Genomic DNA, 72,089 nt, shown 5'->3' with positions numbered 1-72,089 from the left:
GTGGGCCATCATGTTTTAGGCTTGGTCCAAATGTGACTATATGTAAAAAGAATAATTTTATTTTTTTCTTCTTCCTCTTTTTGTATGGGGGTATTATGTTTCTACAAAAGGAGCTATATAATATACAGTATTTACAGTTTTAAGTTACTTTCAAAGCATTAATACATTGATGGATTGTGGTGGGTGAGTAAATTATTGAGTATTTTTACAATGGAGGTCATGCCAGTGAAGAAGTCATGTTAAATTTTAGCACAAAAATTAGCTTGGGAACTAAAAGTACCTTCAACTAATGGGATTTTCCAAGCAGATTCTGCTGGAAGAATGTTTACTCTTTGTGGAAAATCTGGATTTGGAAGTTTCACCTTTATATGTTCAAAAAGTGCACTAAGCAGCAGAATCCCATAGAGATCAATGGAATTTAGCTGCAAGAAGATTCCGCTCTGAATATCCATAGTGTCCATGGGCCCTAAGAAAATTGAGTTGTGTGATATTATTCCACTGGATGATGGTATCTCCATCTGTTTTATCCCATATTACCAATGATTTTTAAAGTCTACATATTTTCAAAAGTGCTACCCATAGAAATCTTGAATTTTAATTTGTCATGGGCATTGTTTTTTTTTTTTTGTCCATTTGAAAGTCTCTGACCTACTTCTCAGATTTGGCAAACTAGAATAACTCTGTTTTAGACATTGGCTAAACTTTTACTGCTTCCATGTCTAGAAATGTGTTTAAGATGTGCTCTACTGTTAATGTGTTCATTTATTTATGGGTTCTTGCACATCTTCATCATATTCTTTTATAAAATGTACACAATGCTAAGAAACAAAGAGTAATGTTTTCAGACATTCGCTGTAAATCCTTCAATGTTTCATCATTACTCATAAATAAAGAAGCCCATTGCAAGTAACACAACATGTCTGACATCTAGAGTGCATATTTTGAAGACTTCAAAGTCGTGATGAGAATTTTGTTGTAAGGGAACAAATATTTTCTGAACAAATTTAATTCCAGTTTAAGACACCTGTCATAACATATCAAAGAGAAAAAATTGGATGGTGCTGAAAAAGGTGGTAATCTATTGATCCCAGGTGTTGGAGGGTCAAAATTATTGAATGGTGGTGATGATTAATATCTGTCGGCTTTTTAACTTGTTGAACTTAATCTTGCCTTTAGATGAGTTCTTGGAAAGCCATAACCATACATATGCTTTTATGCATAAGCTAGATTGTCAGTTATACCCATGATAATGTACTGTATTATAAGCATAGACTAATAGTTCTTAATATTTATATAGTGGAGCACTTCAAAAGTTATTTTGCGAATGCTCAAAATGTTTCTGTTTCTTAGTTTAAGGTCCCATGGTAAGGAAATAATCAAGTCATATACAATATTTATGCAAGTAATGAATTGCTATCTTTTTATATTTACTGGCTTTTCCCTGATGATACAGTTTTTACCATTTAGAACTAGATTTACCAAAATAAAATTCCAAGTATTACCATAATTAACACAGGTAAATAATAATAATAACAATAATAATAATAATAATACTATATATATATATATATATATATATATATATATATATATATATATATACACACATTCTCATTCAGAGTTTTCTTTATTTTCATGACTATGAAAATTGTAGATTCACACTGAAGGCATCAAAACTATAAATTAACACATGTGGAATTTTATACATAACAAAAAAGTGTCAAAATATGGTATATTCTAGGTTCTAGCCCCCTTTTGCTTTAATTACTGTTTTGCACACTCTTGGCATTCTCTTGATGAGCTTCAAGAGGTAGTCACCTGAAATGGTCTTCCAACAGTCTTGAAGGAGTTCCCAGAGATGCTTAGCACTTGTTGGCCCTTTTTGCCTTCATTCTGCGGTCCAGCTCACCCCAAATCATCTCGATTGGGTTCAGGTCCGGTGACTGTGGAGGCCGGGTTATCTGGCGCAGCACCCCATCACTCTCCTTCTTGGTCAAATATAGTGTTGAGCGGCATAGGCCATATTCGAATTCGCAAATATATGGACGAATATTCGTCATATATTCGCTAAATTTGCATATTCATAATATTCCTGTTTTATTTTCGCATATGCGAAAATTCACGTATGCAAAAATTTACATATACGAAAATTAGCATATACAAAAATTAGCATAAGCGCAAATTCGCATATGCGGAAATTAGCATATGCAAATTTTCACATTTGCGAAGCTTCGCACGCCAGTCTCATACAGTAGTATTAGAGACTTCTTTATGCCACACAAGCTGGAAGCAGAGAGGGATGATCACTGTGATGTGTACTGTGAAAAAAAACACGAATATTCGTAATTACGAATATATAGTGCTATATTCGCGAATATGCGATATTCCCTAATAAAATTTGCATTGCGTATATTCGCGAGCAACACTAGTCAAATAGCCCTTACACAGCCTGGAGGTGTGTTTGGGGTCATTGTTCTGTTGATAAATAAATGATGGTCCAACTAAACGCAAACCAGATGGAATAGCATGCCGCTGCAAGATGCTGTGGTAGCCATGCTGGTTCAGTATGCCTTCATTTTGAATAAATCCCCAACAGTGTCACCAGCAAAGCACCCCCCACTCCATCACACCTCCACCTGTGAAGTGAAAACCATTTCAGGTGACTACCTCTTGAATCTCAACAAGAGAATGCCAAGAGTGTGCAAAGCAGTAATCAAAGCAAAAGGTGGCTACTTTGAAGAACCTAGAATATGACACATTTTCAGTGGTTTCACACTTTTTTGTTATGTATATAATTCCACATGTGTTAATTTATAGTTTTAATGCCTTCAATGTGAATCTACAATGTTCATAGTCGGGAAAATAAAGAAAACTTTTAATGAGAAGGTGTGTCCAAACTTTTGGTCTGTACTATATATGTATATATATATATATATATATATATATATATATATATATATATATATATAGTATTATTATTATAATTGTTATTTGTTTTACCTGTATATTCATACCGTTGAGTATATAATAAGAATAAAAGTATACCACAGCTTTATTCTTACTATTTCATATATATTTTACTATATATATATATATATATATATATATATATATATATATATATATGTTGTGTGTGTGTATATATATATATATATATATATATATATATATATATATATAGTGTATATATATAGTCAACTCCTCTGTTTAATATTCATGGGGAAAAGTGAATGTTAAGAATTTTTAGCTTTTAAAAATGAATGGTTTATTTTCTCATGATTGGGACTGCACTGTAGTACCTTGCAATGGGGTTTCAAATAGTACTCCATTTGTAATGAAGAACAAGATTGCAGCTGATCAAAACATCAGCTGATCAGCAGAGGAACCTGAAGTCAGGCCAGGGGGTTAGGGATTTTTTTTTGCTACTTTTGTTTTTTATTTCATGACAGATATATGCTAATATATTGACATACAATCCATAGGCATTTTCATACAGTTGAGTATATAGTAAAAATAAAAGTATACTGTATACCACAGCTTTATACTTACTATAGCATATATATAATATATATATATATATATATATATATATTATAGTAAGTATAAAGCTAAAAACTCTTTTAACGTTCACTTTTCCTTATCAATATTAAACAGAGGAGTTGACTACATTTTTGAAAAGGCCTCTGAAAAATGAAAGAAGCAATCTGATTGTTTGCTATGGGCAACTCAGCAACTTTTCCTCTACACAGGTTTTGATAAATCTCCTCCATTGGACATTGTTTTGAAATAAAAGATGTTGGTAGATAGAAACCAAACACTACATGTTTAGATTTTTTGTAGCCCATAGAGAAGGTGTTAATATTAGCTAATATTTGCTGCATGTTGTTTTTGCTACACCTTTTGAACTAATGATGAGCTAATTGCTGAGGCTCTGCCTTGTCTTACCTCTAGTTGTTGTCATCAGTAGGCTCATGTGACCAGATGTTTCCCTAAGAAATTATTTTGATGATAACAATGACAGGCATAGACATTATACAGTGCAGTAAAAATGTGTACTGTGTCTTGTGAAAGGAGTTACACTCAAGCCTCTACATATAGGTGTGACGTCCTCCATCAGTCAAGCCATCAGTTCTCTGAAAGGTGCAGAGTCCACCACTTGAAAAGGGAAAGACTGCAGCACCAGCAACTTGGAAAGGAACAAATTTAGCTTCTGCGCTGTTGGATAAGTGGGCACATACTGTTGTCTCTTGTACATGGCTTCGTCGATGGATTGCTGGCAGAATGATTGACTCAAAGTAGGAGGAGCAGGAGCATCTGAAGCGACAGAAGGAGGGTATGACACACAGCTCCCTTCGGTTGAGGTGGTGGAGTCATGGCTGGCTGAAACATGGAGCGGCATGCCACTGAGTGATGCAGCAGGCTGGACCACCACATCGGAGCCACGGTTCTCCCAGGCCGCTTTATGGTGCACAGCCCAATGTTGATGCAGGGCTGTGGTGCCAACATTGGGACTCTGGCCACGCTTCACCTTCTGCTGACACATCTTGCATGTGGCTATGTTAACTTCCTCTGGATGCTTGATGATAAACTGCCACACCGCTGAGTAGCTGATTTTTCCACCAACAGTCTGCATTAATTAACTGCAGAAAGGTAGTCCAGCAGTCCCTTAAAACGTAGATCCTTTATTTCACTTTTCTTTAAAAATACAGAGAACACACCATCCACCTTCACCTGGTCAGTAAACAACTCCTATGGACGCGTTTCGAACGCATGCGCGTTCTTGATCACCCTGATGATCAAGAACGCGCATGCGTTCGAAACGCGTCCATAGGAGATGTTTGCTGACCAGGTGAAGGTGGATGGTGTGTGCTCTGTATTTTTAAAGAAAAGTGAAATAAAGGATCTACGTTTTAAGGGACTGCTGGACTACCTTTCTTCATTTACCTACAAGTCTCTAGCCTGGCTGGGCTCAAGTCCTTGCAGACCGTGGAGGAGGTGAGCTGAGAGAACTTTATTTCTTATTCACTAATTAACTGCTACTGCCTCTGTCTCCAGGAACCCCTGTTCCACTACCTCCCAGGAAGGTATGCTGCAGGTGGTCTCCCCCAGGCATGTTTGGCTCCAGAATTTCTACTTCTGCCACCATGCTGACTGCCAACCATTCTACCACCTTGCTGGCTCAGCTTCTGCCTCACGGGCAACCTGCAATCCTCTTCTGCTGATGATGAAGCCCCTTCTGCACCCGACTCCCAATTGCGATTCTCTGCACAATACTGATGTCCTCCTCAGTTTCCTCAACAGTGTCTGCTTCAGGACCCTGAATGCTTGCAACACCACCTCCCACATCAACTTCCTCATCACTACTTGCCCACCTAGCAGAGGAAGCGGTTGATGTCTCCTTCTTGGCTGGGCAGTAGCTGTTGACTGTCCTCTATTAGATCATTCTCACTGAATAGTGGAGCTGAACCCACATCATAAGATACTTCTGTAGGAGAGGGAACAGCATAGGACAGAGGCAATGGGAGGACAAGGACTGCTCCCGGGCCATGCCAACAGAGGGTTGTGTCTGAGGAACATACCGACTGTTGACTGGGGGTAACAGATGTCACTTGTGATGAAGTGCATCACCAAGTTAACCAATCGATGACGACAGATGGGTTGCTGGTCGAGACGCAACCGCTAGCTGATACGGGGAGATCAGGCCTCTCGCTGCGACCAATGCCCCCACTTGCCCCTAGTTTGCCTGCACCTGATGAATTTAGACCTCTGCCACTCCTCCTTGCACTTCTCTGCCTGACATACTTAGTGCGTATATAAAGGGAGTACAATACACTGCACTACGCTTAAAACAGTATTTGTATTACACCACTTAGATGTACATATATATGGGGGGACATTTATCAAAGCATTTAGTAGTTTTTTTTTTTTGCTTAAAATTGTCGCACGTGCGCCTACACTCTTTTTTCTGTGACTTTTTGCTTGTGCAGTGCCCTAAGCAAAAAATTTTAATCTTGCTTACCAAAGCAAAAAGTGATTTTTGACTTGCAGTGGTCAGAGATTTATCAAGTGCGAAAGTCGCAAAAAAGTCGCATCGCATGAAAAAAGCTACTAAATTTACTCCACCTCAGACATGGAGCAGAAAAAGCCACTGCCAAAGCAAAAACAGAAAAAGTGCTTATGTGAAAGAAATGTATCAACAGGCTGAAAGCAATTGATAAATAAGTCACACATAAGCAAAAAAATTGTAAGAAAAAAAATAACTAAAAAAAGGAATACATAAGCAAACATTGATAAATGTACCCCATGGTATGCACTTATGTGGGCAGAAAAATGTGCTACAGCACACTTAAAAAAATATTTGTGTATAACACCAGCCGGTGTGCACTTTTGCCTGGCCTTTCACAGTATCTAAGCCCTTGAGACTTTAACAGGAACAAAATAGTACACCACTTAGATGTACGTATGTGGTATGCAAGAGGGCAGAAAAATTTGCTACAGTACGCTTAAAAACTTATTTGCGTATAACACCAGCTAGTGAGTACTTTTGCCTGGTCTTTCACAGTATCTAAGCCCTTGAGACTTTAACAGGACCAATTCAGCAGATTTGATTTGCTCACCCCTAGTGATAGCTTTTATGGGCTCATTCTGCAGTGACACTGCTGGCTTGGATTTGTAGTGGATCAATTGAATACCGTATTTATCGGCGTATAACACGCACTTTTTAGGCTAAAAATTTTTAGCCTAAAGTCTATGTGCGTGTTATACGCCGATACACCCCTAGGAAAGGAAGGGGGAGAGAGGCCGTTGCTGCCCGCTTCTCTCCCCCTGCCTTTCCTGGGGGTCTAGAGCCCTGCTGCCGGCCCTTCTCTCCCCCCTGGCTATCGGGGCAGCGGCACCCATTGCTGGCGCCGCTGCCCCGTTGCCTCCCCCCATCCCCGGTGGCATAATTACCTGGGTCGGGTCCGCGCTGCTGCAGGCCTCTGGCGTGCGTCCCCGGCGTCGTTGCTATGCACTGCACGGCGCGGCGCATGACGTCAGTGCGCCGCGCCGTGCATAGCAACGACGCAGGGGACGCGCGCCGCAGGCCTGCAGCAGCACTGACCCAACCCAGGTAATTATGCCACCGGGGATGGGGGGAGGCAACGGGGCAGCGGCGCCAGCAATGGGTGCCGCTGCCCCTTCTCTCCCCCTGGCTGTCGGCGGTGGCACCGATAGTCAGGAGGACAGAACGGGCAGCGGCGCCGATAGCCAGGGGGAGAGAAGGGCCGGCAGCAGCGCTCTAGACCCCAGGAAAGGCAGGGGGAGAGAAGCGGGCAGCGACGGCCTCTCTCCCCCTGCCTTTCCTGGGGGTTTATCGGGTATACACGCGCACACACGCACCCTCATTTTACCATGGATATTTGGGTAAAAAACTTTTTTTACCCAAATATCCTTGGTAAAATGAGGGTGCGTGTTATAGGCCGGTGCGTGGTATACCCCGATAAATACGGTACATACATGAAGGTGACAGGAGGTCACTGTCTGAGGTCAACCCACTGCTCATTGCTTTACTCAGCTTGTAATATGACAGCTTTTTAGGCTTATTCTTCAGTGACACTGCTGGCTGAGTTTGTAGTGCACCAACTAAACACAGTAATGCAGGTTATAGGAGGTCACTGTCTAGGGTCAGTATGCTGCTCAATACTTTGCTTCAAATACTATTGGCTTTGTGAAGGATTTCTTGGATCAGTAGTTTCTGCTCTCTCTCTCTCTCTCTCTCTCTCTCTCTCTCTCTCTTCCAGATTGCAGCAATACAGTACATACTACAAGTTCCATAATTCCTAGTTTGTAAGTGTGATGTCACTTTTCTTCCTCCAACACATTAGTCACCCCACCCATTGAAACACAAGTGAGCTGCATGCCATGTAAAAGACCAGTATTTTCAAACCGGGGTGCCTACCGCTGTTGCAAAAATACTATTCCTGCAGATTTATCTCCCTCCCACCCAGTGGTCGCTCCACTCATTGAAGCAGAGAGGCTCCCTGTCATCACCTGACTAGTGATGTAATGTCTAGGGTCACACTGCAACCTGGGAAAACCTGAGACAACACTCATTTTGTATGCTGTTAAAAATTAACAAATAAGAATTGCGAGACAACCGTCACACACAGGTGCAGACACTATATTATGAACTACACTAACTTTACAGCCCCTGTAGCATAGTCAAATAAAAAAAAGTCCTGTAATACCCCTTTAACGCCGTTGTCAGGCTTGCACCAGCTGAGCCTGGAAACGTTCTGCAAGACAAATTAACCCTAAAGTTCTGAGTGAGACCAGATTCTCTGGGCTTGGCTAACTCATTTCTACACATTTATTGTGAAGTCTGTGATACAATTTTCACTGCAGAGAAAATATAGAATTACTGTGTACAGTATGATGGGGGTTTCTTAGAAAGCTCTACATTCTGGTTCATAAAGGAGGTTTCCTGAATCTGATTAAAAAATTTCTTTAATTTTGGGTTACATCAGATTGGGTATGCATAGAGTTGTATTATAGTACCATTCCAGACTCACGAAGCATGACACTTTTAAAACAGCTTACCAATCTATTTCAAGAAATAGCTTATCTACTGACTGTGATTGATTCTATTTATATTCAACCTTATGAAAGGTAAGATGAGTGTTCTATTATAACCACGAAAAGGAATTTCTATTGGATCCTTTTCTACAGCATATTTTATTTTTAGTCTTTTTTACTTTGATTCATATTTCCAAAGTGATATTAGCAATAAATGCCTTTACCTTAATAACACTAAAATAACCTCTCCTTCTGGACAAATATATATGCATATTCTTTTGTTACAGTAAATCGAATCATCTACATGAAGCATTGTAAATCCTTATTGCAATGTATTGTGTTAAACTTTAACCATTGTATTATGCTGTATAAAGTATTTGATTTATTTCCCTTAGTATTTTGCAGTGATATATCACTATATTGGGGACTCAATTATTAGGGGGACAGACAGGGCGATCTGTCACAAAGACCGGGAGCGCCGAACAGTGTGTTGTCTTCCTGGCGCTCCAGTTCGGCACATCACGGATCGGGTTGACATGTTGCTGGGTGGGGCTGGAGAGGACCCAGTGGTCATGGTACATATTGGTACCAATGACAAAGTAAGAGGTAGGTGGAGTGTCCTTAAAAATGATTTCAGGGACTTAGGACACAAGCTTAAGGCAAGCACCTCCAAGGTAATATTTTCTGAAATATTTCCTACAGTACGAGCCACACCAGAGAGGCAGTGGGGGATTAGGGAGGTAAACAAGTGTCTCAAAGCTGGTGTAGGAAGGAGGGGTTTGGGTTCATGGAGAACTGGGCCGGCTCTACCGTAGGGACGGGCTGCACCTCAATGGGGAGGGTGCAGTTGTGCTTGGGGAGAAGATGGCTAGAAGGGTGGAGGAGTGTTTAAACTAGGGACTGCAGGGAGGGAACCTGCAGCGTAGAGGGGGAAGATAATGTAGATAGTGAGGGGGGAATTATTAAGGTACTTGGGGGTGGAGCAGAGGGAGGGGTTGGAATAGTTAATAGATATAGGCTTCATGGGGGGGGGGGGGAAACATACACCATTGAATTGCATGTTAACTAATTCCAGAGGTCTGTCCAATCAAACTGACAAACTGGAGTTCATAATATCTGAGGAGAATTATGAAATAGTGGGTATAACAGAGACTTGGTTGAACGATAGCTGTGATTGCACAGTCAACATATAGGGTTATAGTCTATTCAGGAAGGATTGGAAAAAACGGAAAGGGGGAGGAGTTTGTCTATATGTAAAGTCCAGTCTTAAGGCCGCACTGCGGGAGGATATACAGGAGGGAAATGATAATGTGGAGTCACTATGGGTAGAAATATATGGAGATAAAAAAAAAAAAATTCTGATAGGGGTTTGCTATAAGCCACCAAAAGTAATGAAAGAGCCAGAAGATCGATTACTGAGGTAAATAAACAAGGAAGCAAATTAGAATGATTGGATTATAATGGGGGACTTTAACTATCCAGATATAAACTGGGAGACTGAGTCCTGTGAATCTCATAAAGGAAACAGGTTTCTGACTATAGCTAAAGACAATTATCTGTACCAAATGGTGCAGGGCCTGACCAGAGGGGGCACCCTACTAGACTTAATATTAACCAACAGACCTGACAGTGTAACTAATGTGCAAGTAGAAGGACATCTAGGAAATAGTGATCATAATATAATACATTATAACTTGTTCTTCAATAACGGACTCTCGTGAGGGGCCACAAAAACAATGAACTTTAGGAAGGCAAAGTTTGATCAACTCAGAGAAGCCATTAAAGGAAAACTGTCAGATATTTTCTCCCGCACTATCCACAGTACCCGGATCCGCCAGGCCGCAATTGTAGTTTTATTCTATGTGTATATCTTGCTGTAATCTGCAGCTAACTGGCACTGGTGTCAGCGCCGCTTATGAATATTCATCCCACCTCCCTCCAGTTAGGAGAAGCGAAGAGAGGGAGAGCTGGAGGGAGGGGGGATGAATATTCATAAGCGGCGCTGACGTCAGTGCCAGTTAACCTGCAGAAGCCCCGCTCGTGCCACTTTCAGCAAGATATACATATAGAATAAAACTACAATGGCCGGGCGGATCCGGGTAAGGTAGGGCTCATTGTAATCAGCGTCTCCCGCACTATCCACCAGTACTGTGGATAGTGCGGAAGAAAATATCTGACATTTTTCCTTTAACCATATAAAATGGGATAAAGTCCTCAAAAACAAGAATACTGACACTAAATGGAAGACTTTTAAGAATATTTTAAATTCTCACTGTAAGAGGTATATACCTTATGGGAATAAAAGGGTCAGGAATAACAGAAAACAAATATGGATGAATAAAAATGTTAAGGGGGCAGTAAATGACAAAAAATAAAGCATTTAAACTACTAAAACAGGACGGCAGTGAAGAAGCATTACAAAGATATAGAGAAAAATTTAAAATATGTAAAAAAAAAATGTAAAATAGAGACAGAAAGACTCATTGCAAAGGAGAGTAAAACTAACCCCAAAATGTTATTTAACTATATAAATAGCTAAAAGGTCAAAAATGAAAAAAGTGTAGGCCCTTTAAAAAATGATGAGGAATAAATTATAAACAGGGATCAGGAAAAAGCAAATATATTAAACAAATTATTCTCCACTGTATTCACCAAGGAAAATTAAATTCCAGGTGAAGCGAGATAAGTGAGATAAGGTAAACCCAGTATAGGTCACCTGTCTAACCCAGGAAGAAGTACAGGTCACCTGTCTAACCCAGGAAGAAGTACAGTGCCACCTACAAAAATCTAAATAGACAAATCACCAGGTCCAGATAAAAAACAACAGAGCGCTTCTGTGTGCGATCTTCCAGACCAAATAGGATAATGTGGGTGAGTGAGGAACGCACTCACCTGGTCAGGTTGTACATATTCCAGGCACAACGCTGATGTGGGCTTATTGTAACAACTGCTGCGGCTTCCCACGCTGGATCCACCGGCGTGTAAGAGACAGTGAAGGAGGAGGAAATCGGAAGCTGAGATCGTGCTGTTGCAGAGAAGATTCAAGAATACTGGTAGAAGTCTTAATTTCTTTTATTCTATTCACACAACGCGTTTCTGGATATTAATAATCCTTTCATGTGCTCCCAGTCAGACTGGGAGGCTGCTAGAAAATGAAAAAAATGCCAGATGGCATTCAACCCTGTGTTCTAAAGGAATTATGTAATGTAATAGACAGACCCCTATTTTTTATATTCAGTGACTCTAAAGTAATAGGGACTGTCAAAAGGTGACCCCAGTATGATCCCATATCAGCATGGCTTTATGAGGTATCGGTCCTGTCAAACTAACCTGATCAGCTTTTATGAGGAGGTGAGCTCCAGACTGGATCAGGAGGGAATCGCTGGATGTCGTATATCTGGATTTTTCCAAAGCATTTGATATGGTGCCACGCAAAAAGTTGGTGCATAAAATGAGAAGGATTGGGCTGGGAGAGAATGTGTGTAAGTGGGTAAGTAACTGGCTTAGTGATAGGAAACAGAGGGTGGTCATTAATGGTTTTTATTCTGATTGGGTGACTGTTACTAGTGGGGTACCACAGGGGTCAGTCTTGGGTCCTGTTCTATTTAATATATTCATTAATGACCTTCTGCAGGGGTTGTATAGTAAAGTAGCAATCTTTGCAGATGATACTAAACTCTGTAAAGCAGTAAACACTATAGAGGGCAGTGCACTGTTACAAATTGATCTGGATAGGATGGAGTTTTGGGCTGGGAAGTGGCAGATGAGGTTCAACACTGATAAATGTAAGGTAATGCACATGGGGAAGAAAAATCTGGGCTGGGATTATGTATTAAATGGGAGCACACTTTGGACAACTGATGTAGAAAAGGACAAGCTAATAATTCTACCACTGTACAAATCACTAGTCAGACCACACATAGAATACTGTGTACAGTACTGGGCACCAGTGTACAAGAAATATATAGTGGAACTGGAGAGGGTTAAAAGACAGGCAACCAGAGTTATGCAGGGAATTGGAGGACTACAGTACCCAGAGAGATTACCAGAAATATAATTATTTCGTTTAGAAAAAAGAAGGCTTACGGGAGACCTAATAACTATGTATAAACATTTCAGGAGGCAGTACTGAGATTTCTCCCATGATCTCTTTTTACCCTAGGACTGCATCCATAACAAGAGGGCATCCTCTATGTCTTGAGGAAAGAAGGTTTCTACACCAGCACAGATGAGGGTTCTTTACAGTAAGAGCAGCTAGACTGTGGAATTCTCTCCCAGAGGAGGTGGTCATAGCGAACTCTGTAAAAATGTTCAAAAGGGGCTGGATGCATTTTTGGAGAATAATAACATCGCTGGTTATGTATACTAGATTTATAGGGACAGAACGTTGATCCAGGGATTTATTCTGACTGCCATATTTGGGGTGGAGAAGGAATTTCTACTTCTATTATGAGTTTTTTTTTTTGCCTTCTTCTGTATCAACTCAGTAGGGACTGATTAGGGATATAGGTTGAACTTGATGGACTCTGGTCTTTTGTCAACCTTATGAACTATGTAGCTATGTAACTATGTTTTGTTAACATGGTGTTAGTAAAATCATTTGTTTCTCAATTTCACAGCAAATCTGTTCACTTCAGGTTGTAAGTGTAATCTTGATCTGACACTGATCTGAGCTACATATTGCTCTTAACATGAATCACAGCAGGAAATTGAAGAATGTTTTTCTATTGAGTTTACGGTGACTGTGAAACTGTGATCAGTTTCAGTTTTAGTAATTTCTAAACTGTTGTTTTACTTGGAATGTCAAATGCAGGCTGGAGCTAAGATATTCAGGGTAGACAATCATGGCTGTCCTTGGGGATATGCTATCTAAGCGATCATACAAGGGGTATCACTCCTGCATAAAGTAGACTGTTAGTGAGAGTGATAGGGAAGTGTTGGGATGATTCTCTCTGAAAATCTAGCCCTGTGCTGCTGTCGTGCATACCATTGTGCTTCCCTCATTTATGTTGTCCACCTTTCATATCCTGCCCAAGCAGGACCCCTTTTCTGGTACGTTGATTGGGTTCCCCATTCCAGAGATATGGGTGCTTTTTTTACCCTTCTGACTGTGAAACCATCAAATGGACGGGCCCCTTATTACAATAGGGTAAGCGGTCATAGTACAGGCAAAAAGAGTGGGTGGCGTGGATATGTTATTGCCGGGGGAATGTTTATCATTGGCCACTCATAGAGTTGTATACTGTTTACACATAGACGCTGCTGCCAACAAGTCCGACCCTCCTCACACTGCTGTTGATAATAATACCAGGCACTGTTGTCATCCCACTTGTTGCCTGTGCATTGTCCTCTGTAATTCACAGCAGTATTAAAGTGTACCTGTCGTTAACAAAATGTGGAAAATACCATTATATGTATATTTGTAACATACATTGCTTAAAAAATGTGTATATTTTTGGGTGAAAAAATGCTGTCCCTGCAGCTATTGCCTGTGTGTCTCTGTGAGGAGTCCAAACACAGGAAGCGAGGCGGGACAAGCAGGAGCTCTTTGCAGGCTCCTGACTTGTCAATCATCCTGTGTGCACACACAGAGAAGGAGATCATGCACTTTTATGTCTATATACACAGCAGCAGCCATAGCAGGAACAGAATTAACAGAACTAAAATAAGGTATACAGCCTTCCGGTGAGATCTATTACTTATAAAACTGTCTGTGTTGTCTCTCTCTCTGTTTTTCTGCAGCCTGTGTGTGCTCATAGTAGAGATGAGCGAATCGAAGCTGCCGAACCCGAATTTGTTACGGTTTTCATGAAATATTTGATTTACAACTAATGCGAATATCGCCGTGATTCTATCGCGCAAATCACTTCCTTAAACTCCATTTACTGCGTTCCAGGCTCCAGGGCATCTAAAATGGTGGATCCACATGTCAGCACATGGGACAAGGAACGCTGGGAAGGTGGGAAGGCAAGGCGGGAAGGGAAATAGGCGAGATGATGATGAATCACATACAGGATGCAGCCTATCAGCGGACAGTCATCCCCTGTGATGTCACAGCACTATATATTCGGCAGCCAGTTTGCGGCAATGTCATATCATTCATTACACTGCATATAGATAGGACGGACATCGCCGTGTGTGTTACACAGAAAAGCTCTTTCCAGCAGCGTTTCACATCCTAGGCACATCAGCGTTCTGGTGGACAGAGAGCAGTGTTTTTTTCACTGAAAATTATTTTCACTGCAGCCATTAACCTCCCAGTCACTTTCTTCAGCATTGCATTACAGAGAGGGGCAGATAGCTGTGTGTTGCCTCATACATTTAAACAAGCTGCTTCAACTTTATAAACCTTAGCAGAGGAGGCAGGACTACATTTTCTGTGCAATTCTGTGTCTTTTGTTCCACAACAAATCATCTGCTGGTTATACTAGTCTGTGGACAGTATAAAACCCAGCAGTCCATTCCTAATAGTCTTTGACAGAGTGAAATTTTGTGTTCAGTATACCGTTTTTTGTGTTGCAGCACTGTTGTGTTCTGCTGGTGTTGTGCAAAAATAATTTTTTTAAGCGTACTGTACCGCATTTTTCTGCCCTCATAAGTGAATACCACATACGTACATCTAAGTAGTGTACTATTTTGTGCCTGTTAATCTGTCAAGGGCCTACATACTGTGAAAGCACAGCCAAAAGTAATCACCGGCAGGTGTTCTAGAGAAATACTGTTTTAAGCGTAGTGAAGCGTATTGCACTACCCTCATACACGCAATAAGTATGTCAGGCAGAGTAGTGAAATTTCAGTTTAAAAATCCTTAATTTCAATTTAAAAATCTTAAATTTCAATGGTCTCCTCATGCTTCTGCCAACCCCAGGCTGTGCTCTACAGACACTTAATGGTCTCCTGATGCTTCAGCCAATTCCAGGCTGTTTCATTCAGCCAATATATGGTTTACTGATGCTGCTGGGCCTGGGTCTGCGCCTAAAATGTTTATATGGTAGCACTAGCTACCCTAAATCTTCAATTTAAATTTCAAAATTCATCTTTTAATCTTAGGTATTGTGAAGCCCTAGTGTCTACTCATGCTGCTGCCAACTCCAGGCTGTGCCATTAAGACACTATATGGTCTCCTGATGCTTTAGCCAACTCCAGGCTGTAACCTATCAGGGAGCGGAATCTAAGGTGCCGCTGGTCTTCACCAGAGCCCACCGCAAGGCAGGATGGGCTTGCTGCATCAGGCAACACCCAGGTAGCTACCCCCTACATGGCTCGACCACACAGGTAGCTGGGCAAGGCGAGGTACCGAAGGATAAGGCAGTAGCGTGGTCAAATGTAACAGAAGGTCAAGGCAGGCGGCAAAGGTGCGAAGTCTAATAACGTAGCGGAAGGTCTGGATACACGGGTAAGACGAACAGGCTATAGGGATGCTTAATCTCAAGCTAAGGGCACTGAAGATCCGGCAGGGAATTGTGGGAAGTGCATAGACTTATAGGATGGTGTCAGGTGTACACAATTATTATGGGCATACTGGCCCTTTAAATATTTGAGCTCCGGGGCATCTAAGGGACGGGGATGTGCGCGCCGGAGCTAAGACACAGCGGAGGCAGCAGGGGAGAGAGGTGAGTGACAGACTGGGATTCGCATGTGGGCATGTCCTGCAATGCGAATCCCAGCCCTGCCAGCAGCTGGGGACAAATGCATAATGCGCAGGTGGCTGGAGTGCAGGACATGACAGTATCCCCCCCCCCCCCCTTGGTCTTCCCCTCTTTTTTGAGGACAAGACCTTGGGGATAAGGTCACGGTCTAGAATGTTGTCTTTCCTCTGGGGCAAATCCTTCCCAATCTACAAGGAAAAAACTTTTCCTCTGACCAACTTGGAATCTAAAATTTCTTTGAAGACATAAACATCGGAGGTACCAGAGATGGGAGTAGGAGTGGTAACTTTTTTTTTAGAGAAGCAGTTAAGGATAACAGGTTTTAAGAGGGATGCATGAAAGGAATTTGAGATCAGGAGAGAGGAAAGCACTTGGAGAGAATAAGCTACAGGATTTAAACATTTTTTTATTTTGTAAGGACCCAAATAGCGAGGGCCCAGCTGATAACATGGTACCTTAAAACGGATGAACTTGGAAGACAGCCACACTTTGTCCCCTGGAGAGAATTTGGGAGGAGGATGTCTTTTCCTGTCTGCTTGTGATTTCATACGAGTGGCGGCATACTAAAGAGAGTCACGAGTCTTTTGCGAGAGGGAGACGAAGTTCTGCACTTGATCATCGACTTGATCAAGGGTTAATACAGGGCATCACTGCAATCGGTGATGTCCTGTAGTAGCTGCAAGTTCCGGCCATTGATGGCCGCTGGGACCGACCCGATATGGCGCGGGGTCACCGAGTGACCCCGCGTTATATCGCAAGAGCTGGCGCAGGACTTAAATATACGTCATGCGTCGTTAAGGGGTTAATCTTCAACTTAAATTACAAAATTTGTCTTTTATTCTTAGGTATTGTGAAGCCCTAGGATCTCCTTATGCTGCTGCCAACTCCAGGCTGTGCCATTCAGACACTATATGGTCTCCTGATGCTTCAGCCATCTCCAGGCTGTAATGGAGTTGGATGTGGATCCTCCAACCTGTGTGGCAGATGACTTGGATTGTATCAGGGAGTGGAGTCTAAGGTGCCGCTGGTCTTCACCAGAGCCCGCTGCAAGACAGGATGGGCTTGCTACGGCAGGCGACACCCAGGTCGCTACCCCCGACACAGCTCAACCACACAGGTAGCTGGGCAAGGCGAGGTGCCGAAGGATAAGGCAGTAGCATTGTCAAACGTAGCAGAAGGTCAAGGCAGGCGGCAAAGGTGTGAAGTCTAATAACGTAGCGGAAGGTCTGGATACATGGGTAAGGCTAACAGGCTATAGGGACGCTTAATCTCAGGCTAGGGGCACTGAAGATCCGGCAGGGAAGTGTGGAAGGTACATAGACTTATAGGATGGTGTCAAGTGTACACAATAATTATGGGCGTACTGGCCCTTTAAATTTTTCAGCTCAGGCGTGCGCAGCAGGGGAGAGAGGTGAGTGACAGACTGAGATTTGCATTTGTGCGCATCCTGTGATGTGAATCCCAACCCCGCCGGCAGCTGGGGACAAAGGCATGATCTGCTCTTGGCTGGTGATGGAAATGAGCGCAGAACATGACACAGGCTGTGTCATTCAGCCAATATATGGTTTACTGATGCTGCTGGACCTGGGTCTGAGCCAAAAAAATTTTTATGGTAGCACTAGCTACCCTAAATCTTCAATTTAAATTTCAAAATTTGTCTTTTAATCTTAGGTATTGTGAAGCCCTAGTGTCTCCTCATGCTGCTGCCAACTCCAGGCTGTGCCATTTAGACACTATATGGTCTCCTCATGCTTCAGCCACATCCAAGCTGTGTCATTCAGCCACTATATGTTCTCCTCATGCTGCCAACACCTCCACGCTGTGTCATTCAGCCATTATATGGTCTCCTCATGCTGCCAACACCTCCATGCTGTGTCATTCAGCCACTATATGGTCTACTCATACTGATGCCACCTCCAGGCTCTGTCATTGTGCCGCTCTGCAGCAGTGATTATAAAAGCGATGCCTGTAATCTGCATGTCATTCTGAATAACAGTATTATTTCACTACCCCAGCACACTCCATATGTGTGTTAGAACAAAGCAAAGTGTTTTACACCCCTATTGAGGCTCTCTGTAGTCCAGAAATAGCCGTTTTTAATATAGATTCGCTGCAAATAAATTCGGATCGAACCAAATCTTAGGTATTGTGAAGTCCTAGTGTCTCCTCATGCTGCTGCCAACTCCAAGCTGGGGCATTCAGACACTATATGATCTCCTCATGCTTCAGCCACATCCAAGCTGTGTCATTCAGCCACTATATGTTCTACTCATGCTGTCAACACCTCCACGGTGTGTCATTCAGCCACTATATGGTCTACTCATACTGATGCCACCTCCAGGCTCTGTCATTGTGCCGCTCTGCAGCAGTGATTCTAAAAGTGTTGCCTGTAATCTGCATGTCATTCTGAATAACAGTATTATTTCACTACCCCAGCACACTCCATATGTGTGTTAGAACAAAGCAAAGTGTTCTACACCCCTATTGAGGCTCTCTGTAGTCCAGAAATAGCAGTTTTTAATATAGATTTGCCACAAATAAATTCGGATCGAACTAAATTTTTTTGAAAAATGTTCGTGAATCGGTCGAATCGAATTTTTGCTCATCTCTAGTTCACAGGCACTTCCCCTCACATGTCCCTCCCCCCCCCCCTTCATAGACTTGTATTACTTATCTTGTAGACACAGGACAAAGCTGAGCTGATTTTCAGAGTCAAAGAGTTTAGTAGCAGGAAGGGCGAGAGATAAAAGGTTAGATAAAAGGAGAAAAAAAATTATGATAATATATATGACAAAGTTTCTTATTTTTGCTTGTGCTATTGATCTATGCAAAGTTTGTGCAAATCTCAGTGCCCATTTAAGAACAAATTTCTGTATCTACATGATGTATTACACTATGTATTACTCTAGAATTACTCTAATCTTCCACTTGCAATATTGCATTGGTGTATAATGGCTATAATAGTGCAATACAGCATTAAATGTCATTGTTAGACCCCCTTGGGAACGAACCATAGGCACTTCTTGATGTGCTGTTCTAGCGCAAAAACTCCTTTGGACTTTCATGTGTCCTCATTATGAAAAGCTAAGGTTCATATAAACTGTGAATGTCATGTTAATGTTAATTAGTTATGCCTACATTTTCTGGAGATGTTGCACATCTGATTTTGTTGTGTACTTTATATAGGCTTTTTTGCGTTAATGCAGCTCAGCCATTTTCATTTCAGAGGAGCAGAGCTGCAATATAAGACATAAAGGTGTGGTACTGTTTTTGGGTCCTTGTTCTGTCCATATCAAGTCTATCCTCATGTATATCGTCAAGAAATGAGTATAATGGACAACATTGGGATAAGGTGGCTTGTTTTTATTTAGTAAACTATTGTTACAAGAATTGTAGTGCCTATTTAAACATCTTCCAAGACCAACTTTACCCAATGATCCAGGAACAATTTTGTGATGAACAATGTATTTTACTGCATGATGGAGCACCATGTCACATGGCAAAAGTTCTAACTTTGGCTTCATGAACAAAACAACGAAATTTTGGGGCTATGGCCAGGAAACTCCCCAGATCACAATACTATTGGGAACCTGTGTTCATTAAAAAGAGGGTGGACAAAAAAAATTATAAATTGTGATAAGCTCCAAAAATGGATTGGGCAAGACTGGGTTGTCATCAGCCAGGTTTTGGCCCAGATACTGACATTGTGTTGCATGCAGGGTTGTATTGCAGAATATAACACTGTAAACATAGAGGCTTTGCATAAACTTGATGTATTTATCAATAAAAGTGGAAACACTTATAAAAATGCTTTTAGTTGTACTTTAGTATGCCATAAAAACATCTTATTGAAGCACTGCAACAAACTTTGTAAAAAACAAAGAGACTCTATATAGAAAAAAAGTCAGTGAACTAGATTTAAAAAGGGTTCTCTATTCTGAAAATAAAAATTGCAGCATCAGCATATTCTGAAAATATATGGCCTCGATAATTAAAAGGCCATAGGGATTGTAAACCTCTGCAAGTAAATATAACCAAATAATCAGAAACAGCAGGGCTTGCTTTTAAACCCCTTGAGCTTACAAGTGTGCTTACATTAAATTTTACATTTAGAAGGAAACAAGACTGTAAGGAGAGTTATTATTCAGAATGTGCAGTGACTTACAATGTCAAGAAGACCTCTATAGTATTGTGTATTCTACAAAATAACCAATTATTCCAAGTTTTTTTTTATTGCTCTACTAAAAAAGCTTTAGGAATGGACCATTTGATTTTAATGAGATTTTAACATATTTTGTATTTTGTCTTATTTTTATCTTTTTTTTTCTTTTGAATTTGCTTTTATGCATATGACAAATTGGTATATTTGCTTATTTCTTCCGTCTACAGAGGAGGATCGAAAATATATATTTTTTTCCCATTTTTTATTTTTATTTTTATCCATAATCTATCTAACAAAAACAGAGGGATACATTTGATTTACAGTTCCAGCATGGGTATGTGAGTAAGCACGGGACTCCTGCCTGTGCCCTCCTCCCAACTTTCCTACCTACACAACACTGTGCCCTGCACGGTGCCAAAAACTTAAATCAAGGGGAACAAAGTCCCTAAGAGCATTACCTCATCCAGGCTTCTGGTCACCAGATATCAGAAGGGTACTTGTCATTAGCTAATAAGAACACATTCAAGATTGCAGCCCTTAGAAGCTCTTAAGGGTTTATTCACACACAGAGTATCCTGCACAGATTTAACGTGCAGGATTGTATGCTGCAGATTCCAATGTAAACTAAATGTTTGAACACAGCTTCAAATCCTGCACACGAAATCCTGCACATCAAATATGCACAGGATACTGTACATGTGACTAAACCCTAAAAGGGAAATCAAATTCCACATTATTCAAGGCACAGATAACAGTAGCCTCAACACTTTTCATACTCCTGAAAATGTGGACTCCTTTCTACAATCTGCCAAAGACCCTGCATCCACCAACAATGAGGACAATTCTGCTGTGGACTCCTCAGCGGGTCCATCTTTTGTCATTCCTGAAAAGAAGCGATGTAAAAGACAGTGAGAAAAGATTTTTACAGCTACTTTGTCACTTGGACAATCCATAATTGTCTGCATTGACCTCTACCATCTCTTAAGGAGCAAAGGCAACTACACTAAATGACCTAAGCAATGTATATTTTCCCCAGTTGTTGACATAATGTGGTATTGCTTTCAGTATTTGGGGGAGTTCTCTGCTAATTCAGATAACTGACTACTTGCCTCCCCTTCTACTTATTGCCATTTTCCTCTTGCTTTCCTTGCCCCCTGTTTTCCCCTTTACCCCCTTACTAATCCTTGGCATTTTGTTGACTACATGGGTCAGTTGTATTCTAAACTCTATTCTACTTCTCACCTTCTCATGTAGATGGTACTCTATTATAATGGGGGGTCTCTATTACATAGAATGACTGAACAGCTATAATTTTTGAACACGTCCATCGATCTGGACACTGTTAAAAGTGTTATTCTTTCATTGAGGAGCTCCAAGGCTGACAGCTTCATGGAGAATTCTACCCCTTTTAGATAGGTCGATGGGCTTCAAATAATGAGTACTGATCTATGTGCAGCTGAGATAAATGATGCCTGAATGTTTTACCTGTTCCTTTAAAATCCTCATAAAACCCAAAATGTGCATAAAAACACTTGTCTGTGGGGAGCCTGAGTGTAAATATTCACTGAGGTGAATGAGGTATACATTTAACGCCTCACTGCTCAGTATGTACAGGAGCAGACACTCCTGTCTTCCATAGAAGTCTAAGCCCCTATCCTAATTTGCCAAAAATTTTGAACAAATTTTAATCTTTCCAGATCAATACGCTTATCTCTAACTTCAACACCACCACTTGCCACTTTCTTCTGGGGGCTTTGTACCTATACAATATCACCTTTCCAACCTCTCTTTATAGAAAATGATGGATAACAATGAGGGCCTAGTGTCAACTCCCCGCCTATACACCCTCAACCCCCCCCCCCCCCCCCAAAAAAAAACTCCGGATAGTGATGATAGTGATAAAGTGCCTACACTCAGTGGCATATCATGGTTTTGCAGCACCTGGGCAAGGCAAAGTGTTGCGCATCCCATCTCCGTTTAAGGAAGTGACGATGCATCCCTACTTACCAGGGGCACACACAGGATTTTTTCAAGGGTTGGGGTTTAACATAATCTGCCAAGATGGCTTATTACAAAAGCAATGAGTAAATAATACCATCATATTGTTATTAAATAAAAGCCACTATAAACAGACCAATATCTCCAATAATCCCACTACCCATGGGACAAATTATTCTGCCACACAGTGACCACTACCATTACACTATCACCACATAGTGACTGGCTGTACCACAATACGGATACTAAACAAAAAACAATATATACAGACCAATATGCCCCCATACAATGATAGTGGTGGCCACAGCATTACACAGGTGTAGCAGACCATATAAGTGATTACATTGCAGTAACATTTATTGTCTCTCAAGGGGCATCTTTTTGAAGCCATTCTCTTTCCTTTTCTTCTCAGGCTAAGGCTACTTTCACACTGCCATTGCTCCCCGTCGAAAATGGCCACCAAAGTCTCTTTTTTCCCCCCGACTTCAATGGCCGTTCTCATAATGGGGAGCAACGGCAAACAACGGGTCCTGGCGGCTCCCATTTACTATTATAGACGGCACATGCTGTAATTTTTCTCCCGTTATTCTGCCCGGCTCTCACACTGTCCGGCACACTGCCGTGCACTAATGGCAGTGTGAAAGGGGCCTTAAAGTGTCATGAAGACTTCTTCCAACAATGATTGATCAATGCAGAATCTGCAAGAAAAACATGTTAGGCTCAACACTTTTCCCCCAGTGCCCCGAATAATGACCCCCTTGGTGCCCTGCATAGTGGGAGCAGGTAGGTTAGGTAACTCCCCCTATTAGGTAGATGCCCCCAGTTGTTAGAAAAAAACTTACTCTCCAATTTGGTAGCTGCCTCCAGTAGCTAAGTCACATAACCCCCCCCCCAACCCAGCAGGTATAGGTAGATAGTTTTTCTCCCCATGATGTCCCTGATAGGAAAGTATTTTTTTTTTCAAAGCAGATCCCCAGAAAAAAAAAAAAAGTTTCCACTCGCCTTACCTCGGCCCCCCACCCTGAAGTGGAGTCCTTTTCCTCTGTCTCCACTTCTTGTCTGGTCACCTGGACTGACCTCTAATGACATAACTTTATCGTATGCCACTCTAGGCGACAGGGCAGGAAGTGTATAAGGAGGAAGATGACCCCACCTCAACATGGCAGTGGAAACGTAATTTTTTTTTAAAGCCCTGCGCCAGAGTACATTAGAGTAACAAGTCTGTATAGGATATACTTCCATTCCTTTACAGATATTATGTAGCGAGTTCCAGAATCTATTAATTATACCTTGTAATATTGTTATGCTCCAGAAATGCACCCAGTCCCCTTTTTAACTCTTTCAGAGAGTTCACTATGATCATGTCCTGTAACAGAGAGTTCCTTTAATGTATTTGTCCTATTTGTCTCTGAATTAAGCACATCCTGAGATGTATGATGTGAGATTACCAGTAGTGTTAAATGAAGATGAGTTACAATTGCTGGAGAACAACAGGCTTGAGAACAATTCTTGGGCAGTGTACCCCAGCTTGAGGTTCCTCAGATGTTGCAAAACTTTACCTGCTTGCTGTCCAGAAATGATATGAGTTGTGGTTTGGCAACAGTCGGAGAGCCAAAGGCTGGGGTACACTGCCCATCACTGTTACCCAGCCTGTGGTTCTCAAACAGTAGCAAAACTACAACTTCCATCTAGCCCCAAATGGAGGCATGATGGAAGTTGTAATTTTGCAACTGCTGGGGAGCCATATGCTGGAGTACACTACACAGCAGTGTTCAACAGCCTGTGGCTCCCCAGCAATTCCAAACTGCAACTTCCATCATGGTTTTGGCTGTACAAAAATGAGAGAAGTTGTATGTTTTCAACAGCTGGAGAGCCACAGCAATCACTTGAATTGCAGCAGTCCCAGCAGTTGGAACACATCTGTCACCTAGTTTGTTTTTGTGTTTTTTTTTTCTTTTTCCCTGATTTTTACTCAATAAAAGGGTTAACAAGGAAATATAGAAATTATTTCCATATAAATCTTTAGAGAGGGAGGATCGAGGAAGAGTTATCAACAGATTTGGATAAAAAAAGACACACAGAGAGGCTGCACAATCTTGTAGTAAGTGCTGTACCTCACTCAATGCTTGATTCAAAGCTTACACTGTGCAATAGTGCTCTATGATGTCATCCAAGATGCTGCTGCTTGCAAATGCGTGCTATAGAGGTATAGGGGAGGAGGATCCTCTCCTCTGTGGGTGTTCTATGTAATGGAGATAGTCTCCTCCCATTACCTCAGGGACAACTGACAAGTGTTTAAGCCCTTGGGCTATATTTGTTGGAGGGGCGGTCTCTTATAAATACCCTCCTCTCACCTTAATCAGGGCGTATGTGGCATTGTGCAGTGTTTACACTGCAGTGAGTCCTTACGTTCCCCGGGTGTTCCACGTGTATTTGCTCCGTGTGTTCAGTTCCAGTCCGCTTCGGCGATTGTTCAGATAAGGCGCCGCTTCGGCCCTGGTAGCACTGAAATGTTTCTCTCGTCGCTTCGCCAGCTGCCTTGTTCTGGGGGGTCCCTGCCGCAGCTTGTGTACCTTGTCACATGCCCATTCCTCGTGTGCGTCACCGGTACCAACGGTCCCCTTCTGCACGGCAGCGGGGAGGTGCCCACGTGGCACACGGGCTCCCGGCCTTACACTCTCGTTCACAGGGCCCCCGTTGCTCGGATGTGTGGCGTGGCTGCGGCGTTTCCGACTTCCTGCCTGCGGCGCCGGCGGCATGGTAGCGGAGTGGTGATGCCGCTCAGAGCGCATACACACTCAGCGGTGGCGCTCCTAGCAGGGGAGGCTGGACGCGTCCGGTTTCCTCGGCGGGGGGCGTGACTTCAGGGGAGGAGGCACCAGACATCACTGCTGTGTGGTATCTGGCAGCCGCAGTCAGCAGACAGGGCATGTGCAGCGCCGATGTATCCGGCCATGTTGCAGTGCACTTGTTGTCATGGCGACCTCTGCAACCCATGGCAGCAGTGCACAGCATCGGGTCACACACACAATCGTCGCACAGTGCACGGCATCGGGTTGCAGCCACACAGGCGGTACTGACATAGTGTCCCACTAACACGGCCACGCGTCAAACACATATCCCGAGTCCATTAAGCATTAGGGCCCAGGCACCCATGGGAAGGAGATTGGGGCACAGGTCTCACGGGTAACCCCGCTGACGCTTCGCTTAGCAACCAGGTTAGGGCTCTAGGGGTAAAGAAGTATCAGGCTGTTGCCAGGTCACATTGTAAATGTTATTATCATGCTTGTTATGTTATAGTTTCCCGTGTCTCCACTCCTGCTGTTCTTTGGATATACGCAAGGTGGGTTGTTGTTTATTCTCCTTAAAATCTGTATGGTTTTGGGTAGGCAAGTTCAGGACAGGCAGCACCTGGCCTGGACTCCGCACTGCAGCTGGGTAATACTGTGAAAAAAAATTAAAATAAAATGTGTGTATATAAATGTATGTAAAATGGGGTGGGCTCACTGGCCGGACACGTTGTTACTGACACGTCCTCAGAGCAACATGTCACCAGTCCGACTGTCTACTGACTCGTCTTCAGAGCGGTCCGGGGTTAAGGGCATGTTCGCTTGTTACTGACTCGTCTTCAGAGCAAGGTGCCACAGCGGCTGACTACTGACTCGTCTTCAGAGCAGTCTATTTACTGTTCGAATACATGCTTGTTACTGACACGTCTTCAGAGCAATACGTGTTATCCGACTGACTACTGACTCATCTTCAGAGCAGTCTAGTACCGATTAATAGCACCATGTTGTCACCGACACGTCTTCGGAGCAACGCACTGATCAGTGCCGAACTTCTCTCCTGAGTGGTTTTTCATTAAATTATAGTATTCGTTACTGACACCTCCTCGGAGCAAACACACACGCTCGGCTGTCTACTGACACGTCTTCAGAGCAGTCTACTTACTCACAGGATTACAGGCTTGTTACTGACACGTCTTCAGGGCAATGCATGTTTTCCAACTGTCTACTGACTCGTCTTCAGAGCAGTCTAGTACCATTTAATAGGACCATGTTGTTACTGACACATCTTCGGAGCAACTCACTGGTCCGCTCCGAACTTCTCTCCTGAGCAGTTCTACATTGAAATTTGTAATTCATGTTGTTACTGACACGCTTCAGAACAAACGCAATACTCACGACTGTCTACTGACTCCTCTTCAGAGCAGTCGAGTTACGGTTAGTACTTTACGGCTTCGGGATGAAGAGCAGCCCATGGCTCTTTGACCAACTGGCCATAGCCCTTTACTGGGCACTGGAGAAAGTGGTGGGTTGCAAACACATGTTGCACTACTTGGGCGACTTCTTACTGATCGAGCCACCAGGGGTTTCTCCATACCAGTTAAAGGAAGGATTGCAACTTTTTGACAGACTGGGAATCCCGGTGTCAACCAACAAAATAGAAGGGCCGACTAGTTCACTGACGTTCTTAGGGATAGTTTTAGATGGAACCAGGATGGAGGCCAAGCTTCCTCAAGAGGAGTTAGAGAGGATGAGATCGGTGATTGTAAGGTTCACTCGTTCTCAGGTTATCACTAGGGTGAAGTTACAAAGCCTTCTGAGCATGATGGAGTTCGCAATGAGGATCATCCCTCAAGGGCGTCCATTCGTGTCACAGCTCCTGGCACTTTTGTAAGCGGCTCCTTGCCAAGACAGTGTCGTTCACATCGATCACAAGGCAGTAGATTTAATCATGTGGCAGGAGTTTCTGGACTCCTGAAATGGAGTATCATTTTTTACTCCTACAGCGACAGACCGCTCTCCGAGGGTATTCACGGATGCTTCCTCAGTGTTGGGGTTCGCGGCCATCTTCGGTAACCATTGGGTTGCCGATCAATGGCCAGTACAGGTCAGCAGAATCCCAGGGTTTCCAACATGCTCCACGCTTTTCAAGATTTTTTCCAATAGTGGTTGCAGCGGAGGTCTGGGGCAACAGCTGGTCTCGACAGTTGGTGACCTTCATTTGTGACAATTCTGCCACAGTGGAGATCTTAAATAAAGGCAAGTCTAGGTCCCCTCATCTCTAATTACATCCATAGCTGTCTATGAAAATCCTTCTACTTATTACAATTACTCAAAAACAAGCAGATCAAAAATTGATTTAAAATCAAGACATTTATTTCTCAACATTAAAACTGACACCAAGAAGGAAAAGTTGTTGAACTAAAAATAAATTGTATTGATAAGGACATTTTGAAAAATTGAAACAAAATATAAAAAAATTCCTCAATTTATTCAGTATTGAATGTGAGCACCATGCTCAGAAATACACTAACATGCCATGGCATTCTATCAATGAGGTTAGCATTGGTTGTCTAAGGAATTTTCTGCCATGCTTAATCCACTTGGGCAGTCAAACCATTAAAGGGAACCAATCATCAGATTTTACCCTATATAACGCTTGGCAAAGCGTTATATAGGGTAAAATCTTTTTTTTCACCATTCCCGGGGGATGCTCCTGCCCCCAGGGATGGTGAAGATATGAAGTTATAAACTAGTCATCGTCACCGCCGTAATTAGTCACCTGGGCGGGGAGCTCTTCTCACCTACTCCCGTTCTTTGGCCAGGAGCGACGCCCCCTCCGCTTGATTGATGGGCCGCGTCATTGTTCCGCTCACTGAAAAGACGGAGCAGAGTGATGAAGCGGCCCATCAATCAAGCGGAGGGGGCGTCGCTCCCGGCCGAAGAACGGGAGTAGGTGAGAAGAGCTCCCCGCCCAGGTGACTACTTACTAGTAGTTTATAACTTCATCTCTTCACCATCCCTGGGGGCAGGAGCGTCCCCCGGGGATGGTGAGGACAACAATTTTACCCTATATAACGCTTTGCCAAGCATTATATAGGGTAAAATCTGATGATTGGTTCCCGTTAAGAGCCATTGCTGGCAGTACCCTTTGCAATTGATACTACAGGTCATGGTAGTAAATTTAGAGACAGGAGGAAATAAACAAGGTATGATAATCAAGATGCTTCACTCATAGAATTATATTTAAATTGGGTCTATTCCCTTTTGGACAACATATTTTTATACCACATTGGGGTCCGGTCAATGGATACAAGAAACAGATAAAAGCTAAAATAGTAAAATAGATAAGACATTAATGGTATTGGTACCGAGTCACTTGGTCACTTGACTGACAAGGTCACCTTTTAGTTTGCTTGGCAAATATATTCTTTTGGAATATTGTACTTTTCTGTTTCTATCTTTTTATTGAAAGTTTTTTTCATTAATATTTTAAAGAGAACCAATGCAATCAATGAAAATACAATCATCAAGTCAACTGGATGTAGCAAGTGTCAATACACACATCATATTACATGAACAGAGAAATAACATATCTCAAATAGTACTGTAGGCTATGATATACTATCCTAAGGACATCTCTGACATATAATATAGGACCGAGGTCCAAGTGGTAGTATAGGTGCTATATAAAGTTAACCCAATCAAAACACAAAACAGAAGAGAAAATACAGAGAGGGAATGGGTGGGTGGAGGGGATACCTGCAAATATCAAGTGCTATGTTAAGGAACCATTAAAGCGTATGGTAAATTTGCCCATGTTTGCCAATTAGTTAAAATCTGTGTGTTACTATCTGTGTTGAACACTACTGCCCTTTCACTAAGATATGATTGTTGTAATAAAGCGAATAGCTCTGCTAGATTTGGTGGGGACGGTGATTTCCAATGTCTGGGAAAGATCAGTTTGGCCAAAACCTGAATTTTAGAGGTTATCGGTCGGAGAAGAGGAGGGATCTCAGCTATACCTATCAACAAAAGAGCCAGAGCTGGAGTCAAGGTGATGTGGTAACCACAAACGTCCCGTAGCAGAGTTTCCACAGAGTCCCAATATGGTTTCAAGAGTGGGCAAAACCACAAAACATGAGAGATAGTACCTATTTCCCCACAATGCCTCCAACAACATGGGGAGGCGTCAGGTTATATGTAGTGTAGTTTATCTAGGGTTAAGTACTATCTAAATCTTGTTTTAATAATATGGATTCAGTCCTCAGCACACCCCTATACAAAATAGTATTGGGTGGGTGTCTGTATTACCCAAAGAAAAAAGGGAGAATTTAGTACATATATATTTATTCCACAATAGAATATAATAAAATAAATTTATGAACTTAAAAATAAATCAAGCTTTTCCCGCAGGGCCCTACGGTAGTGCAATAAGATATTAAAATTCCAATGAATAAAACAAATCAGTATGACACTACAGAGCGGTATTCCCATAGATAAGACTAATGCTAGAATTGTAACACATATGGACACATATATTGACACACTCCTTGGTTTCAAGTTGTATATGATAGTGTGTCAAGAAAGTTACACCTGTAAAAAAATGCAATAAATGTCCTGTAAGAAAAAAAGATGTCCTATGAATAATGACAGTCTTAGAGATGGGATTATTCCTGTAGAAAGAGATTTGCAAATGTGCCTGTAAAAATAGTGCAATATAACCCATAGGAATGAGTAGAAAGTCCTACAATAAGTTCCAATATATATAGGCCGTTGAGGTCGGCAATATAGGTGGTACTGACACCAGTTTAATGGTACCGGTTGATCTACTCCATACTGGCAATACCTGTATAAGGAAATATATAGTTTTGGCACTGGTGTGCCGCTCACCGCACCACTGACGGGACAGATGGATGGTAGTCAGGTATGCTCTAGCCGGGGCGACGTGATGTTTGTACGATGTACAGCCGCTCTCTGCCGGCGAGCTCGGACTTGGCATCTGACGTTAGAGTCAGCTGACGGCAAGTCAGCTGACCAGGTACGGGAGCCGAGTTTCTGCTTGATAGCGTGGTCCGCTCTGGATTGTTGGTAAAGTGGAACTCCAACCGTTTTGAAGCAATGTTCCCACAATGGAGGGTTATATACCGGTCTTGGCTGGTTAGCAGCGGTACAAGAATTTGTGAAGTGAATAGACTAGGTAGCACTATAATAGTTCCTCCAGGTGCAATAATCCAAAAAACGCTTGAAAGCCGCAACTGTAGTGTAGACTGACACTAATGTACAAAGTCTCTAATTCAGTCAACAGACGGGTGTCAAAGCACAAATATAAACCCCTTCTTCAGTGGTGTATAAAAAACTGGACTGAGGGTCTGTTTTTATACCCTTACTAGGGTCACACCCACTGTCCAAACTAGAATAGATACAAGTTGTGGTATGGATCTTCTCCAAGATTTTACTAAACCATGTACTGGATTTTCTATTATTATACTCCTTAATGTGATGGTGGAAAAAATAAATAGTAGACATTTGTATTCCACATGGGAAAGGTACCAAAATGGGTATATACATAAATAATGTGTGTTAGTGAGATAACTGGACTAAAAAGTGATAATAATGAAATAATAATATAAAAAATATATATATAATAGTAATAATAAAAGTAAAAATAAACATTAAAGATAAATGATAATGAAAAATAAATATGAATAAAAATAAAAATAAAATAAATATAAATATAAAAATAAATGAAAATAAAAATGAAAATATGAAAAATAAAATGCGAATAAAAATAATAATAATAAAAATAAAAATGAGTGAAAATAAAATGAAATAAAATAAAAGTAAAAGAGAATAAATACAAATAAAATATACATATTTGAAAAATGTGTTGTGAATGTGCTAAAAACATGAATATAAATTAAGTGAAATAATGTATACAAATGAACATACAACATATCTCCTTTTTGCTAAATCTCCTACCTCCCCTATAGGAATCCAAATAGCTCCATATTTGAATTGAGGCCCTTTGGCTCCAGGCATTCAAACTCAAATATTTTTTGGCTCTCCATCCTCGACATTTTTATGAGAAAGCTGCCCTCTCTCCAATCCTTTCTCGCTACCTGTATCCCTACATACGACAAGCTTTTTGGGTCTCTATTGTGATATTGTGCAAAGTGATGTGATAGTGGATGTTTCTGGCATCCTTTTTTAATGTTATATATGTGCTCAGCTATGCGTACCTTTAAAGCTCTTTTAGTTCTGCCCACATATTGCGTGTGGCAACCACACTCTAAGAGGTATAGGACCCCCTTAGTTGAAAATGTGATTAAATCAGGAATCCTCCATCTGTAAGAAATTACAGTGGAGTTGACCTCCTGAATTTTTCTTGGTCCTTCCGTAGTGTGGCAGTTGGAACAAACAGCCTCCAACAAAGATAGGAAAGACCCAGTAAATACCATTTTGAACAATATTATCAATCTCAGTAATCACTAACTTACAGTGGGGCACCAGATTATCCATTAAACAAATTTGATACATTTATTGGACTAGAGAAGTTTACCCGTAACCTATGTTTGAAAAAATATTTTTTGAGACACCCCCTTGAACAATCCAAAACATCTTCCAAATATACCCACACAAATTGTAAACCTAAATCTTGGTTTTACCCTAAGACAGAATTTGGACCTGAACTTATGTCCTTTAAAAAATCAGTTGAACATGATCTGAGATCTCTCCAGTTTTCCAAACCGAAAACTTTCAATATATCATTAAAGGAGAAAAAAGCAATGCAGGAACTTCAGTCCTTACTAGATGTAACTATGCGCCCGGCAGATAAGGGTCGGAGCTGTTTAACTACAGAATACAAGTGATTATAATATAGAATGTCTGAGAGAGTTGAACGATTCAGTTACATATAAAAAATAGATTTAGATCCTACTACTCTTTATAGTTCACAGTTACATGATTTATGTAAAAAGGCTCTTGAGGATGGCGTTCTGACCGATGGTGAAGCTAAGTTCGTCCTGGGCACCCCAGAACGTTTACCAGTATTCTATTGTCTACCAAAAACACACAAAAATTAGCACAATCCACCCAGGAGACCGATCGTGTCTGGTATCGGCTCCATCATATCAAATCTATAACAATACGTCGATCGTTTCCTTCAGCCATTCGTTCACAAAACTGATTATTTAAAGGATACGACTCAAATTATTAGCTTATTAGACCACATGAACTGGTCATCAGATTATATTTTAGCTACTCTCGATGTAAGTTCATTATACACTATAATAGAGCACAATTCAGGCATTTCTGGTTTTTAGAGAAAGGTAATATCCAAAAAGAACAGATTGATTATTTTACAGAAGCAATATTATTTATATTAACACATAATTATTTCTATTTTGAGGAGATTTTTTATTTACAGTTAAAGGGAACGGCAATGGGCACCAGGTTCGCGCTGAGGTATGCTAACCGGTTCATGGCAGCATGGGAACAGGATACTATCACTCCTATACTCGGCGCGAACCTGGTGTTCTGGAGACGTTACATCGACAATATCATTTTAATTTGTAAAGGTGCCCAGGGCGAGCTGGAAGATTTCATCGTCGGTCTGAATGCCAACAACCAAAATGTAATATTTACTTCTACAATTTGCAAGGAGAAAATAGAATTTCTAGATTTGGAAATTTTCCCTTTGGATTCCAAATTACGGTGCAAAACTTTTATCAAACCCACAGCCCGTAATAGTTATATTCAATATAACAGTTGCCACCTACCAAGGTGGCTAATAAATGTCCCCAAGGGACAATACAGATGATTGAAGCGCAACTGTACCTCAGACGTTCATTTTCAGGAAGAAGCTTTAACTTTAACCACTCAATTTCTGGAGAAACAATATCCTGCACAAATACTGGAGAGATCTCTGAATCAAGTCAGGGACATGGATAGGACATCCTTCTTTATACCAAAAGAAAGGGATCAGGAGATCAGTGATCAACAACCCAAGTTAATTCTCCCATTTAACACAAACCACAAAAAAGTTGAACAGATAATTTTCAAACATTGGCACTTAGCACGTAGGGATAAAACAATAGGTGATCTGCTTCCCCCTAGGCCTCAAATAGTTTATAAAAAAGCACCAAATCTGGGATTAACTATAGCACCATCTATTAAGAAACCAAGTGTGAGCAAGAAATCACAAACCTGGATGTCTACCCAAGGTTTCTTCCGGTGTGGCAGTTGTTCCAACTGCCACACTAATGAAGGACCAATAAAAATTCAGGAGGTCAACTCCACTGTAAATTCTTACAGATGGAGGATTCCTGATTTAATCACGTGTTCAACTAAAGGGGTCCTATACCTCTTAGAGTGTGGTTGCCACAAGCAATATGTGGGCAGAACTAAAAGGGCTTTAAAGGTACACATAGCTGAGCACATATATAACATTAAAAAAGGATGCCCGAAACATCCACTATCACATCACTTTGCACAATATCACAATAGAAACCCAAAAAGCTTGTCGTATGTAGGGATGCAGGTAGTGAGAAAGGATTGGAGATGGGGCAGCTTTCTCATAAAAATGTCGAGGATGGAGAGCCAAAAAATATTTGAGTTTTAATGCCTGGAGCCAAAGGGCCTCAATTCAAATATGGAGCTATTTGGATTCCTATAGGGGAGGGAGGAGTTTTTGCAAAAAGGAGATATGTTGTATGTTCATTTGTATACATTATTTCACTTAATTTATATTCATGTTTTTAGCACATTCACAACACATTTTTCAAATATGTATATTTTATTTGTATTCTCTTTTACTTTTATTTTATTTCATTTTATTTTATTTTCACTCATTTTTATTTTCATTGTTATTTTTATTTGCATTTTATTTTCATATTTTTATTTTCATTTATTTTTATATTTACATTTATTTTTTATTTTTTATTTTTATTCATATTTATTTTTCATCACCATTTATCTTTAATGTTTATTTAAATTTTTACTTTTATTATTATTATTATTATTATATTTTTATTTATATCATTATTTCATTATTATCACTTTTTAGTCCAGTTATCTCACTAACACACATTATTTATGTATATACCCATTTTGGTACCTTTCCCATGTGGAATACAAATGTCTACTATTTATTTTTTCCACCATCACATTAAGGAGTATAATAATAGAAAATCCAGTACATGGTTTAGTAAAATCTTGGAGAGGATCCATACCACAACTTGTATCTATTCTAGTTTGGACAGTGGGTGTGACCCTAGTAAGGGTATAAAAACAGACCCTCAGTCCAGTTTTTTATACACCAATGAAGAAGGGGTTTATATTTGTGCTTTGACACCCCGAAACGCATCTGGTGACTGAATTAGAGACTTTGTACATTAGTGTCAGTCTACACTACAGTTGCGGCTTTCAAGCGTTTTTTGGATTATTGCACCTGGAGGAACTATTATAGTGCTACCTAGTCTATTCACTTCACGAATTCTTGTACCGCTGCTAACCAGCCAAGACCGGTATATAACCCTCTATTGTGGGAACATTGCGTGTTACTTTCTTGACACACTATCATATACAACTTGAAACCAAGGAGTGTGTCAATTTATGTGTCCATATGTGTTACAATTCTAGCATTAGTCTTATCTATGGGAATATCACTCTGTAGTGTCATACTGATTTGTTTTATTCATTGGAATTTTAATATCTTATTGCGCTACCGTAGGGCCCTGCGGGAAACGCTTGATTTATTTTTAAGTTCATAAATTTATTTTAATATATTCTATTGTGGAATAAATATATATGTACTAAGTTCTCCCTTTTTTCTTTGGGTAATACAGACACCCACCCAATACTATTTTGTATAGGGGAGTGCTGAGCACTGAATCCATATTATTGATTTATTTAGCAAATTTTTGTTCTCATAGGGTGAGAACTTTCAGTTAACCTTGCACTCTCAACTCTATGAGCTGCACAATATCTAAATACATATTTTACTAAATCTCGTTTTAACTACCGCTTTAAGTTGTGTGAAACAAGGCAGGGACCTGCTGGACCATTCAAATGGTTTACATCAGTCAGAGGTGGAGACAAGGCGAGAAAGGGGAAAAAGCGGAAAGAGATTCCAAGTGCTCCAGCAGGTTATATATGGGGCGTAGGCCTTTGTGGCCATGAAGAGCTATGTTATAAATATCCTTATTGTAAGCCCATTGGGTCTTAGTATAGGTGTGAAGAAAATGCCTGATTTGCAGGTATGTGTAGAAATCATGTCTCGGTAGTGAGTTTTCAAATGTATGTATGGTTCTATCCTGGAATAACTGAGTTATCGTGTTTAAGTCGTTTGCTATCCATAAAGTTAAGTCTAAGTTTGGAATAGCCCACATTAGGATATGTAATGGGGAACCAGGAGGAAAGTTGAATTGCGGGTTGCCCCTCGACTCTTGCAGAGACGACCAGCAACCCAGCCTGGCAAGTGTGAGGGGAGAAATAGTTGATGGAGGGTAAAGTTTCCATGGGGAAACAGTAAGGATTTGCTGTCTAAAGGGAAACAGTAATGCGTCTCTAATCTGACCCAGGGGGGAAGCAAATGGGGGTTCCAAAAAGTAATCAGTTGAGATATTAACATGGCTATATGGTATCTACGTCAATTGTTAAGGCCAATACCTCCTTTGTCTCTATGTCTACATAATAAAGTGAGTGAGACCCTTATTCTACCGCCTCTCCATATGTAGAATGACATGAGTTTAGTAGCAAGGCGAAAGAAGGAGGTCGGTAGGGGCATCGGTGATGATCTATAGAGATTTTGTAGTTTTTGGAGAACTAGCATCTTGAATGAGGCCACCCTTCCCAGCCAGGAAATTTGGTTTTTGCCTAAAATAGCTAAGTCATTTGCTATCGTCTGTAGGAAAGGCGTATAGTTACATTCGTACAACTTGGCAAAGTTGGGGGGTATGCGTACACCAAGATAGGTGATATGGTCAGATCTCTGGATCTTACATGGTTAAAATAACATCATCAGCGTAAAGTGATATCAGATGAGAAGTTTGTCCCACTGTTATGCCTTTGATCTCAGGGTTGTCCCTAAATGCCAAGGCCATTGGCTCCGTGCATAAAATGAATATTAGAGGAGAGATGGGGCAGCCCTGGCAGGTCCCATTGGTAATAGAAAATCTGTCAGATAATGTGCCATTGGTGAAAACTCGAGCATTTGGAGCTGAACATAAAGCTTGTTCTGCTCTCAAAATAGGTCCCTGAAATCCCATCTCCTGGAGCACCGAGAAGGCAAACCGCCAATGGATGCGATCAAATGACTTCACGTCGTCCAGGGAAAGGAAGATAGAGGGTGTCCCAGTCCTCTCCACATGGTAAAGAAGGTTTAACACCCTTCTGGTATTTTCATAGGCTTGCGGCCGCATACAAAACCCACCTGGTCGTTAGAAATTAGCTGAGGAAGCAGTGTTGCTATGCGGTTGTCTATTATGGATGCATAAAGCTTCACATCTACATTTACAGCGCTATAGGCCTGAAATTTTCAGGCCTATCCGCCGGTTTGCCGGGTTTGGGGAGCATGACTATCAACGCCTCCTGGTTCTCCCCTGGAATAGAGCCTGAAGTGATTGTTTCGTTAAAAAAGGCTAAGGCTTGTGGAGATAATACCGATGCAAAGGACTTGTAATAACAGGAGGAAAGTCTGTCCGGCCCCGGAGATTTGCCACCTGGCAGAGATTTAGTAACTGAAGTCAATTCATCCACCAAAGTATGTCGAGTTGGGAATTTGTGATTTGTGGTAAGTGATGGCGAGCTAAGAAGGAAGAGATATCTTTCTGAGTGGGTTGAAGGGTGTCAGTGTCTCGGGCTAAGTTATATGAATTTGAATAATAATCCTTAAAACTTTTAGCAATAGACTGGGGATGAAATAGATTATGGGATGAGGTAAGGTCCCAAAGGAAAGGGATTTGGGATTTGGTGTGTTTGGTCTTCAGTCTGGATGCTAAAAATCTGCCTGTTTGTTATCAAAGGCATGATATTGTGATTTCAATTTACCCAGTTTCCTGGCATAGTCATCAAAAAAGTGAGCATGTATTTTAGATCGTATGTGGCGTAACTGTTGGGCAAGTTGAGCTGTAGGGGAACTCTTGTCCTGGTCCTCCACCAATAGTGCAGTTAAACGCGCAGATCTCTCCTTTTTTAAAACATGGTCGAATTTGATAAAGGAACCCCTGCTTACTGCGTTATGGGCATTCCACACAGTAGTGGCTGATACTTTGGAGGTAGCATTGGAAGTAAAATAAGAAGAAAGGTCTGACTGCAGTTTTTCGTTCCATGTGTAATGTTGCAGTAAGTAATCATTACTGCGCCAGAGATATGAAGGTGGAGTGACATCTCTCTCACACACTTCTAGTAAGATAGGTTAGTGGTCCGACCATTTCCTAGGAGCTATGGTGGAGGTACTGACCAGGTCCAATAGTGGTCTGTCCACTAAAAAGAAATCAATTCTAGAATACCCGTTGGAGGCTGCTGAATAAAAGGTGATGTCCCTCTCATTGGCGTGAAGGATACGTCAGGTATCGTATACAGATTCTTGTGCAATTACAGGGTATATGGAGAAGGGACGTCCGGTTGCCAAGGAAGAGCGGTCAAAATCAGCATCAGGGACCGCATTAAAGTCCCCTGCTAGAAGCATGAGACCTTGCTGGTGTGTGTGCATAATTCTAAGGACTTTCCTCAAAAAGCGGACCTGCCTTCTATTAGGAGCATAAATCGACACAATCTTATATTTGACATTGTTAAGCAAACAATTTAACAGCACATATCTTCCTTGCTGGTCTACTACAGAAGCAATTAGCTGGAAGGCTACTGTGTTCTTGATAGCCACAAGAGTACCACGGGACTTAGACGTGTAATGTGAGTGGAATATGTGAAGGAAATTGGGGTTTTTAATCCAAAAAGCATCAGTGGACAGCAAATGCGTTTCCTGTACATATAAAATGTTGCAGAAAGTCAGTTTGGCCTCCGACCACAGGAACACTAGGAACACTAGTAGGAACACTTCTGCCATGCATTGAGGCCGTTGGCATGTAGAGATAATACCTTAAGTACCATTAATGGAACAAGTAAAGCATTTTAATGGTTTCCCACAGAAGTAGATCATGGACAGCATGTGGGCTCAAATGCAGGCAGTTGGTTGTAGAGGGTAGCAGGTATCTGAAAGATAAAGGAGAAAAGGAGGGGTAGGGGTGGGGTAAAACAAACAAACATAAAAGAGAAACAGTGCTCCTGGTAAACACCGGAGCAAAAAGTTCTGAAAAGGATGATGAGTAGGTGTCATCATTTCAGTTTTCGGGGTGAAAAAGTCTCATAATAAGCTGAGCTGCTGGTGTAGAAGTACTGGAACAAAGTTCATCAGTCTTCAGCGGTAGCCTCCTGAGTTTCCTCCGGCCCTCCTCCATTCTGGTTGTGATTTAGCAGGAGGAGATCTAGTTCTGGATTCAGGTAAGTCCACCGAGATGCTCCATGAGCAGAGCAGTTTTATCCTGTCTGTCACACTCCGAATGACATAGGAAGTTCCATCCCTCTGGATTATGAGGCAGGTTGGATAGCCCCATTTACAGAGCACTTTCTTATTTCTGAGTGCTGATGTAATGGGACCTAGTTGGCATCTAAGCTGCAAAGTTGCTGCGGATAAATCCATATACCAGGATATCATGTTAAAGCGGTCTGACAAAGCTGTACGGTCCCTCTATTTAGCCATCACTGCTTCTTTTATGTGAAAAAAGAGCACTCTAGCGAGGACATCTCTTGGTACATCATCTGACAGGTGTTTTGGTCGGGGCACTCTGTGTGCCCTGTCTAAAAGCAGGTCTTTGGGTGAAGCCTCAGGAAGAAGCGATCCCATAAGGTCTCCCAAACAGGTGAATAAGTCCTTGGCTGCAATGTTTTCCAGTATCCCCCTAAATTTTATGTTGTCATTCTCGAATGGTCGTCGAGGTCAGAAACTTTTGCTTTTAAATCAGAGAACTCAGCCTCTAGGTCATAATGGGCATCAATCAAATTGTTGTGAGATGCTGCAAATTCTGACATCTTTTGTTCAGCATGATCCACTCTAATCTCCACATCTTGTATTGCAGAGCGGAGAGGCTGGATAGATTGAGCCAGGTGAGTGGTTATAGAAGAGTTAAGCAGAAGTAACATGCGTTTTAAAGATACCTCAGTCACAGGGACCTCTGCTGCTGGAATCGAGCCAAACAGGTCGACTGTCGGAGACAGGGTGTCTTCAGGGTCAGCACAGGGGTTATCATCTTTTTCCCCGTCAGATGCCTCCAGTCTTTGGCGTTGCTTCACAGGGCTTGTGGAAGCAGGAGAGCTTGGGGCTGAGGCACAGGCGCCATGATGGTGCTGACAGGCGTGGGTAGAAAAGGGGCTGTCCCACCTCATGGCTCCCATGCTGTGCCCTGTGGTTGTTGGCATCTCTTAATGGCTCCGGCAGTGGGAGATGGGGATGAACGTGCGCTCGGGGAGGAAGGAGCAGCGCCATCTTGGAACTGGAGCCTGCCCGGTGGAGCATAGAAATCAGTAAGTTTCTTGAGTTTGTTACCCACTTTACCTCTCCTTCTTGTAGATTTCATGTGGTGTCGGTGACCTTTCCTTCTTGTAGATTTCTTGTGGTGTCGGTATCGAGGCTCAAGTCGCTATTGTAGATGCTTGTAGCCGGAGCTCCGAGATCAGGCAGCCATCTTGCTCCACGGCCAAGCCACGCCCCGGCATATTGTACTTTTATTGTTATGTCTTATATGTTGCAGTCATCAGTAACATCATACAATCATTCTTTCTTGGTCTTACACAACCAAGGTGACCTTGTCAGTAATGTGACCCAGTACCAATACCGTTCATGTCCTATTTATTTTGGTTTGTATCTGTTTATTGTATCCCTTCACTTGACAAAGATCCTGGTGTAGGGTAGAAACACATTATGAAATTTGTAATAAACCCAGTTTTAAATATTATTCTATGGGAGAAGTGCCTTTATCATTTCCTCCTGTCTTTGATTACATACCGGCATGCAATCGCAAAAAACAGGCAGGCAGAGAGGCTGCTGTTCCAGCAATAGGTGAGTCTACATGTTCTTCAAGGTGTTATGTTCTGAGTGCAACCCCCTTTGGTAAGTGCCATCTTACCTGCGCATTTGTCCTCAGTCCAGAAGTGCTACACTAGAGGCACAACCTCTATCTTTTAGGTGTTTATGGTAGCAAGATTAGCTCAATCAGGCTGCTCAGTAGCACAAGCAACATGTGACTTGGTGTCATATTGAAAAGCAGCTCGCAGGACACTTCGGGGACAGGCCGTACCACTGGTTTCACGACCAAATAAATGTTACAAAAAAAAAATACAAAAAAAAAGTACACGCCAATGGATAAATGGACCAGAGAAGTCTGACGTGATTTGAGGTTTTCTCACTTGTCTATAATTAAGAGAGATGCCTCGAAATGTCTTAGACCATTCTTTTCCTGTTTCCTGGTATGATGTACCGATTTTAATATGAGATAAATGAAGAAAGATTTTATAACTTCACTCAGTGTTGACATTTTACAATTTATATGTAGCTTGACTAGGACATCTGCACTTGTGGCTGATTTATGCTGTCATCATACATTGAACCAAATGAGCTCCTTATTCTATTACCATAGCAGCCTGTACCTGGTTTTTACAAAGGTTTAAATAGTTAGAGATGAGTGAATTTTCCGCCGTGAGGCTACCACCTGTTCAAGCTACTGCCGTTCAATCAGAGCCCCCGCCCCCCCTCCCTCCCGACCGTCTTGTGTGGAACTGCAAATGTTTCATTTGATCAGTTGTTGTTCATTGTTATCGCTCCAACCTGTTTCATTGGATTCTTGTGGAGAGAGAGGAGAGGAGTGAATTTAAAAAACAATTTGATTCATCCGATTTGATTCGCGCATCTCCATTAAAGGGGTACTCCTGTGGAAAACTTTTATTTAACCCCTTAACGACGAAGGACGTATATTTACGTCCTCCGCCGGCTCCCGCGATTTGCCGCGGGGACCCCGCGTCTTATCTGGTCGGTCCCGGCGGCTATCAACGGCCAGGACCCGCGGCTAATACAGGACATCACCAATCGCGGTGATGCCCTGTATTAACCCTTCAGACGCGTCGATCAAAGCTTACCGCCGCGTCTGAAATGAAAGTGGAAGTATCCCGGCTGCTCAGTCGGGCTGTTCGGGACAGCCACGGTGAAATCCCGAACAGCTTACAGGACACTGGGAGAGCCCTTACCTGCCTCCTCGGTGTCCGATCGGCGAATGACTGCTCCGTGCCTGAGATACAGCAACGGAGCAGTCAAGCACCGATAACCTTGATCACAGGCGTGTGAAGACATGCCAGTGATCTGTGTAAAAGATCAGTGCATGTAATGTTATATGTCTCTGTGGGGGCTATAACATTGCAAAAATAAAGTAAAAATAAAGTGTTAATAAAGATCATTCAACCCTTTCCCTAATAAAAGTTTGAATCACCCCCCTTTTCCCATAAAAAAAATAAAACAGTGTAAATAAAAATAAACATATGTGGTATCGCCGCGTGCGTAAATGTCCGAACTATAAAAACATATCACTAATTAAACCGCACGGTCAATGGCTTACATGTAAAAAAAATTCCAAAGTCCAAAAAAGCTTATTTTTGGTCACTTTTATACCATTAAAAAATTAATATAAAGTGATCAAAAAGTCCAATAAAAACTAAAATGGTACCGATAAAAACTTCAGATCACGGCGCAAAAAATGAGCCCTCATACCACGCTGTATGTGGAAAAATACAAAAGTTATAGGGGTCAGAAGAGGACATTTTTTAACGTATATGTAACACTCACGTTTCTGAAGACAGGAACTCCGTTGTATGTGGATCCGCTGGACCTGTGTGGCAGATGACTTGGACCGTGTCAGGGAACAGAGTCTAAGGTGCCGCTGTTCTTCACCAGAGCCCGCCGCAAAGCAGGATGGGCTTGCTGCTGCAGGCGACACCCAGGTCGTAACCCCCGGCAACGGCTCGACCACACAGGCGGCTGAGGAGATGCGAAGCACAGAAGGAATGAGACAACTCGTAGTCAGGATAGCTGTAGTTCAGGGCAGGCGTAGTCGGGACGTAGCAGAAGTTCAGTAGGCAGGCGGCAGAGAAGCAAGGTCAAGGCCACAAGAGCAGGAGATCTGGTACACGGCAAGGCAATACAAAGGAACGCTTTCTATAGGGCACAAGGCAACAAAGATCCGGCAGAGAACTGAGGAGGGTGGAGGAATTTATCAACAAGACACAGGTGGTTACACTAATGAGTGTACTGGCCCTTTAAATCTTAAAACTCCGGCGCGCGCATGCCCTAAGGGACGGGGACACATGCACCGGAGCAGAGAGGTGGAAGCAGAGTCAGGGGAAACACCCGGAGAGTGACGGACTGGGGCTCGCATGCGGGTGCATCCCGCAGTGCGAGTCACAGCCCCGTCGGCAGCAGAAGGTAAGGGGATCATGCACTCACGGCCAGCATGTGAGGCCGGAGCGCATACCGTAACAGTATAAATTTTCCTGCATGTAGTTATGATTTTTCCAGAAGTATGACAAAATGAAACCTATATAAGTAGGGTAACATTTTAACCGTATGGACCTACATAATAATGATAAGGTGTCATTTTTACCAAAATATGCACTGCCTAGAAACGGAAGACTCCAAAAATTAAAAAATGGCGTTTTTTTCGATTTTGTCGCACAATGATTTTTTTTTCCATTTCACCGTGAATATTTGGGTAAAATGACTAATGTCACTGCAAAGTAGAATTGGTGATGCAAAAAATAAGCCATAATATGGATTTATAGGTGGAAAATTGAAAGGGTTATGATTTTTAAAAGGTAAGGAGGAAAAAACGAAAGTGCAAAAACTGAAAAACCCTGCGACCTTAAGGGGCTAAATCAACTGGTGCCAGAAAGATGAACAGATATGTAAATCACTTCTATTAAAAAATCTTAATCCTTCCTGTACTTTTTAGCGGCCGTATACTAAAGAGAAATCCAAAAAAGAAATGCATTTCCTCTGATGTCATGACCACAGTGCTCTCTGCTGGCCTCTACTGTCCATTTTAGGAACTGTCCAGAGCAGAATATGTTTGCTATGGGGATTTTCTCCTACTCTGGACAGTTGCTAAAATGGACAGCAGAGGTCAGCAGAGAGCACTGTGGTCTTGACATCAGAGGAAATGCATTTCTTTTTTTGGATTTCTCTTTAGTATACAGCCCCTAAAAAGTACTGGAAGGGTTAAGATTTTTTAATAGAAGTGATTTACAAATCTGTTTAACTTTCTGGCACCAGTTGATTTAAAAAAAAAAGTTTTCCACGGGAGTACCCCTTTAACCCCTTAACCCCTTAAAGACCCAGCCCAAATATACCTTAAGGACCCAGCCATTTTTTGAACATATGACCACTGTTACTTCAAGCATTAATAACTCTGGGATGCTTTTACCTTTCATTCTGATTCCGATTTAGTTTTTTCGTGACATATTCTACTTTATGTTAGTGGTAAAATTTTGTCGATACTTGCATAATTTCTTGGTGAAAAATTCCAAAATTTGATGAAAAAATTTTAAATTTAGCATTTTTTTAACTTTGAAGCTTTCTGCTTATAAGGAAAATGGATATTCCAAATAAATTATACATTGATTCACATATACAATATGTCTACTTTATATTTGCATCATAAAGTTGACAAGTTTTTAATTTTGGAAGACATCAGAGGGCTTCAAAGTTCAGCAGCAATTTTCAAAATTTTCACAAAATTTTTCGAAATCGGAATTTTTCAGGGACCAGTTCAGTTTTGAAGTGGATTTCAAGGGCCTTCATATTTGAAATACCCCACAAATGACCCCATTATAAAAACTGCACCCCTCAAAGTATTCAAAATGACATTCAGTAAGTGTGTTAACCCTTTAGGTGTTTCACAGGAATAGCAGCAAAGTGAAGGAGAAAATTCAAAATCTTCCTTTTTTGCACTCGCATGTTCTTGTAGAAACAGTTTTTGAATTTTTACAAGTGGTAATAGGAGAAAAAGCCCCCAAAATTTGTAACCCAATTTCTCTCGAGTAAGGAAATACCTCATATGTGTATGTCAAGTGTTTGGCGGGCGCAGTAGAGGGCAAAGAAGGGAAGGAGCGACAATGGGATTTTGGAGAGTGAATTTTTCTGAAATGGTTTTTGGGGGGCATGTCACATTTAGAAAGCCCCTATGGTGCCAGAACAGCAGAAAACACCACATACTATTTTGGAAACTACACCCCTCAAGGCACGTAACAAGGGGTCCAGTTAGCCTTAACACCCCACAGGTGTTTGACAACTTTTCGTTAAAATCGGATGTGTAAATGGTAAAAAAAAATTCACACTTAAGTGCAGTTTTTCCCCCAAATTTGCCATTTTCACAAAGGGTAATTTGCCATTTTCAGGAGAAAATGTCCCCCCAAATTTGTAACCCCATCTCTTCTGAGTATGGAAATACCCCATGTTAGGATGTAAAATGCTTTGCGGGCGAACTATAATGCTCAGAAGAGAAGGAGTCACATTTGGCTTTTTGAAAGCAACTTTTACTGAAATGTTTTTTTGGGGGCATGTCACATTTAGGAAGCCCCTGTGTGTATGTCAAGTGTTCGGCGGGCGCAGTAGAGGGCAAAGAAGGGAAGGAGCGACAATGGGATTTTGGAGAGTGAATTTTTCTGAAATGGTTTTTGGGGGGCATGTCACATTTAGAAAGCCCCTATGGTGCCAGAACAGCAAAAATACCCACATGGAATACTATTTTGGAAACTACACCCCTCAAGGAACGTAACAAGTCATCCGCTGAGCCTTAACACCCCACAGGCGTTTCACGACTTTTCGTTAAAGTTGGATGTGTAAATGAAAAAAAATTTTTTTTTTTACTAAAATGCATTTTTCCCCCTAAATTTTACATTTTTACAAGGGGTAATGGGAGAAAATGACCCCTAAAATTTGTAACCCCATGTCTTCTGAGTATGGAAATACCCCATGTTAGGACATAAAATGCTCTGCTGGCGAACTACAATGCTCAGAAGAGGAGGAGCGCCATTGAGCTTTTGGAAAGAGAATTCGTTTGGAATGGTAGTCAGGGGCCATGTGCGTTTACAAAGCCCCCTGTGGTGCCAGAACAGTGGACCCCCCCACATGTGACCCCGTTTTGGAAACTACACCCCTCACAGAATTTAATAAGGGGTGCAGTGAGTATTTACACCCCACAGATCTTTGGAACAGTGGGCTGTGCAAATGAAAAATGTAATTTTTCATTTGTACGGACCACTGTTCCAAAAATCTGTCAGACACCTGTGGGGCGTAAATTCTCAATGTACCCCTTATTACATTACGTGAGGGGTGTAGTTTCCAAAATGGGGTCACATGTGTCGGGGGTCCATTGTTCTGGCACTATGGGGCTTTGTAAACACATGTGGCCTTATATTCCGGACAAATCTTCTCTACAAAATCCCAATGGCGCTCCTTCTCTTCTGAGCATTGTAGTTTGCCCGCAGAGCACTTTAAATTCACATATGGGGTATATGGGGTTACAAATTTGGGGGGGGGCTTTTTTCCTATTTTCCCTTGTGAAAATGAAAAATTTAGGGTAACACCAGCATATTAGTGAAAAAATATAACTTTTTTTTCATTTTCCCATCCAACTTTAATAAAAATTCGTCAAACATCTGTGGGGTGTTCAGGCTCATTATATCCCTTGTCACGTTCGGTGAGGGGTGTAGTTTCCAAAATGGGGTCACATATCGGTATTTTTTTTTTTTTTGCGTTTGTCAGAACCGCTGTTATATCAGCCAACCCTGTGCAAATCACCAATTTACGGTGAACATCCTGCTAGGAGTTTGCGCTGCGGCGAAAAATTTGCCGCAGCCCAAACTTGAAGCAGGAAATTTACTGTAAACCTGTCCGTGTGAATGTACCCTGTACATTCACATGGGGGGGGGGGACCTCCAGCTGTTTCAAAACTACAACTCCCAGCATGTACTGACAGACCGTGCATGCTGGGAGTTGTACTTTTGCAACAGCTGGAGGCACACTGGTTGGAAAACCTTCAGTTAGGTTCTGTTACCTAACTCAGTATTTTCCAACCAGTGTGCCTCCAGCTGTTGCAAAACTACAACTCCCAGCATGTACTGATCGCCGAAGGGCATGCTGGAAGATGTAGTTATGCAACGGGAGGTACCCAACTACAACTCCCAGCATGCCGAGACAGCTGTTTGCTTTCTGGGCATGCTGGGATTTGCCATTTTGCAACATCTGGAGAGCTACAGTTTTTAGACCAGTGCACAGTGATCTCCAAACTGTGGACCTCCAGATGTTGCAAAACTACAACTCCCAGCATGCCCAGACAACAAACAGCTATGTGGGCATGCTAGGAGTTGTAGTTTTGCAAGATCTGGAGGGATATAGTTTAGAGACCACTGTATAGTGGTCTCAAACTGCAGCCCTCCAGCTGTTGCAAAACTACATATTCAAGCATGCGCAAACAACAGTCTGGGCATGCTGGGAGTTGTAGTTTTGCAACATCTGGAGGGCTACAGTTAGAGACCACAGTCTCAGACTGTAGCCCCCTAGATCAACTTACCGGCTTCCGTAGGATCCCGGGAGCTGTCCTCTTCTGACGCAGGTCACGCCGCCCGCCGATCAACGTCACCGCAGCCTCCAGACGGGTAAGTGGACGTCGGCGCCCGGTCCCCTTTGGTTCCCCGTTCTGCCCCGCCTATTGTGGGTGGGCAGGACGGGGAAAATGAAAATTAATCCCCCTGCCCCCGGTCTGCTATTGGTCGTCGCCTCTAACGATCAATAGCAGACCAATAGCAGGGATAGGAGGGGTGGCAACCCTGCCACCTCACTCATATGCCTACAGGGGGATCGTGGGTGTCTTAGACAACCGTGATCCCCCTTCTATTCCGGGTCACCGGGTCACCATAGACCCGTATGACCCCGAATCGGCGCAAATTGCAAGTGTGAATTCACTTGCAATTTGTGCCGATCGCCGACAGGGGGGGGGGGTCTGATGACCCCCCTGGGCATTTGCGCAGGGTGCCTGCTGATTGATATCGGCGCGCGGCGGGGACCGAAATTCCCACGGGCGTATGGATACGCCTTGGGTCCTTAAGTACCAGGACGTCAAGGCGTATCCATACGCCCTAGGTCCTTAAGTGGTTAAGGACCAATGTTTTTTTCCGTTTTTGCATTTTTGTTTTCTACTCCTTGCCTTTAAAAAAATCATAACTCTTTCAATTTTGCACCTAAAAATCCATATGATGGCTTATTTTTTGCGCCCACCAATTCTACTGTGTAATGACGTCAGTCATTTTGCCCAAAAATCTACGGCGAAACGGAAAAAAAATAAAAAATTTGAGCGTACGCCATTGACCGTGTGGTTTCATTAAAGGGGTACTCCAGTGAAAACCTTTTTTCTTTTAAATCAACTGGTGGCAGAAATGTAAACATATTTGTAAATTACTTCTATTAAAAAATCTTAATCCTTCCTGTACTTATTAGCTGCTGAATACTACAGAGGAAATTCTTTTCTTTTTAGAATGCTCTCTAACGACATCACGAGCACAGTGCAAGGCCGCAGTGCTAACCACTGAGTCACCATGCTGCCCTTAGCATACATCTGCTATACCTTTGCTATGCATGGTTGCTAAAATGGACAGAGATGTCAGCAGAGAGCACTGTGCTTGTGATGTCATCAGTGTTCCAAAAAGAAACGACTTTCCTCTGTAGCATTCAGCAGCTAATAAGTACTGAAAGGATTAAGATTTTTTTACAGAAGTAATTTACAAATATGCTTAACTTTCTGGCACCAGTTGATTTAAAAGAAAAAAGGTTTTCACCGGAGTATCCCTTTAACGATATATTTTTATAATTCGGACATTTCCGCACGCGGCGATACCATATATGTTTATTTTTATTTACACTGTGGTTTTTTTTATGGAAAAAGGGGGGTGATTCAAACTTTTAATAGGGAAGGGGTTAAATGATTTTTATTCATTTTTTTTCCACTTTTTTTTTGCAGTGTTATAGCTCCCATAGGGACCTATAACACTGCACACACTGATCTTTTACATTGATCACTGGTTTCTCATAAGAAACCAGTGATCGATGATTCTGCCACTGAGCGGTCATTCGACGATCGGACAGCGAGGAGGCAGGTAGGGACCCTCCTGCTGTCCTGTAAGCTGTTCGGGATGCTGCGATTTTGCCGGCTAACCTGCATACTTTCACTTTAGATGCGGCGTTCAACTTTGAACGCCGTGTATAAAGGGTTAATAGCGCAACACCGCGATCAATGCTGCGCGCTATTAGCCACGAGTGCCGGGCCAGACCAGCTATGACACGGGGCCTCGCCGTGGCTCCGCGTTATAGATCGGGAGCGGACACATGACGTTCCAGTACGTCATGTGTCCTTAAGGGGTAAAGGACGCAGCTCATTTTCACCTTAAGGACGCAGCCCTTTTTTGTAATTATGACCACCGTCACTTTAAGCTTTAATAACTCTGAAATGTTTTTATCGAATATTCTGATTCTGAGATAGTTTTTTCATGACATATTCTACTTTATTTTGGTGGTAAATTTTTGTCCTAACTTGCATCCATTCTTGGTGAAAAATCCCAAAATTTCATGAAAATTTAGAAAATTTTGCATTTTTCTAACTTTGAAGCTCTCTGCTTGTAAGGAAAATGGACATTCCAAATACATTTTATATTGATTCACAAATACAATATGTCTATTTTATGTTGGCATATTTTAACTTTTTGAAAAAATTAGAGGGCTTCAAAGTATAGCAGCAATTTTCAAAATTTTCATGAAAATTGCAAAATCTGAAGGAACAGATGTTACAGAACTACAACTCCCAGCATGCCTGGGCAGTCTAGGCATGCTGAGAGTTGTAGTTTGGCAACATCTGGAGGGCCACCGTTTGGGCACCACTGTAATAGTGGACTCCAAACTGTGACCCTCCAGATGTTGCAAAACTACAACTCCCAGCATGCCCAGACAGCCTTTGGCTGTCTGGGCATGCTGGGAGTTGCAGTTTGGCAACCACTAGAAAGGCAGCAGTAACGATCGCTTTACTGCCCCCTTCCTTAGCCCTCCCCACGTCACTTCCCTACCTGCGCCGCTGATCTCCGCAGTCTCCACCAAAGATCGGCGGTCCCCACGGCATCTTCTATTCAGGTAACCACCACCACCTTCTCCCCCCGTTCTGCCCGACATCCAGGGGTGTGCAGAGCAGGGGGTTTCCATGGCAACCCCCTGCCGTGTGCTGCCATTGGTCAGAATTCATTTCTGACTAATGGCAGGGGATAGGAGGAGATCGCAGCACTGCAATCCTATCCTATCCTATCCCTCAGGATGATCGGGGCTGTCACTGACCGCTCTGATCATCCCTATTTTCCGGGCGATCGGGTCACCAGAGACCCGATCAGCCCGGAATAGCAGAAAATTGCATGTCTGAATTGACATGCGATTTGCTGAGATCGCCGACATGGGGGGGGGGGGGAATCTCAGGACCCCCCTCGGCGATGTGCCGGGATGCCTGCTGAATGATTTCATCAGGCATCCCAGTCCGGTCCCCAACCGGCTAGCGGCGTATGCAAACGCCCTATGTCCTTAAGGACTCAGGATGCTGGGCATATGCATACGCCCTACGTCCTGAAATGGTTAAAGACCCATTGGAGGGCAAGTCTGGTGCCAGCAGCTGAGGTAATTTCAGCTCCAATTGTGTAAAATTAGTTGCAGTGTATAGGTTTCTGCAGTGAAAAAGCTTGTACTTGCATCTTGAAATTGAGCTTGCGGTCCGCCGCAAGTCCAGCTACTGCCTGTCCCAGCCCCTGCCTCTCAGCGCACCCCCGTGCTCATGACTGAGTGTCCACTTCAAAAGGGAGGGACTGCAGCCCCAGAAACTTGGACAGGAGCACATTCAGCTTCTGCGCCATTGGATAAGTGGGCGCATAAAGCTAGAAGTGGCTTAAGTGAAAAAGCTTGTACTTGTATCTTAAAATCGAGCTGGTGGTCCTCCACCAGGTGAGCTACCACCTGTTCCAGCCCCTGCCTCTCAGCCCCCCCCCCCCCCCCCCCCCCAACTGTGAAAGTGTGAATGTTTCATTTAATCAGTTATGGTTCATTGTTATCACTCTAACCTGTTTGATTGGATTCTTGTGGTAATTCTACAGGTAATTTAGGACGTCGATGACCATAGGGCCTCAGTCTTAAAAAAATTACATCGATTTTTTTTAAATTTAAGATTTTGATTAGATTCACAAGTTTAATGTCCAGCGTGCTCTAAATGTTTACTTTGTACTAATACTGTATGACCACAAAACCCAATATAACAAGGAGTCACATGGAGGCACAATGAAAGAGCCTAGAGGTGGCAGCAGCCCGACGAGACCATAGGGCTTCAAAATAGAAAATATTAAAGATAATTTTGAAAATTGAAATTTAAGGTTTTAGATAGATTTAAATTTTAAAAGTATAATTTAGGGTGCCAACAGCATAAGGAGACCATATGGTGGCACAATGACACAGCCTGGAGGTGGCAGCAGCATGAGAAGACCATAATCTGGCAGAATGACACAGCCTGGAATTGGCGGCAGCAAAATGAGACCATATAGTGGCAGAACTGACGAGACCGTAGGGCCTCACAATTGAATGTATTAAAGATATTTTGGAAAATGTTAATTAAAGATTTAAAATAGATTAAGATTAAGTTTCAGTTAATATGCCAGCAGCATGAAGAGACCACATGACCACGGTGTGTCTTTGTCCTCTGTCTCATCTTTCTCATAACCCTGTAGCTCCAAAGCCTGCTCCTGCTCCTCCTCTCCTATAAGATGACTATAAAAACCGCCCAATTCGCAAAACTTTGCCTGTGATATATTTTACCCCTCCTCCTCCAGTTCAACCCCCATAGGGCTCATCTGGCGTCGAAATGTAGGTGCCACGTCTCCAGTGCCCTGATCAGCCATTGTTTCCAACTTGTGTTGTAAGATATGAAGCAGTGGAATAACGTTGTTCATCCTGTAATCCTGATGAATGACTAATAATGTGGCTTCCTCAAAGGGCCGGAGCAAACTCCAGGTGTCACTTATGAGCTGCCACTGGTTGACATTGAAGTTACACAAGGGAGTACCCCTATCCGTTTGGATCATCAAGAAATCGGAGATGGCTCTTCTCTGTTCGCATATAGTTGACCCAACATATGGAGGGTGGAATTCCAACATGTGGAAACTTTGCAACTCAGACTATGTTGGGGGATACTGTTCTAATGATGCAGCTCAAGGAGGGGGTGCTTTGCTGTATACGTGTGGCTGAAGTGCATGCAAAGTTTCCTTCTCATTGTAAGGATGTTTTACAGATGGGGGGGGGAACACTTCAGGAACCGCTTGACAACCAGATTGAACATGTGTGCCATGCTGGGCGCACTGCTCAGGCTTCCTTGAAGCGGCGCAGACGAGATGTTCTTCCCGTTGTCGGTCACCATGGTTCCCATTTTCAGTTTTCATGGAGTAAGCCATGATTCAATTTCTTGATGAATTACTTTTAGCAGTTCCTCCCCTGTGTGACTCCGTTCGCCAAGGCAAACCATGTGAAGAAAAACGTGACACTGCCGTGCCATGCACACATGGTATGCTGGAGGTGCATTTTTTATAAAAAATGTTAATTAAAATTAAAATGTATTTATTAAAAGGTATTCAAATTATTTATTATTTAAAATTTGTCCAGCAGCATGAGGAAACCACATGGCGGCACAATGACACAGCCTGGAGGTGGAAGGAGCATAAGGAGATCATATAGTGACAGAATGACCAAGCCTGGAGGAGGCAGCAGCAAAAGAGACCATAGGGATTCACAATTGAAAACATTAAAGATATATTTTCAAATTTAAATTAAAGATTTTAAATAGAATACTATAAAACATTTTAGGTAATGTCCCAGCAGCATGAGAAGACCAATGGGCCTCACAATTGAAAATTTTAAAGATATATTTTTAAATTAAAGATTTTAAATAGATTACCAGAAAAATATTTTAGTTAATGTCTCAACAGCATCAGGAGACCATAGGGCCACACAATTTAAAATATTTAAGATATTTTTTCAAATTTAAATTGAAGATTTTAAATAGATTACCATAAACATTTTTTGGTAATGTCCCAGCAGCATGAGGAGACCACATGGCGGCACAATGACACGGCCTGGAGGTGGCACCAGCATGAGGAGACCAAAATGTGGCAGAATGACCAAGCCTGGACGTGGCAGCAGCAAGAGGAGACCATATGGTGACAGAATGACACAGTCTGGAGGTGGCGGCAGTATGACCAGACCAAAGGGCCTCACAATTGTAAAGATTAAAGATATATTTTAAAATTGCATGTGGCCATGTTAACATCCTCTGGATACTTGATGAAAAACTGCCACACCGTAGAGTAGCTGATTTTTCCCCCAACAGTCAGCACTGACTGACTGCTACTGCCGTCGACTCCGGGGACCCCTGTTCAATTACCTCCCGGGCAGGTAGGCTACCCCGGGCACATTTGGCTCCAGATTTCCCACTGCTGCCACCATGCTGACTGCCAACCATGCTACCACCTTGCTGGCTTGATGATGATGAAGCACCTTCTGCACCCGTCTCCCAACTGCAATCGGCTTCATCATCATCAAGAAGTGTCTGCACGTCACTGAAGTCCTCCTCAGGTTCCTCAACAGAGTGTGCTTCTTGAGCCTGAACGCTCCCAACACCATCTACTACACCACTCTCCTCAACACTACTTGCCTGCCTAGCGAAGGAAGCCGGGGATGTCTCCTCCACTACTTGGCTGGTCTGTAGCTGCTGACTGTCCTCTAGTAGATCGTCCTGACTAAATAGTGGAGCTGAACCCACAGCATAGGATACTTCTATGGGGGAGGGAACAGCATAGGACAGAGGCAATCGGAGGACAGGGACTGCTCCCGGGCCATGCCACCTGATGCTTGTGTCTAAGGAACCCACTGACTGTTGACTGGGGATGTCAGATGTAATTTGTGATGAAGTGGATGACCGAGCTAACCTGTCAATTACAGCAGATGGGTTGCTGGTCGAGATATAACCGCTAGCTGATAGCGGGAGCTCAGGCCTCTCGCTGCTCCTTCTGCCACTTACCCCTTGTCTGCTGCGACCTCTGCCTCCGCATGATGAATTTAGACCTCTGCCACTCCTGTACATCCTGTCACTTCTCTGCCTGACATACTTAGTGCGTATATAAGGGGAATACAATACGCTCCTTTATGCTTAAAACAGTATTTGTCTAGAACAACAGCCGGTGTGTACTTTTTGCTGGCCTTTCACAGTAACTAGGCCTTTAAGACATTAACAGGAACCAAATGGTACACCTAGTTAATGTAGGTATGGGGTATGCACTTATGAGGGCAGTACAATGCGCTTAAGTACGTATAAAACAGTATTTGTCTCCAACACCTGCAGGTGTGTGCTTTTGGCTGGTCTTTCACAGTATCTAGGCCCTTAAGACTTTGACAGGAACAAAATGGTACACCATGTAGATGTACGTATGTCATATGCACTTATGAGGGGAGTATAATGAGCTCCAGTACGCTTAAAACAGTATTTGTCTACAACACCAGCAGGTGTGTACTTTTGGCTGGCCTTTCACAGTATCTAGGCCCTTGAGACTTTAACAGGGACAAAATGGTACACCACTTAGGTGTATGCACAGGTTACACTTAATAGAGGACAATAAGCTTTTAGTGCTCTGCTCACCCTAACTGGCTGGCTACTATTAGCTTTTCAGTCATTGTAAACACCAGTGCTGCAGCACACTGTCGCTGTGTACTACACCCACAATTGCACTTTCTCTCTCAATCTTACTCCCTTCCCTATCAGTGCTTTGAGGCTGGATTTGGGCTTGAGGTGAATCACTGCTGTAATACACCCAAAATTGCACTTTCTCTTTCAATTTCACTCCCTTCCCTATCAGTGCTTCTAGGCTGGATTTGGGCTTGAGGTGAATCGCTGCTGTAATACACCCACAATTGCTCTTTCTATCTCCCTTCCCTATCAGTGCTTTTAGGCTGGATTTGGCCTTGAGGTGAATCGCTGCTGTAAAATAGCTTTTCTGTGCAACTCACTGCTCTCTGTCCCTCTCTCTCTGCAATCAATGAAAAATAGCAAACATGGATCTTTGCAGGCGCATGGACAGCAGTGGATAAAAGTTCATGGAGTCTTCAATACATATAGATGTTTATTTTAAGCACATAAAAGCAACGCGTTTCCTGCCCGTAGCGGGCACTTCATCAGGCAAGTGTGCATGTATACAGGTATCAGAGAAAGCACATTTAAATAGACAGTCCCTACGTATAATCAAAAGGTCAAATCAATTAAGCTATTCTGGACAGGATTACGGAGTCCAGGTGAACACAGTTACGTAACAAAAACATCATACAAATGTCTAAACAAACTTATCACAGATAGAGGAATTATAGTCTCTAGTGGATACAGAGACACAGAAAGTTATAAAATCAAGAAAATGTGGAAAATGTGATAGCCGCAGAATCTCCAAGCACTGGCTAGCGGACGGGTTTAGGTTCCGGCTGCCCAGTACTGGAGTAGTCTGTAGAGACTTGAGATTTTTTGGATCTTTAAATGTGGCACGTTGCAACCGCAGGGATTGAATGAAATTTCTGAGACCATACTGATATGATAACAAATATTTAACTCTTATTCACCATCTTTCCCTCCCCCCCCTTTTTTTTATTTTTTTTATTATTATTATTATTATTTTTTTTTTATGAACATGGAGTCATTCATTTTATTGGTAATTCTATACTCTTAGGTTTTAACGTCTATAGGTTTATATTAATATATAATACCATATTTGCATACTCTTTTTATATATCTAGTTTTATGGAATTCTCCCCATCAGGTTCGTGGGCTAATGATCTCTGTCCCGTATATGTGTGCATCAATTCTTTTATTGCCTTTTATTTATTTTTGATTTTTTTATTATTATTATAATTATTTTTTTTTATTTATTCCCCCCCCCCCTCCTTTTTACTTTGTACCGATCTATCCCACTATATAGATCTTTAACCTATTTTTAGCCTTTGAGATGGTTCTACCATCAAATAACATATATATACATACACACCCCTCTAATACTGAAATGTTATTTATAATATATATGGAGTGAGACATATACATACGTACCAATATCCCTGTGTCTACTACCTATGGCACGCTAGGATCTTTTTCTCAGCTTTATTGTTTTTATTCTGGTTTATTATTGTTGCCTATGGTTGATGCATGTGCTTTGAATTTAACAGTACCAATCATCAGTCTTGTGAGCTGTGCTCCTCCAGTCTATTGCATTAGGCTATAGACTATATTAGATTTTACCACATTAGACCCGATTTTAGATTTTCAATTACCATTACCTGGTTGCTAGGGGTTACTACCCTTTTTATTCATCGGGGTTTGTCTCAGTGTTTCTCACCTGCAACTCTCAGCTTTCTGCCGGCTCCCCTATAACTAGCGGAGCACGTTTTTTCCATCTATATTTCTCTAATTAATATTAGCGCATGATCACTGCTCTCTATCCAGCCAGTGTGTGTTTTCTATTCCACCTACCACTAGCTTCGCCACAGAATCTATAGCGCCGTTCATTCATTAATTCATATTCAGCCAGTGCATGCATGGGCCCCGCCCACTCTCAGCCTCGCTAAAGTATCTGTAGCCTCGCTCATTCATAAAATCAGACTACTCCAGTACTGGGCAGCCGGAACCTAAACCCGTCCGCTAGCCAGTGCTTGGAGATTCTGCGGCTATCATATTTTCCTTTTTTCTTGATTTTATAACTTTCTGTGTCTCTGTATCCACTAGAGACTATAATACCTCTATCTGTGATACGTTTGTTTAGACATTTGTATGATGTTTTTGTTACGTAACTGTGTTCACCTGGACTCCGTAATCCTGTCCAGAATAGCTTAATTGATTTGACCTTTTGATTATACGTAGGGACCGTCTATTTAAATGTGCTTTCTCTGATACCTGTATACATGCACACTTGCCTGATGAAGTGCCCGCTACGGGCAGGAAACGCGTTGCTTTTATGTGCTTAAAATAAACATCTATATGTATTGAAGACTCCATGAACTTTTATCCACTGCTGTCCATGCGCCTGCAAAGATCCATGTTTGCTATTTTTCATTGATGCTATTTGGACCGGTGAACCAGGATAGACCGGAGGATCGTGGCTGCTGACAACTTAACCTTATTAATACGCTGTATGGTGTTGTGCCCTTAGCGCAATACATTGTGGTAAGTGTGACCTTTATTGCATTTATTCACTGTCTATAAACATATCACACTAGGGGCGCGTGTTCCCTCTTTTTTCCTTTTTGTCTTTGCGTCTCTCTCTGCAATAGAATGCTGATGTGAGTGGCCGCAAGATGACTGCAGATTATATAGTGTTGTGACATCACAGAGTTGGCTGGCTGCTGATAGGCTGCATGCTGCATGTGATTCAGGGTCATCCCGCTAACCCTTGTTCCCGCCTTCCCAGGATTCCTTGCCCTATGCCCTCACAGGTGGATCGGCCATTTTAGATGCCTGGCCCCTGAAGCCTGGACTGCACTAAATGGAGTTTAATGAAGCGTTTTGCGTGGTTGAATAGCGGCGATATTCGTATTCATTATGAATTGCATTTTTCCTGAAATTCGTAACGAATTCGGATTCATCAGATTCGATTTGATCATCCCTAAAAATAGTGATAGATTTCCATAATCTAAGGTGTATTATTTATTTTCAGAATTATTTGGGGTCTAACAGTCAGACTCATATTGGAAGTGATGACTTATGCTTTTGATGTGCCTTAAATAAAAACTGGGAACCCCCCAATGTCTCCAGAATAAGACTCCAGCTGTCAGTGAGGATCACGAGTTGTCTCCCGGTAGACGCCACGCACTCCATTAATTTCTATGGGAGTGCTGGAGATGCCTGAGTGCTGTACTCAGGTTTCTTCATTTGCAGCATCCGCTCCTCACTAAGAGTCGGGTCCCATTCCGGAGATCACAGAGGGTCCCATCGGTCGAACTTGACGCAATCAGCTATTTGTAGTTAGCTTTTGGCTCCTTTAACTTCTAGTAGTAAAACAGAACTAATATTTTTTTTTGGAACTGTTAATTAGCCAGGGAAATCAGGAACACTTATGTAGACATCAATATACTCACAAAAAATGTAATTATAATAATACATTAAGAATGGCAAATTTTCCATTAAGAGTCTTGGGTTACAGCGTTCCCTTGATATGGGAGGAGGGTGAGAGAATAAGAGAATTGTAACTACATCACAGCATAACTGTGATGAAAAATGCACATAAGATCTACTGGAAAGAGGGATCAATGTGGGGTAGACAGTGATTACAAGAAGGATAATTACAATAGTACAGGAGGCAGACAGCTTTCATGAGCAGAGAAATGGAGCTGTTCGAATACCTGTGTCATTTTACTAAACCCAACAGCGAGATTATATAAAGAACCTACTCGGCTTGAATTATAATAAAAGGATAAAAAATTTAAATATCCTTAGCTATTAAATAAAAAAAAAAAATTTTATCTTGTTTTATGTTACTCTATTAGGTCGTACAACCACTGTATATGTGAACAGGCATGAAATTTTCATTTTAACCACTCTACATTTTATGCCACAATATAATAAGCACATGCTTGGTAAGAGTGCTATCATTTGTCTGGTAACGTCTGCAAAATGACAGTTTGATGCAAGTAATGGTCGTGGGAAAAGAGTGGAAGGTAATGAAAATGCAAATTGTTCTATTTTTGTACTCTATTTTCATATGAAAAAGGATGATTAAGGCTTTTTGCCTGACAAGGTGATAGTTTGATGTGAACATCAGGGTGATGGAATTCAGAATCTTAATAACAAAGCTGCAAATTTCCCTTTAAAGATACATAATTTATCAGTTCATTTTCCAAGCTATAAATTTGCAGGATTTAAATATCTTTATCCTGCACCTCACCAGAGCCATGCGATATTAATTACTCTTAGATTTCACATTAATTGTCCTGTAAAAATGCCAAAAGTCTTTACCGTGCAATATCGATTACATGTCCCCCACGCTTCTTCATTTGTCTGAAACACTGCATGTTTTTTTTTTTAGGGAGCTGAAAAAAATAACATATTGTGTTTAACCCCTTAATGACCAAGCCCCTTTTCACCTCAAGGACCAAGCCAATTTTATCTTTGCGCTTTCGTTTTAAATTTAAAAAGAAGAGAATTTTCTCGGACATTTCCCAGCTTTCTGTGCGGCCTGATGAGACAATACATCAAAAGTCAGAAGCTGAAAGGGAGCTTGGTTACTTTGTCTCTTGTATATGAAGTCAGCCCCCTGATGATGTTACTGCCACACATATGTGTGCATTCATCATCACACACATGTGCATCATGTGATGTTGGGCAAGTCATGTGATCAAAGGGAGCATGACTGTGATGCAATGGGTGGGGTGACCGATGTGTGGGAGGGAAATAAGTCACCTACCACCTTGAAAAAAAGGATCCTGGGTATTGCAGTCTGAGGGAGGTCACAGGTCACAGAAACCGGAAGTAGCCAGTTCCTAAAAATAAGCCAGCAGTTTGAAAAGGGACACAGGACACGACCATTTACCACAACTCAAGCACAGATCCTGGGTAAGCATGTCCATTTGTCCATTACCACATGACACTTAATTTCTAAAGTCACCTTATAAAGGATAGCCCACTTCAACATTTATATTCTTTTTTAAAGCACAATGTGCTGCTTTTTAAACTCTTAAATGGGCCCTGTTAAATACAAAAACTTTTTATATGTTGTAAATCTTGGCAAAACAATATAATCATAGCTTCATCCAATATAAAATCAAAAATAAAATCATAGCTTTGTCCAAGCTGAAGCACAAGCATGGACAAAGTCCAGTAAGTGAGGGTGGGCTAGCACTCCTCTGTGCTCTCTCCAGTGCGATAGGACTCCACTGTGCTTTCTCGTTCGATAGTACTCCTCTGTGCTCTCTCCTGTCTGATAGTACTCCTCTGTGCTCTCTCCTGTCTGATCGCACTCCACTGTGCTCTCTCGTCTGATAGTACTTCTCTGTGCTTTTTCTGTCTGATAGTACTCCTCTGTGCTCTCTCCTGTCTCATAGTACTCCTCTGTGCTCTCTCCTATCTGATAGCACTCCTGTCCTGTCTGATAGTACTCCTCTGTGCTCTCTCCTGTGTGATAGTACTCCTCTGTGCTCTCTCCTGTTTGATAGTACTCTTCTGTGCTCTCTTCTGTCTGATAGTGCTCCTCTGTGCTCTCTTCTGTTTGATAGTACTCCTCTGTGCTCTCTTCAGTCTGATAGTACTTCCCTGTGCTCTCTTCTGTCTGATAGTACTCCTTTGTGCTCTCTCCTGTCTGATAGCACTCCTCTGTGCTCTCTCCTGTTTGATAATACTCTTCTGTGCTCTCTTCTGTCTAATAGGACTTCTCTGTGCTCTCTCCTGTCTGATAGCACTCCTCTGTGCTCTCTCCTGTTTGATAGTACTCTTCTGTGCTCTCTTCTGTCTGATAGTGCTCCTCTGTGCTCTCTTCTGTATAATATTACTCCTCTTTGCTCTTTTCTGTCTGATAGTACTCCTCTGTGCTCTCTTCTGTTTGATAGGACTCATCTGTACTCTCTCCTCTCTGATAGTACTCCTCTGTGCTCTCTCCTGTCTGATAGTACTCCACTGTGCTCCCTCCTGTTTGATTGTACTCTTCTGTGCTCTCTTCTGTCTGATAGTGCTCCTCTGTGCTCTCTCCTGTCTGATAGTACTCCTCTGTGCTCTCTCTTGTCTGATAGCACTCCTGTCCTGTCTGATAGTACTCCTCTGTGCTCTCTCCTGTGTGATAGTACTCCTCTGTGCTCTCTCCTGTTTGATAAAACTCTTCTGTGCTCTCTTCTGTCTGATAGTGCTCCTCTGTGCTCTCTTCTGTTTGATAGTACTCTTCTGTGCTCTCTTCTGTCTGATAGGACTTCTCTGTGCTCTCTTCTGTCTGATAGGACTTCTCTGTGCTCTCTCCTGTCTGATAGGACTCATCTGTACTCTCTCCTCTCTGATAGTACTCCTCTGTGCTCTCTCCTGTCTGATAGTACTCCACTGTGCTCTCTTCTGTTTGATAGTACTCTTCTGTGCTCTCTTCTGTCTGATAGGACTTCTCTGTGCTCTCTCCTGTCTGATAGGACTCATCTGTACTCTCTCCTCTCTGATAGTACTCCTCTGTGCTCTCTCCTGTCTGATAGTACTCCACTGTGCTCTCACCTGTTTGATAGTACTCTTCTGTGCTCTCTTCTGTCTAATAGTGCTCCTCTGTGCTCTCTCCTGTCTAATAGTACTCCTCTGTGCTCTCTTCTGTCTAGTATTACTCCACTGTGCTCTATTCTGTATGATAGTGCTCCTTTGTGCTCTCTCCTGTCTGATAGCACTCCTCTGTGCTCTCTCCTGTTTGATAGTACTCTTCTGTGCTCTCTTCTGTCTGATAGGACTCATCTGTGCTCTCTCCTCTCTGATAGTACTCCTCTGTGCTCTCTCCTGTCTGATAGGACTCCTCTGTGCTCTCTCCTCTCTGATAGTACTCCTCTGTGCTCTCTCCTGTCTGATAGTACTCCTCTGTGCTCTCTCCTGTCTGATAATACCCCTCTGATAGCCCACCATCACTTACTAGACTTTGCCCATGCCTGTGCTTCAGCTTAGACAAAGCCATGATTTTATAAGCCATGATTTCTATAAAAAGGAAATACAATTTTCGTATGAAATATGTTAGAAAGCTTAATGTTTTGCCAAGATGTACAAATTATAAAAGCAACAAAAGAAAGAGATAGCCGGCACTGGGGTGTATATGGCTATAATGCAATGTACAGAGGCACTGTGCTATAGAATAGTCCGTGAATAGGTGCATAAATGGTGGTGCTCAATCCAATAGTGTCAGGCAATCAAAATGGATATGGAAGAGGAGGCGGAGGCACTCACCATGACAGTAAAATACTGTACTTTATTCCAACGAAAGCATATAATCAGCAGGTGCATACACGTGGGACGCCAACAGGAGGTGTGATAGCTATTTCGTGAAGGTAGCGCTTCTTCAGACCACTCCCCTTGCCACCTGTAAGCAAGGATTAAATACTCTGACTTGCCTATGTAGGTGGGGTGAGGTGTTTACAATATGCAATTTTAAAACCGTGATAACCACTAGAAAAACACACAATAAAAACAATCCAACATGTGCAACATTTAACAAGATGTTCTTAATATACAAAAACACTTAAATCTAACCTGTCATTTAGACCTAACTTGGCTTCTGCCCTTGTATAGAAAATCCACTTGGCTTCCTGCTGTAAAAACAACTTGTGTTTTTCCATTCCTTCTTGGTTGGTGCACCATATGTAAAATCTCCCGCTAGTATATTTCAGACCATATACTACATACGATGTTCTACAACAGAAGCTATCTCTGAACTTTATCTGTTCTCCTCCTACAACCATGAATTTGTCAGGGCAGAGATATCTGCACCAAGAACAAGCACCGCAACAATGGTTACCAGGGGTAACAGAATTCCGTAACAACTAGTTTTTTCTGGCTTCAGAAGCTTGTTGTGAACTAATACATATGAAATGGTTATGCCGCTTTTGAAGGCAATTCTAGGTTTCTGAGTTGTAAATGGAGCTAAATCTCCATCATTCTGTAATAGTGACCAATTGTCTACAATGGACTTTTTAATCTTACGTGCTACAGGGCTTTATTTGAATGCAAAAGAAAATCTAGTTTATTTCTCTCTGTACTTCTTTTTAGAACAAAAATCATAAAGGAGATCTTCTCTGGGGCGTCTAGCTGCTCGTATCTTAGCATCATGTATTATTTTAGGGGGGTAACCTCTAACCAACAGTCGTTGTTGTAAGTCATTGGCTTGTGATGAGTAATCTGCAGGGTCACTGTTGATCCGTTTCAACCTTAGAAACTGCCCGTACGGTAAAGCCGTACGGACATGCTCTGGATGGTAACTTGTAAAATGCAATAAGGCATTATATGCCGTTTTCTATATTCAACAGTGTTTAGATTACCATCCTTAAGTCGGACTAGGACATCTAGAAATTCCAATTCATGGTTGCCAATCTTCCAAGTGAACAGTAAGTTCATGTTGTTGGAAGAATTAAGAGTGGACATGAAATCCTCAAAGGAGGACTCTGTGTTCGTCCAAATGATAAACACGTTGTCCATGAATCTCCTGTGAAAGTGGATAAACTTTAGAAAAGGGTTGGTACCTGAAAAAATATATCTTCTCTCAAACATGCTTGAGAAAGGAGGCAAGAGGTCTCCGAAACATCACACCGGATGTTGTGAGGATACAATAAAACTGCACCTTATGGAAGCTTGTGTGTGCTGCGATCTTTTCTTGTGGATTTAAGTTGGATTCCATGACCAGGAACCCGATGATGGCGTGCACCTTACACGTTGGTCTGCTGGGTGGATGTGCTGCTTATTAGGATTGCTTCTCTTAAACATAGCTACAAAGAGGTTGGCCAGGGTACACGCGACCGGTGTACCCATGGCCACACACCCCATTTGGGCAAACCACAACTCTTAAACATGAAAGGCATTCCTTGTTAGAATGAATTCCAGGGAATCACATACAAAGTTTATGTACTGGCAGCTTTTGTCCTTCTCACTCAAAATTTATCTAATTACCTCAATGCTTGTGTTTTGAGGTATGCTGTTATATAGACTCTCGATGTCAATAGACTTTAAGAGGCTATTCTCTGGCCAAGACATACCTTTTAAGGTCTGTAAGAATTCCTTGGTGTCTTTCACCAAAGCTGGAACTTCTGTTAATAAATAACGCAGCAGCCAGTCAATAAAGTCGGATAAAGGTTCTGTAAGAGAGCCAACCCTGGACACAATGGGGCATCCGGGGGGGGGGGGGGGGAGGGGGGGGGGCTCTCCACGGTTTTATGAACCTTTGGTAGGAAATACCAATGGGCAGGATGGGGATATTTGGGTAGAAGTTTTCCTGCGATACTCTTAGATATAACCCCTTTTTCCATGTATGTTCTGAGAAAAGATTGCAACTTGCATGAAAGCCTATTAGTAGGATTCTCAGGCAATCTGTGATAAGTGCGTGCATCATTTAATTGCCTGTAAGCTTCTTGGCAATAGTACGATCTTGTCATCAATACAACATTACTACCCTTATCGGATTTCCTTGTGATGATATCCTCTCTATTTCTCAAATCATCCAGTGCCTTCAATTCTGCTATGGACAAATTGTTCTCATCTGACTGGTATCTATGTGCTTGGATGTCTTCCAAAACCCTCTTAAAGAAAGCATCTAGAGGGTTCCCTGTTTGGATCGGAGGGCAGAATGAAGACTTTATCACTCCCGTGAACTCATCGAAAAGCTGAGACTCAGGGGAGGGAACCCTCTCCAGACTTTCCTAATCATCCAACAATTCTGTGAGAAATTCAATGCAATCTAGTTCTGCAAATGATGATTCTTTAAAGGCACTGACGTCCTCCTCTAGACGTGTATTAGATTTCACAGGTTTATTAAAGAAAAACTTTTTAAGTCTTAACTTGTGAATAGATCTGTATAAATCATCAACAAAATCTAAATTCTCCACCGTACATTTAACCCCTTCGTTAATGCCGGCCTCAAGTCCTCCGATATAGCATATTCCGTTAATAATTTAATAACTAATTTAATAACTCGTTAAAGATTAATAACAGTCATCCCCCCCAGTCTGTATACAGCCAGGAGATGTCTCTCCTGTTATCTCCAAGAGACCATCTTCCTCTTGTAGCCTCAGTTTTTACCTTTTGTGCCCTCTCCTCTTCCTTCTCCTAAAGGGTGGATTTCCGATAATTGTTGGATTTGTTACGTAGAGGGTGGTGCTGACGTCTCAATCTGAACAGTGGCTCTATCCTCTGTACCGCTTGATTGAGAGTCAGAAGTCCAAAACTCTGTGAATCTTGGTTTTCATTTTTTATTATTCTTGCGGCGGATAGGGAATTTTTTTAGAATTTGCAAAAGAAAAAACTTTATTAGTTTCAAAGTCCACTTTATCTTGCATGAATTTATCACGCTTTATCTCCTTGATAGTGGCTTGTACAGCCACAGTTCTTTTTTGTGTGGTAGATGGCTCCGCAATTGTATTTTTATTTTATTTAATTCCTCCACGATGTTAACATACTCCTGTTCATGTCTAGAGATGAACAGTCACATTATCTATAGTAAGTATTTTATATGAATCTTAGTCCATTGTTGCATGAACAGCGGATCCTCTCCATACTGTGATGGCTTTTTGTAATGGCGGAGACCTCTCGGGACTCTACTGCAAGCATCACAAGATTTTGAAGATTGCATCATTGAGAATAAACATGTCTCTCTTTCTGACAGGTTAGATAATTTGAATTCAAGGGTTTTATTGCTTAAAATTTGTATAGTCACTTTAGAGTTGCACATGGTAAAAAAATGTGTTGGCGTCCACACATCCTGCAAAGATTGCCCCCATCTGGACTGTCCGTATTTCTTCCCACTGGTTCATCAGGTGTAAAGAAATCTGCTTGCAAACACCATGCTCTGGCTTAAATGACTGAAAGTCCAAATCACAGCAACAAAAGAAAGAGATAGCCGTCACTGGTGTGTATATGACTATATTGCAATGTACCGAGGCACAGTGGTATGGAATAGTGAAAGGAATAGGTGCATAAATGATGGTGCTCAATCCAATAGTGTCAGGCAATCAAATTGGATGTGGAAAAGAAGGGGGAAGCACTGTACTTTATTCCAACGAAAGCATAAAATCAGCAGGCACATACACTTGGGACACCAACAGGAGGTGTGATAGCTATTTTGCGCAGGTAGCGCTTCTTTAGAAGGATTAAACACTTCTACTTGCCTATGTAGGGGGGGGGGTGAGGCGTTTGCAATGTGCAAGTTTAAAACAGTGATAACCACTAGAAAAACACAATAAAAACAATCCAACATGTGCAACATTTAACAAGATGTTCTTACTATATAAATACACTTAAAGGGGTACTCCGGTGAAAACCTTTTTTCTTTTAAATCAACTGGTGGCAGAAAGTTAAACATATTTGTAAATTACTTCTATTAAAAAATCTTAATCCTTCCCGTACTTATTAACTGCTGAATACTACAGAGGAAATTCTTTTCTTTTTGGAATGCTCTCTGATGACATCACGAGCACAGTTCTCTCTGCTGACGTTATTATAATAATAATATCGCTTTATTTATTGTTGTCCTTAGTGGGATCTGAACCCAAGTCCCCAGCACTGCAAGGCAGCAGTGCTAACCACTGAGCCACCATGCTACCCTTAGCATACATCTGCTATGCATCTGCTATGCATGGTTGCTAAAATGGACAGAGATGTCAGCAGAGAGCACTGTGCTCGTGATGTCATCAGTGTTCCAAAAAGAAACAAATTTCCTCTGTAGCATTCAGCAGCTAATAAGTACTGAAAGGATTAAGATTTTTAATATAAGTAATTTACAAATATGTTAAACTTTCTGCCACCAGTTGATTTAAAAGAAAAAAGGTTTTCACCGGAGTACCCCTTTAAGTCTAACCTATCATTTAGACCTAAATTGCCTTCTGCCATTGTATGGATAATCCATTTGGCTTTCTGCTGTAAAAGCAACTTGCGTTTTTCAATTCCTCCATAGCAGTATGGAGAGGATCTGCTGTTCATCAACAATGGACTGAGATTCATATAAAACACTCACTAGAGATGATGCGACTGGTCATCTCTGGACATAAACAGGAGTATGTTAACATCGTGGAGGAATTAAATAAAATAAAAATAGAATTGCGTAACCGTCTACTGGACACACAGTTTTTGACAGTGCAAAAGAAAGTTGAAAAATGAACTGTGGCTGTACAAGCCACTATCAAGGAGATAAAGCGTGATAAATTCATACAAGATAATGTGGACTTTGATACTAATATAGTTTTTTCTTTTGCAAATTCAAAAAAATTCCCTACCCACCTCAAGTATAGTAAAAAAGAAAACAAAGATTCACAGAGTTTTGGACTTCTGACTCTCAATTAAGCAGAACAGAGGATAAAGCCACTGTTTAGATGGAGCCATCAGCAGCACCCTCTACATCACAAATCCATCAATTATCGGAAATCCACCCTTTAGGAGAAGGAAAAGGAAGAGGAGAGGGCACAAAAGGAAAAAACAGAAGCTACAAGAGGAAGATGGTCTCTTGGAGTAACAGGAGAGACATCTGCTGGCTGTATGCAGGGGGTGGGGGTGGAATTGACTGCTATTAATCTAACGTAATATGCTATATCGGAGGACTTGAGGTCGGCATTAACGAAGGGGTTAAATTTATGTATGGTGGAGAATTTAGATATTTTTTATTTTGTTTTCGATTTATATAGATCTATTCACAAATTAAGTCTTAAAAAGTTTTTCTGTAATAAACCTGTGAAATCTAATACACGTCTAGAGGGGGAAGTCCTGGCGCTAATTGGTCCTCTGGGGTTCAATGCCTTTAAAGAAGCATCAGTAGCAGAACTAGATTGCCTTGAATTGCTCACAGAATTGTTGGGTAGTGAAGACAGTCTGGAGACGGTACCTTCCCCTGAGTCTCAGCTTTTCGCTGAGTTCACGGGTGGGATAAAGTCTTCATTCGGCCCTCCGATCCAAACAGGGAACCCTCTAGATGCTTTCTTTAAGAGGGTTTTGGAAGACATCCAAGCACTTAGATACCAGTCAGATGAGAACAATTTGTCCATAGCAGAATTGAAGGCACTTAATGATCTGAGAAATAGAGAGGATATCATCACAAGGAAATCCGATAAGGGTAGTAATGTTGTATTGATGACAAGATTGTACTATTGCCAAAAAGCTTACAGGCAATGAAATTATGCACGCAATTATCGCAGATTGCCTGAGAATCCTACAAATTGGCTTACATGCAAGTTGCGATCTTTGCTCAGAACATACATGGAAAAAGGGGTTATATCTAAGAGTATTGCAGGAAAACTTCCACCCAAATATCCCCGTCCTGCCCATTGATATTTCCTACCAAAGGTTCATAAAACCGTGGAGACCCCCCCCCCGGACGCCCCATTGTGTCCAGGGTTGGCTCTCTTACAGAACCTTTATCCGAGTTTATTGACTGGCTGCTGCGTCATTTATTAACAGAAGTTCCAGCTTTGGTGAAAGACACCAAGGAATTCTTACAGACCTTAGAAGGTATGTCTTGGCCGGAGAATAGACTCTTGATGTCTATTGACATCGAGAATCTATATACCAGCATACCTCAAAACAAAAGCATTGAGGTAATTAGATACATTTTGAGTGAGAAGGACAAAAGCTGCCAGTACATAAACTTTGTATGTGATTCCCTGGAATTCATTCTAACAAGGAATGCCTTTCATGTTTAAGAGTCGTGGTTTGCCCAAACGGGGGGTGTGGCCATGGGTACATCTGTCGCGTGTACCCTGGCCAACCTCTTTTGTAGCTATGTTTGAGAGAAGATATTTTTTTTTAGGTACCAACAGTTTTCTAAACATTATCCACTGTTACAGGAGATTCATGGACGTGTTTATCATTTGGACGGACACAGAGTCCTCCTTTGAGGACTTCGTGTCCGCCCTTAATTCTTCCAACAACATAAACTTACGGTTCACTTGGAAGATTGGCAACCATGAATTGGAATTTCTAGATGTCCTAGTCAGTCTTAAGAATGGTCTAATCTAAACACTGTTGCATATAGCAAACCAACGGCATGTAATGCCTTATTGCATTTTACAAGTTACCATTCAGAACACGTCCGTACGGCTTTACCATACGGGCAGTTTCTAAGGTTGAAACGTATCAACAGTAACCCTGCAGATTACTCATCACAAGCCAATGACTTACAACAACTACTGTTGGTTAGAGGTTACCCCCCCTAAAATAATACATGATGCTAAGATACGAGCAGCTAGACGCCCCAGAAAAGATCTCCTTTAAAATTTTTATTCTAAAATGAAGTATATAGAGAAAGAAACTAGGTTTTATTTCGCATTCAAATAAAGCCCTGTAGCAAGTAAGATTAAAAAGTCAATTGTAGACAATTGGTCACTATTACAGAATGATATAGATTTAGCTCTATTTACAACTCAGAAACCTAAAATTTTCCTTCAACAGAACCATTTCAGATGTGGTAGTTTACAACAAGCTTCTGAAGCCAGAAAAAAATAGTTGGTTACTGTATTCTGTTACCCCTGTTAACCATAGTTGCGTTGCTTGTTCTTGGTGCAGATATCTCTGCACTAACAAATTCATGGTTGTAGGAGGAGAACAGATAAAGTTCAGAGATAGCTTCTGATGTAGAGCATCATATGTAGTATATGGTCTGAAATGTGCCTGCGGGAGATTTTACATAGGGTGCACCATCCGCTTGATGAACACAAGATTCAGAGAACATGTACACTTACTCAAAACTAAAAAAGGTTCTTCTATATTTATAGAACACTAGCTGAGTACCCGGCGTTGCCCGTTTTTTTCTTCCTCATCCTTGTTGGGGAGGAAAATCAACAAAGGAGGAAGCTTTTGACTTCAAATCCCATCTCCATATATTGTTGTCATATCCCAACCCCTTATCCCGTCCTCATATCCTGTCCTCATACCCCGACCTCCTATCCCGACCTCCTATCCTGTCCTCCTATCCCGTCCTCCTATTCTGTCCTCCTATCCCGTCCTCCTATCCCGTCCTCCTATCTCGACCTCCTATCGCGACCTCCTATCCAGACCTCCTATCCCGTCCTCCTATCTTGACCTTCTATCCCGTCCTTCTATCCCGTCCTCCTATCTCGACCTCCTATCTCGACCTCCTATCCCGTCCTCCTGTCTCGACCTCCTATCTCAACCCCCTATCCCGTCCTCCTATCTCCACTTCCTATGCCGACCTCCTATCCCGACCTCCCATCTCAACCTCCTATCCCGTCCTCCTATCTTGACCTCCTATCCCGGCCTCTTATCCCGACCTCCTATCTCTACCTCCTATCTCCACCCCCTATCCCGTCCTCCTATCCCATCCTCCTATCCCGTCCTCATATCCCGTCCTCATATCCCGACCTCCTATCCCGACCATCCTGTCCTCCTATCTTGACCTCCTATCTCGACCTCCTATCTCGACCTCCTATCTCGACCTCCTATCCCGACCTCCTATCCTGTCCTCCTATCTTGACCTCTTATCCCGTCCTTCTATCCCGTTCTCCTATCTTGACCTCCTATCCCGTCCTCCTATCCCGTCCTCCTATCCCGTCCTCCTATCTAAACCTCCTATCCCATCCTCCTATCTCAACCCCCTATCCCGTCCTCATATCTCCACCTCCTATGCCGACCTCCTATGCCGACCTCCTATGTCAACCTCCTATCCCGTCCTCCTATCTCGACCTCCTATCCCGGCCTCTTATCCCGATCTCCTATCTCCACCTCCTATCTCCACCCCCTATCCCATCCTCCTGTCCCGTCCTCCTATCTTAACCTCCTATCCCATCCTCCTATCTCAACCCCCTATCCCGTCCTCCTATCTCCACCTCCTATGCCGACCTCCTATGTCAACCTCCTATCCCGTCCTCCTATCTCAACCTCCTATCTCCACCTCCTATCTCAACCTCTTATCCCGGCCTCCTATCCCGGCCTCCTATCACGACCTCCTATCTTGACCTCCTATACCCTCCTCCTATCTCGACCTCCTATCTCGACCTCCTATCCCATCCTCCTATCTCGACCTCCTATCCCGACCTCCTATCCCGTCCTCCTATCCCGTCCTTCTATCCTGTCCTCCTATCTCGACCTCCTATCCCGTCCTCCTATCTCCACCTCCTATGCCGACCTCCTATCTCAACCTCCTATCCCATCCTCCTATCTCGACCTCCTATTCCAGCCTCCTATACCGACCTCCTATCTTGACCTCTTATCTCCACCTCCTATCTCCACCTCCTATCTCCACCTCCTATCCCGTCCTCATGTCCCGTCCTCCTATCCCGACCATCCCGTCCTCCTATCTCGACCTCCCATCCTGTCCTCATATCCCGACCTGTAATATGTGTACCAGGTATTGAAATATCTCCAGCCGTACAGAAGTTATGTGAGAACATCCATTTCCCATTGATTTGCATTGGACTTTAAACAAAAACCCTGACCCTCACAAATGTGGGTAGTTAAGGGTTAAATTAACTGTCCTATATTTTAAGTGGACATATAAGTAACATGTAACCAAGTATTATCGAAATATCTCCAGCCGTTTGGAAGTAATGCAGTAACATATATTTCCCTTTGACTTGTATGGGACTTTAAACATAAACCCCGCCCCTGGCAAATGGGGGTGAGTAAGGGTTAAATCACCTATACTATGTTTGTTGCTGACATATAAGTAACATATGTGCCAGGTTTCATTTTAATACCTTTAGCCGTTTGGAAGTTTTTGTGGAACATACATACATACACACACACACACACACACACACATGTTGAGTTTTATATATATTGATATGACGGAGGTACATGAGAACAATATTAATTTTCTGAGTTTTTTGGGCTTCGAACGAATCGGCTAAAAAGAAGGAATTGAAAAACGCAAGTTGCTTTTACAGCAGGAGGCCAAATGGATTATGTGTGCAAGGGCAGAAGGCAATTTAGGTCTAAATGACAGGTTAGACTTAAGTGTGTTTGTATAGTAAGAACATCTTGTTAAATGTTGCACATGTTGGATTGTTTTTATTGTGTGTTTTTCTAGTGCTTATCACTTTTTTAAAATTGCACATTGTAAACGCCTCACCCCCCCCCCCTACATAGGCTAGTAGGAGTATTTTATCCTTGCTTACAGGTGGGGGGGGGGGGTCTGAAGAAGTGCTACCTGCGCAAAATAGCTATCACACCTTCTGTAGGCGTCCCCCGTGTATGCACCTGCTGTTTCTATGCTTTCGTTGGAATAAAGTACAGTATTTTATGTCATGGTGAGTGCCTCCGCCTCCTCTTCCTTATCAAAGGTTTTTGAATCTGACAGTGCCTATTTAGGCTAGGTTCACACAGCCCTTTGCATCCGACCCATTAAGGATTCGATTGGCTATTTTTTTTTAGCCAATCGGACCCTGAAACGGGTCGGATGCAAACAGCTACTATCGGGTCGTGACGGACCCCATTCACTTACATGGGATCCGTTGATGCCCGGTAATTTTTTTCCGCTAAACTCCCATCCCTCTGGCCGGATTGCCAGCGGAACGCCAAATAGCAGAGTCCCACGGCAATGTAAACAAGACCTTAAGGACACAGACATCTTTGTGCCTTGTTGTCTTTAGCACTTCCGCAGAAGCCATAGCTCTTATTTTTCCATCTACAGTCGAGCATCATAAGGGCACTGTATTTACAAACAACACCCTTCAATTTACCACAGACTTATGTGTGTGTGTGTGTCCTTGGGGTAAGGGGGTGTTAGGGCTGTTTTTATGCAGTTTACATGTAGTTAAACACATATTATATCTTTATTCTTCAGATAATTACACTTACAAGGGTACCCAGTTTATATAGTTTTGCTGTTTTGCTACTTTTTGATCACATTTTTTTTTCTTTCTTTGCCTTTCACTGTGTGGGATCAGCAATATTATATTTTATTAGTTTAACAATTCCACATTTGGCAATACCAAATATGTAAAGTACAATTTTTATTGTAATGGGGATTTTTTTAAATATTTTTTAAAACATCTTTACATTTTTTTAGTCCCCGCAGAGGATTTATATGAGCAATTATTTGATAATT

The sequence above is a fragment of the Hyla sarda genome, chromosome 3 (assembly GCF_029499605.1).
Source record: "Hyla sarda isolate aHylSar1 chromosome 3, aHylSar1.hap1, whole genome shotgun sequence".
Lineage (NCBI taxonomy): Eukaryota > Metazoa > Chordata > Amphibia > Anura > Hylidae > Hyla > Hyla sarda.
This window is presented reverse-complemented; position numbering follows the sequence as displayed.